At 40.3% G+C, this 71,365-nt stretch overlaps 5 protein-coding genes across 9 annotated transcripts in view; 3 read left to right on the top strand and 2 right to left on the bottom strand.

Moving 5' to 3' along the window:
- Nucleotides 1-14,545: 14,545 nt before the first annotated feature.
- nhp2 (NHP2 ribonucleoprotein homolog (yeast)) lies at nucleotides 14,546-22,202 on the bottom strand. Its single transcript, XM_030069598.1, has 4 exons — nucleotides 21,908-22,202; nucleotides 19,391-19,460; nucleotides 17,474-17,579; nucleotides 14,546-15,843 (listed from the first exon to the last, which is right to left on the bottom strand). The coding sequence occupies exons 1-4, from the start codon at nucleotides 22,065-22,067 to the stop codon at nucleotides 15,718-15,720; spliced, it is 462 nt and encodes a 153-aa protein (XP_029925458.1). The 5' UTR covers nucleotides 22,068-22,202; the 3' UTR covers nucleotides 14,546-15,717.
- A 493-nt stretch (nucleotides 22,203-22,695) lies between these two features.
- Nucleotides 22,696-35,444, bottom strand: LOC115371531 (cornifelin homolog B-like). Its single transcript, XM_030068961.1, has 5 exons — nucleotides 35,308-35,444; nucleotides 30,851-30,961; nucleotides 29,663-29,817; nucleotides 25,579-25,723; nucleotides 22,696-23,580 (listed from the first exon to the last, which is right to left on the bottom strand). The coding sequence occupies exons 2-4, from the start codon at nucleotides 30,951-30,953 to the stop codon at nucleotides 25,604-25,606; spliced, it is 378 nt and encodes a 125-aa protein (XP_029924821.1). The 5' UTR covers nucleotides 30,954-30,961; nucleotides 35,308-35,444; the 3' UTR covers nucleotides 22,696-23,580; nucleotides 25,579-25,603.
- Nucleotides 35,445-43,932: 8,488 nt separating this feature from the next.
- Nucleotides 43,933-54,207, top strand: LOC115371825 (E3 ubiquitin-protein ligase RNF26-like). Of its 3 annotated transcripts, none has more exons than XM_030069375.1 (3): nucleotides 43,933-44,068; nucleotides 45,814-46,274; nucleotides 52,400-54,207. In XM_030069375.1, the coding sequence occupies exons 2-3, from the start codon at nucleotides 45,825-45,827 to the stop codon at nucleotides 53,303-53,305; spliced, it is 1,356 nt and encodes a 451-aa protein (XP_029925235.1). In that variant the 5' UTR covers nucleotides 43,933-44,068; nucleotides 45,814-45,824; the 3' UTR covers nucleotides 53,306-54,207. The 3 variants fall into 3 exon arrangements, with proteins under 3 accessions (XP_029925235.1, XP_029925236.1, XP_029925234.1); XM_030069376.1 differs by having other exon boundaries at nucleotides 45,814-46,266; nucleotides 52,392-54,207; XM_030069374.1 differs by lacking the exon at nucleotides 52,400-54,207 and having other exon boundaries at nucleotides 45,814-49,128.
- Nucleotides 54,208-59,364: 5,157 nt separating this feature from the next.
- On the top strand, nucleotides 59,365-68,892 carry ins (preproinsulin). 3 transcript variants are annotated; one of them, XM_030069018.1, is made up of 4 exons: nucleotides 59,365-59,465; nucleotides 64,518-64,746; nucleotides 65,732-65,930; nucleotides 68,530-68,892. In XM_030069018.1, the coding sequence occupies exons 2-4, from the start codon at nucleotides 64,618-64,620 to the stop codon at nucleotides 68,688-68,690; spliced, it is 489 nt and encodes a 162-aa protein (XP_029924878.1). In that variant the 5' UTR covers nucleotides 59,365-59,465; nucleotides 64,518-64,617; the 3' UTR covers nucleotides 68,691-68,892. The 3 variants fall into 3 exon arrangements, with proteins under 3 accessions (XP_029924878.1, XP_029924876.1, XP_029924879.1); XM_030069016.1 differs by having other exon boundaries at nucleotides 59,403-59,465; nucleotides 64,515-64,746; XM_030069019.1 differs by having other exon boundaries at nucleotides 59,429-59,469; nucleotides 64,515-64,746.
- Nucleotides 68,893-69,856: 964 nt separating this feature from the next.
- The window catches only part of nipal4 (NIPA like domain containing 4), an 18,265-nt gene continuing 16,756 nt past the window's right edge, over nucleotides 69,857-71,365 (top strand). The window contains exon 1 of the mRNA XM_030069754.1: nucleotides 69,857-70,072. Within this exon, the coding sequence (XP_029925614.1) occupies nucleotides 70,033-70,072 (40 nt within the window). The 5' untranslated portion in view covers nucleotides 69,857-70,032. The remainder of the gene's footprint in view (nucleotides 70,073-71,365) is intronic.

The following is a 71,365-nucleotide window of genomic DNA, read 5'->3' on the forward strand; positions in this document are numbered from 1 at the left end:
TTGTGAGACGCAGAAAAGGTGAACGGATGGATTCCACATGCCTGGTTCCCACTGTGAAGCATGGAGGAGGAGGTGTGATGGTGTGGGGGTGTTTTGCTGGTGACACTGTTGGGGATTTATTCAAAATTGAAGGCACACTGAACCAGCATGGCTACCACAGCATCCTGCAGCGACATGCCATCCCATCCGGTTTGCGTTTAGTTGGACCATCATTTATTTTTCAACAGGACAATGACCCCAAACACACCTCCAGGCTGTGTAAGGGCTATTTGACCAAGAAGGAGAGTGATGGATTGCTGCGGCAGATGACCTGGCCTCCACAGTCACCGGACCTGAACCCAATCCAGATGGTTTGGGGTGAGCTGGACCGCAGAGTGAAGGCAAAGGGGCCAACAAGTGCTAAACACCTCTGGGAACTCCTTCAAGACTGTTGGAAAACCATTTCAGGTTACTACCTCTTGAAGCTCATGGAGAGAATGCCAAGAGTGTGCAAAGCAGTAATCAGAGCAAAGGGTGGCTATTTTGAAGAAACTAGAATATAAAACATGTTTTATTTATTTATTTAGTTATTTCACACTTTTTTTTTTTTTTTACATGATTCCATATGTGTTCATTCATAGTTTTCTCCTGTTCTCCTGTTGTCCTGTTTCTCCTGTGTAAATAGTCATGAAAATAAAGAAAAAACATTAAATGAGAAGGTGTGTCCAAACGTCTGACTGGTAGTGTAGTTGCACTAACAGAGTTAACAAGCGGTGCTAATGCAAAGATTTGTCCCTGGAGAGTGATGCTTCGAAATGACACAAATTCACATAAATTTTTGGCAGCTGAGGTTGCCACTACCAGCAGCAGCAGCAGCAGTAGCATACATTAAGTCCAGCAGCACTATTTGAGTGAAGAAGTAAATTTGAGGGCACCTCTCATGATGATGAGGGACGGCCAGTCTCAGGGTCACAGGTCAGAGGTCACAGGTTTTCTTTTTACCGTGTATGGCTTTTATCTGTTGTTTTATTGTACTTGTTTTATTATTGTAAAGTGTCCTTGAGTGTCGAGAAAGGCGCTTATAAATAAAATGTATTATTATTATTATTATTATTATTATTATTATTATTGTTACAGCTGAGCTGCTGGAGGGTCCACAGACAAGTACAGGGCAAGTAGTGAGCACAACATGGAACACAAGTGTATTCAGGTTACTCCCTTTCAGCGGAGCTCCAGTGTGTTACTCGAGTATGAATAAACAAATAAATAAATAACCACATGACAGACAAACTGGGGTTACTTTCACACTAAGTTGGGTACCAATTTAGAAAACCAAGTGTAATTTCTAATGATGCATCCAGATAGATCATCCAAACCAAAAGTGTGATTATATTGTTCATCATTTCTGCTAAGTAACTGTTAAAGTAATATTGAGAACAAATGCATGGACTAGATGATAAAGGGTGCTGTAAGACAATTGGCTACATAAACCCTGTTGTATATATTCATTCTATCTTGTGTTTATCCAGCTTGAGCATAGACCTCAGTAGTATTATGATATCCTGGATAATATCATGAGTTCACATGAAGGCATCCTGACACCGCTGCTGGGGGCTCCTGTGTTTCTGTACACATGTTTGTTGAGGGCTGGGCTCGGTCACCACTCGGAGTCCACGGCTGGTTTTTAGTCTCAGTCCGTCAAACTGTGCGCCCCTCGGGTTGCGCTGCTCAAAACCAGCTCTGCGGGGGGTTCGCCTCACTGCACCACCCTGCGCTGCGCCGGGAAACTAGAGCCCAAAGCGTAAGTTACTCAAAGGAACACATTCCACTCCAACCCTCTGGAAGTCCTTCTCCTCATCCATCAGAAACTCAGACTCACTCTCCTCCTTCAAAAACAAACTCCAAACCCACCTTTTCAAACTGGCCTGCAACACCTGACCCCCACACAACTGACATCTCACACACCTTTCACTTATTATTATTATTATTATTATTAGTAATAGTATTACTTTTATTTTTTTTATTATTTTATTTAACTTTATGATATATGAGGGACGAAAAATGACAAAACAATAAATAAATGAATAAATAAATAAATACGCATATAAATATATAAATGCATAAATAATTAAATTAATAAATATTTCTACATTTATTTATTTATTTATTTCTGTTTTTATTCATGCGTTTATTTATTTATTTGTGTATTTATACATTTATGCATGTATTTATTTATTTATTTTTACATTTATTTATTTATTTATTTCTACATTTATTTATTCATTTATTTATTTATGTATTTATTTTTACATTTATTTATTTATACTTTTATTTATTTCTACATTTATTCATTTATTTATTCCTTCTTTTATTTCTACATTTATTTATTTATTTCTACATTTATTTCTGTATTTCTACATTTCCACATTTATTTATTTCTGTATTTCTGTGTCGTATGTTAATAAGGTGGGCGGTTCTTACATTAGTCTTAAGCACGATTGGTTTGTGGGTGTGATCCTATCCACTGCTACTGCCTGGACTGGCAGTAGCAGTGGATAGCAGTGGACTAGCTAGCTGCTAGGGCATTAACAACGCCAGACTTTTCCATGTCGTCGACGTTACGTCGACCCGTCAACACCGGGAGATTTTTGGGGGGCTAGCGGGGCTCCAACCGGAGGGAGGGAGGGGTCGTAGTGGAGCGCCGACCGGGCGACCGGGGGATGAGGAGGCTGTAGTGGATCGCCGACCGTGTGTGTGGGGGTGTGGGTGTGTGGGTGTTTCTTCGACTTTCGACGGGTCGATGTTTACATTAATGCCCTAATAGCTACTGTGTAAAACGCAATGGAAAACGTTTTGAGAGCCATCGTCAGTGATTTAAGGTCACTGGCGAATGATGTGGTAAATCATGCACCCACCGACTACTTCCAGTAGTCCGACTACACACACGGTCGGCGCTCCACTGCAGCCTCCTCACCCCCCCGGTCGCCCGGTCGGTGCTCCACCACAACCCCTCCCTCCCTCCGGTTGGAGCCCCGCTAGCCCCCCAAAATCTCCCGGTGTTGACGGGTCGACGTAACGTCGACGACATGGAAAAGTCTGGCGTTGTTAATGCCCTAGCAGCTAGCTAGTCCACTGCTATCCACTGCTACTGCCAGTCCAGGCAGTAGCAGTGGATAGGATCACACCCACAAACCAATCGTGCTTAAGACTAATGTAAGAACCGCCCACCTTATTAACATACGACACAGAAATACAGAAATAAATAAATGTGGAAATGTAGAAATACAGAAATAAATGTAGAAATAAATAAATAAATGTAGAAATAAATAAATAAAAGAAGGAATAAATAAATGAATAAATGTAGAAATAAATAAAAGTATAAATAAATAAATGTAAAAATAAATACATAAATAAATAAATGAATAAATAAATGTAGAAATAAATAAATAAATAAATAAATAAATGTAAAAATAAATAAATAAATACATGCATAAATGTATAAATACACAAATAAATAAATAAATGCATGAATAAAAACAGAAATAAATAAATGTAGAAATATTTATTAATTTAATTATTTATGCATTTATATATTTATATGCGTATTTATTTATTTATTCATTTATTTATTGTTTTGTCATTTTTCGTCCCTCATAATGATAAACTTATGTATTGCAATTTATATGTTCATATTATGTAATTGTTTTATTCTTGTAAAGTGTCTTTCAGTTTTATTGAAAGTGCTGACAAATAAAATGGATTATTATTATTATTATAACTGTGGAGCCTCAACAACACGCCTCAAGTACAGCCTCCAGGCTGTAGTTGTATACATATTTTGAACTTCATATTCCTTTGAGGTGTAGGGTAGACATCATGGCACTGTTCAAGCAGTTCAAAGGATCACAGGAGTTTGGGGGGGGTGGAGGGGTTGTCAGGGGCTTGAACCTGTGACCCTGACACTGAACCTGACTTGTGGCGGGATGCTGCCGGGCACATTAACCACCAGGCCTGCAGTTTGGTCTGATGCTGTGACTGGAAGAAACTATATTTGCATAACGTTACCATCAGCATGTGTGGTGTTCTGGCCTGCAGCAGAACACACCTGAGGGCGAGAGAGAGAGAGAGTGAGCGAGAGAGAGAGAGGGAGAGAGAGAGAGAGAGGTGAAGTGGTTGTTTAATCCATCTGCACTTTAAACAGGGGCAAGTGAGAATTGACGAAAGGTGTTATCAAATCACAAAAGGTAATCTCAACACATATTTGATAAAATAATTGGTCTCATATGCACCATGTCCACACACACACACACACACACACACACACACACACACACACAGAAACCATCCTAAAGAGAAAGATTAATGTAATTATTAATATACCGCAGGATTTGCATACCAGACTGGGCACACACACACACACACACACACAGACACACACACACACACACACACACACACACACACACACACACACACACACACACACACACACACACACACACACACATTATGTATAAGTGTTTTGGTGTTGGAAATCACATACACAATTATGAAAAAAAATCAAGCACAAATTTGAGAGACCTATATTTCAAGAATACTATTATTTATATGGTATTGTATGGTATTTGTATTTTTTCTTTGGAAAAAACACAGGAAGAACATAAAGAAAATATATAAAAAACTGTTTTTGAGAATATCCCTTTTCCTTTTTTTCCCATGACATTTTGAAAGTTTTTTTCCCTTAACCTTGCCTGTGGGTTCGTCGTCACTGTGCGGCTGAGCTTTGTTCAAAACCATAGAACTTCATTTCAGATTTTAGTGAGATTTTTTTTTGTGAGAAACCTCTTTGATCTCTTGGCCCCAGGTCCTCTTGTGAAATACAGAATTAATTTTAACATGAAATACAGAATTGACCTCTCAGGCTCTGGAACAGCCTGTAGTCCCAAATTAAGATCCATTCCAGATTAAGTCCTGTCCCAGATTAAGTCCCATCCAGCCACTGACACTTCTAAATCAAATGTAAAGGCCAATTTTAAAAGCAAACTCAAGACCTATCTTTTTAGTATGGCTTTTAATTAAATGTTATTTTATGATTTTTTTTTATTTATTTAATATTTTTGACCTTTTAGTCTGGTTTTTAACTGAATTTTATTTATTTTATTGTTTACTTGTCTGTTTATTTATTTTACCTTTTTTTTTTTTTTTTTTTTTTTTTTAGACTGGTTTTCAATTGAATTTTATTTATTGGATTATTTTACCATTTTAGTCTTGCCTTTAACTGAATTGTATTTATTTTATTTACTTTTATTTATTTATTTATTTTTATTGATATTTACTGAATTTTAATCTTTAATATGGATTATCTTCTCTCTAGTGTTTCGTCACTTCGAAGTGGCGAGTGTAGGATAGCGTTTCCTCAGTGTTTTTAATTCCTTAGTGTTTTTAAATTTGTGTGTGTGTGTGTGTGTGTGTGTGTGAGAAGGGGGGGATATATCTTGTGTCTATTGTTGGTTGTATAGTTTTTATGTGTTGCATTGTTTCTATGTGTTTTTATGTAAAGCACTGAGATGCTCCTTTGGCATGAAAAGTGCTCTATAAATAAAGTTTGATTGATTGATTGATTGAACTTTTTTCCTCTCACTTTAAGATCTAAGAATTTATCTCTAATGTTATCTTACAGAGTTTTAATCTGTTGGTGGCTTTATTAGGTTTTTACAGATTTTATTAATTTCCTCTTACTTCTTAATTTCGCATCTTAATGCTTGTTTTTACCTTTGTGTGGGTGCCACGATTGTAAAGCACTTTGGGTCAGCTCCCGTTGTTTTTAAATGTGCTGTAGAAATAAATGTGAGTTTTCACTTTGATGCAGATGGAAGTTTTTCCTGCTGACAGCGACGATAGGATTGTGTGTGTGTGTGTGTGTGTGTGTGTGTTATGTGTGTTAAAGGTGAGTTGAGGGACACATTAGCAGGTCGGCTGTCATGCTGGTAGTAACAGCAGAGCCACAGCCCGTATGCTGTCTGCCACATCCGTTAATAACAAACCACATCTGATCTCTGTCTGTCTCTGTCTCTGTCCCTCCGTCTCCATCTGTCTCTCTCTGTCTTAACCCACCCCACCCACTAACACTAACCCCCCCCAGCCCTACCCTTCTGTCTCCCCACACCTTCTTCTCAGCAGTGGAAAGTTTCTGTCCTCTCAGGTATGAAGATGAGGGCAGTTGGATTTACCCAACCCCCCCACTCCCCCGCTTGCCATTTTGTTTGCCTGCATCCATGGATTTATTCATTATCTGTTATTTATCTAGTCCACTGAGTCTTGCTCACTTGACGCCCACTTACTCGACAGGTTATTTTAGCTGTGGATTCATTTGATCATTTGATTTCATCCTCCCCTCTCCCTTGCCCCTCCTGTCCATCTCCACTGTCACTGTAAATGATGCAAAACATCAAAAAAAAAAAAAAAAAAAGAACACTACCTGTGTAAACAGTAAGGAATAGTTTATAATTAGGTTATGAATTAGGTTGTAAACACTTTATAAATCATTAGAAAACAATTAGAATCAAGTCACAACACAGTTTGCATACATGGACGTGGGCTCAGATGTGGTGCTGTAGTGTTGAGCTGCCTGTTCTGTTAAAGGGATGTTTTGGGCAAAATCCCCTTTTTCTGACTTACCCAGACTGAGACAAGATGACTGAGACAAAGAATACTCCAAATGTTGGACTGGTGTAGCAGTGTAGCAGAACCTTGACCTTGTCAAATAGAAAGCACACATCAATGTATCAGAATCAGAAATACATTATTGATCCCCGGGGGGAAATTGAGTCAGAGAGAGAGAGAAAAAATATGAGTATGAGTGAAATTGTAAGAAATAGAAAGGGAAAATAAGGATAATAAGTGCATTAGAAATTTGTAAAGTAGGCCTATGTGCATGGTGTAAAAATATCTGAATTAATCCTACAATAACAATGCTGAATGGATTAATGAATAATGTATATGATAGAGGAATTGATACTTCATTTTTCCCTGGGGGGGCAGCAGCATAATCACAAAGGCATTACATGACAACATCTCAAGAAAATCAATACTCATACACACATCCGCACAATACCTCACACAGGTTTGGACAAGGTGTAAGATTGAGAATATAACTGAAACAAGTCTAAAGTCTAATGCTGTGTCTCAATTGGCGCACTTCCCGTTGTGCACTTACCGGAAATGACGATCGCCACAGTCAGCATCAGGCGAGCCCGCGGCACCGGCCGCTCACCTGTCACATCCGGCAGACCTGACCGGGTGGGCGCGGTACCAGCCGGAGCCGTGGCCGGCCCGCCTGATGCCGACCGGAGCCGCGGCCGGCTTTGGTTTTCGGTGGTAAAGTTATCCAGAAGTAGACGTGTACACATCCTATCTTCAAAATAAAAGCATCACCACTGCTTCTAAGGTATTAGTTTTATTTTTGTAAACAACCGAAAGTGACTGTACTTTGCACAATCGCTAGCTTGAGAGTTATCCGAAAACGTCGAAGCAATTTTCAAAACAGACGTTATTTGGACAAACTGACCACATATTTGGAATCTACGTGGTTACTTTCTTGCCTGAAAAAAAAAATTAAAACTTAATAAAGTGACATATTAACAGTCGTAAAACGAAAAGTCAACTCAGCTTTTTTAGCTAGCTCCTTCCGGTCAGTGGTGCCGTCAGGGTGAGAAGTGTCCATCGTTCCACACTCAACTCTTTGACCGTTTTGAGTGGACATCTGGGTATTTGCAGTGCACTGCATTTTGTTAGTATTTTCAGTATGAACGCACTTATGCACTCAAAATACTAAGTGTAAGTGCAGAAGTGCGCGATTTGAGACACAGCAAAGAAACTCGGTCTGGACTGATGCACATATTGAGCAATGTGTTCATGAGTCCTGAGGTGGGATAAACACGAGAGAACCCAGACAAGACCAGAATCAGATTTGCCAAATGCAGATGATATGATATTCATAGCAGCTCCAGTTTGAGCTTGATATCAGAAAAGGTTTCAGGATCTAAAACATCAGCTTTTGGTGCTGGTCCCTCACAATCAGAGAGCAAGGCCTTCTTCTTTCTAGAAAGAAGGCCATTTTTCACCGACATCCAACAATCATACAGGGAGAAATCCATCACAGAGTAGGAAGACAGAGAGGAGCAGCACATAGATCAGAATGCAGAGTTTCTCTTGCCTGGGAAAACTCTTGTTCCACCATCATCATCATCATCGTCATGGAGTGAAACTGAAACTGGGGAAACCGTCATGCTTCTATCTTACGATCTTTCTTTCTCTCTCTCCCTCTCTCGCCCCCTCTCCCTCTGTTTCATAAGTGGAAAGTTTTTGTTCCCTGGGGCTCGGCGTTGACAGGAGTTTATGATCAGCTGCAGAACATCAGAGAGGCAAAACCTGAGAACAAGCCTGGACAGGAGACGGAGGAGAGGAGAGGAGAAAAGGAAGAGGGGAAACAACACGAGTAAAAGAGAGAGGAGAAAAGAGAAGGAGAGAAAGGGAGGGAACAGTGGAGTACACACACATGCACACATGCATGCACACACACACACACACACACACACACACACACACACACACATGCACACAGAGAGTACCAGAGCAGGTGAAAGAAAACAGTTAGGAACCCCCCCCCCCCCCCCCCCCCCCAAAGAGGGACACAGCTGCCCCCTTCACTGCTCTCTCCCTCCTCTTCTTCCTCCTTTCTATGAACACGTTTACATGCACACCTTAGTCCTGTATTAACCAGAATATTCGCAATATTCCGGTTGCGCACGTGTCATGTAAACACGCACCGAACCCGATTAAGGTCATATTCCGGTTGGAGAGAATTCCGAATCAGACCCCTGGCATATGCCTGTTCCAACCGGAATATTGGGGCATGTAAACACCTTAGTTGGAAAATGCCCCGAACCGGAATATTCAGTCATGACTGCGCATGCTCGACCTGCAAGGAATTCTGTGGCGTCTTTGTTGCTATGGTTACCTCCAAGCGGGGAAAACGGCAGGGCGAACAGCAGCAAGAGCCAGGAGACTGCAGTCCACCTTCAGCTAATGAAAGACTTAAATATCATGGAGGATATCAATGGGAGAAAACATAGAACTAGCGACAGAAGAAGAAGACTTATTCGTCTTTAGGCCCTGTTTGGTAAGCTTGAAGATCACAGGGTGCTAGATTTTAGGAAGACCATAACTGTTCATTTTGTGCTAAGTTTTCTAGACTGTGTGTGGGGAGAGAACTGTTGATCTTATACAGTCTCTACCCGCAGCTGAACATTTTATTGGAAAATTAAATTGTTCCTCAGTTTGGTGAAAAACTCCTAGATCTTGGAAACACCTGGAGGATGTCTGTGACCCGGTGAAGAACTCCTGGGACCCCCTCCAGCCCGCCTGGAACCCATTCAGAGTCCCCTGGAACCATCTCAAGGACTCTTGAAAGTCATTGTAGGATCCCTGGAACACCCTTAAGTAGTCCACCAGTGGAACCACCTGGAACCATACAGGGACTGTTGGTCATAGAAATTTTATGATTCATCCAATCCATTCAATTTCTGTGCTCCTGACATGGTCTGGGGGAAGGACTCCTGGAACACTCTGAAGGTCCCCTGCAACTCGTTGAAGGACCCTGAAACTCCCTCAAATACCCCTAATGTCTCCTGTGAGCCATTCAAGGTCCCCCGGAACCACCCCAATGTCCTCTAAAACAACTTCAAGGATCATGGAAACACTGCTTTAACCATTTTATGGTAGTTTTCTTGTCATTTAATTTGCTCTTTTCCCCTTGTTTTGAAAGAAATAGATGAAGTTTCTCGGCCTTTAAAACATTAAAGACCTCACTATGAGAACCAGGGGCGTCGTAGTGGGGGGAAAAGTGGGACTGATTACCCAGGGCCACAATGGGGGAGGGGGCCCCTTGAAAGGCCTGAAATCAAAAGGTCGGCTATACAAGGGCCCAATAAGATTTCTTTTCATGGGGCCCAAAATACCTGGCGGCACCCCTGATGAGAACTACTTAGTTGAGTCATTCATTATGGACACAGGAGTGTCTCAACCACTGCTATTTAAATGTGGTTAATGGCATCCCACACACACTAACCCACACACACACACACACACATCTTGGGCTGTGTAGTCTGAGGCTAAACAACACGTGTCCAGTCATGGCACGCGCCACGGTGAGTCAGCAGCAGAGACGGTGGTTAGGTTGGAAGGCAGCAGGTGTACTGTTGACATAATAAACACACACACACACACACACACACACACACACACACACCTGTGCAGGGCTAGGGATTACTTGGAGCTGAAGGGTAAATCCTGCCAGACGCCTGATCTCGGTGTAGTTGGCGTTTCTTGTTCTTCCTGATTCTGTCTCACAGGAAACTTCAACATCACATATTTGTGCAGAAATTCAGGATATAGTAGGAAAACACACACATGAAAACACATGTACACCTGTGCTGAGAGGAGCGAGAGGAGCTGCAGACAAACGAGAGCAGTTTTTGTAAGATGGACAGATTGGTGAGATGTGTCTTCCTCATGAGCTCATGTAGTATTGCAAGTAAAAAAAAAAATCTACTTTTTAAAGGGGCATTACGCTAAACTAAAAGTGACGACTCTTTAGACTCAACTGACAAACATGGGATACACATGTGATTATAATGGTTGAGTCTACACAGTTCTCCTTGTCAAGCCAGATCACTGATATTTTCCTCTTTTTTCCATACTTATTCCAAAATTTTGCCAGTTGAGTCTAAATGGTCCTCACTGCCCTTCACCGAGAAGCTTTTATTGTGAAATTTGGAAATGTCAAAAAGTAGAACCAACAACCCTAGAAGCTGCTTCCTCTTCTCATCTTTGCTGGCTGAGACTTTATTGTGAGAGGTCCCACAATCTCACTGAAATGTAGTGAAGGAAATGGATTGAAATAAAAGTCAAATTACTGACTTTAAAAAAAAAATACTCAAAAAGTACACGAAAAGCAAGTCAATTACAGTAACATCAGTAAATGTAAAGAGTTTTACTTTTACAGCCAAATATAATGAATCCACAAGAATCGGTGATTTTTTTTCTTTCTTTTTTTTGGAAGCAGTTATTCTGCAGTTCTGCGTTTCAAAAATTCAATTAAGATTTTTTTCATGGATTTTGAATTCATTTTGATTTAATTCGTGAGTTTGGTTTGATTCCACACAGTTAAAGGTAAAGAAAAAAATCCCTGTCATTTGGTGTGTGTGTGTGTGTGCCAGGTATTGCTAATGTTGTGGGGATGTAAATCTGTTTACACAGTCATGTTGTGGGGACTCGCCTCCCTTATGGGGACAAAAAGCATGTCCCCTTAGCAAAAATCATTAATTTTAAGTTGAAGGCTTGACTTAAAGGTAAGCTAACGCAAACCTTAACCTAACTAGGGTTAGGTTAAGGTTAGGGCTGTGGTTAAGGTTAGGAATACAGTGGTTAGGGTTAAGGTAAGGGTGAGTCTCAAGGAAATTAATGTAAGTCAATGTAATGTCTCCTGAACTGATGGAAACACAACTGTAATGTGTGTGTGCGTGTATGTACACAACTGTGTTTTTGACCTGATCCAGCCCCTATACCTCATCCAGAGTGATGCTCCAGCTTCGTTAAACGTCTCAGTAGAAGCCAGGGACACACACACACACACACACACACACACACACACACACAGGCGACTCTGACATTAGAGATGAGGCGATATACCACTTAACGGGGGTGGGCAGGGTTTCAGTGATAACGCTGAAAAAACTTGATCTGCTTTTTACCCTTGAATTAATGCATTTCATGATTTTCTATCAAGGAGAAAATAAAAATATTATGATGAAAACACTATAGAAAAAGCCTGATAATTGTTGATTTTTGTTGCTTTGCTTTTTGGTTCATGATATTTGAGACAGTTGGATGTGGTGACCTATGGATGAAAAAAAAAAAATGAAAAGCTGTTCCAGTCTGAGGTAAAAAGACATCCAGGGCACTCCAAAAGAGGTGGGCTGTTGTGCCATTTGACTTGTCATGATGAGAAGTTAGTTTAAGGCCAAAAAGTGGATTGCTTTTTTTTTTTTTTTTTGCCATGTTTAGCAGTTTTTTTTCTTCCACAACAGTGACACTATGGATGTAGATCTTCATTTGGTGTCAAACCCTCAAGATGCTGCTTCATTTGCAGTGAAGCTGTTGTTGCTGCCGGTTCCTCAGCCCATGAGTCCTGAGCAGCCCCACTTCTACTGAAACAATGAGGGCTGATCTGACCCCCAGCAGGACTCTTTGGACTGTTTGGCTGATGTGAAGAGGAATTTGTCCAGATGTTGTCTACTTCCCAAAGACTTCCCCGCTACCTTTTACCTTTCTGAAAAAATTTTACATTCTATGTCAACCTTTTGCTTTTTGACAGCAGATTTGCTGAACCCTAACCCTAACCCTACTGGTTTTAACTTTACCTCCTGCCAGTTTTACTTATCATCATTTATCATTAATCATTTTAGTCAGTTTATCATAGAAACCTCTTATTTTGCTTATTACACATAGTTGATAATAATTGGATGCGAATATTTCTATTTTTACAAATAGTATTTGTATTTAAAAACATGTTGGTTTGTCTGTTTTCCCTTATCCCTCCATAACATCCTGGGGGCCTGATGAGACATGCTCAAGCGGCCACATTTGGCCCCCAGGCCGTATCTCTGACATCTCTGGTCTAATTCTTGAGAGCTCTCATCTATGGACCTGATTTAGTCACACCAAATCTGTTTTTCAGCTACTAGTGGCCTGTCATCAGACATTACACAATTAAATAGCAAAACTAAAGAAACATGTCAGAACACCAGCTCCACTCCAAATAGGACATGTTCTGCTACATAATATTTGATCATATAATTAATTGGTCATTTCATCTTCTCAGTCACTGTAAACTATTATTTTTGAGCTGTTTTATTAAATGTTTTACTGATTATATATTGATTTTGTCCTGATATAGTGTGGGTATTTTGCTACTGTTGTAATTATTGTCATTGAAAGGTTAATTGTTGTTGATTCATTTTTTATTTTTTTTTAGCAGTTGTTACTTTTTTTGCATGCTGATGTAGTGTTTTTTGTCGTGATGCAATGTTTACTCATGTGGACCCTAGGAAGAGTAGTTGCTACCTTGGTAGTGACTAATGGGGATCCAGATAGATAGATAGATAGATAGATAGATAGATAGATAAATAAAGCACTCATTCCACATTTGGCAGTTGAGTCTATAGGCTTCTCATTTCAGTTTTGTGTAATGCCCCTTTAATTAACTGCATGGAAAAGATCCCAGCTAACACAGTTACTGTTTGGAAAAAGGAGCTCAGCCACTTTTACTGCCAGGACATTTGACATGAGACACTTTGGACTTTTACTGCAGGACATTTTTACTGCACTACTTCTTCTTCTACTGCAGTCACATACCAGCAGAGGAACAGTACTTCTACTTCTACTGCAGTCACATACCAGCAGAGGAACAGTACTTCTACTTCTACTGCAGTCACATACCAGCAGAGGAACAGTACTTCTACTTCTACTGCAGTCAGATACCAGCAGAGGAACAGTACTTCTACTGGAGGAGAAGTTTGTAGTACTCCTTCCACCACTGCCTGTATTATATTAATTCCTATCTCAGCTAGTCTAATCCCAGTTGGTGAACGTGAAGTAGTTCCTCTCAAAGCCAGAAACCACATGACAAAGGCTTGGAAAGCTGGATACACCACAGTATTATGTATACACTACTATATATCTGCATTACATCTGAGATTTTACTGATCACGTTTAAGCTTTTCCAACACTATTTGCCATGAAAATACCAGCAGAATGAGATCTTCCCATGTATCTGCCAAAATCCACAAAATTCTTAATGAAAAATGAGTCATGAAAATTGCATATTTGTGCCACATCCTGTTATTAGTTTAGTTTTAGTTAACTATAATAATCATGGTATGAGGCTGTTTTCAACATGAGGCCACAACAAGTGTATGTCAGTGTCCATGCCACCCACTGTACAGTGCTGCCATCTTGTGGCCAGACATAAAGTTGTTGGTACAAAAGCACAAAGCCTCCACACGAAGGCACAATGCCGCCACCTAGTGGCTGAACCTTCAAACCAGATCGAATCGAATCTGCTTCTCCTACCTAGAACACACAAATTTGGCTTTGTATCATCTTGTCTAGAATGTTAAGTTTAACCTGCATGCCAGCCTGATTTGTGCTTGTTGAACATTTTATTTCAGATCTATTGGCATTGCCCACCTTTTTTGTTCTTTGCTCTTTTATTCATGTTCTGGTATTTTTTTTTTCTTTTTTTTGTCATTGTCATTTTTGCTTGTTTGCCATTTACTTTTTTCCCCATGTTTTTGAAGGAAATCAAGTTAATTTGCTCAAGTTTCAAAGGGTCAATTCACTAGACATTGCTATGACATTATAATGTGTGAGCGATTATTTTAACAATTAATACCTGGGATTTTCAAATTAAATGTTCAACAAGCACACATGGACGTGACAATCAGGTGTCCTGAATTTTTTTTAAGCTGGATTTTTTTTTTTTTTTTTTGGAATCAGTTCTTTATCACCATGTCCACAAACTGCAGCTGTTGCAGACTGCACTAGAACAGTGTCTTGGAATAAATGCATGGAATAAATGTTCAACTTTGATGTTAACAGTGTCACAGCAAAGATATATTTACTGTCCAGTCCTAAGTTTTCTGGCTGTAAAAAATTAAAACAAAACGTGATACACATGGATCATGGAGGAAATCAAAACAGAGTGAGCAAGACTGAGTCAAACAACAAGCCTAATGTTTCACAATTAACACTTCAGTTATAAACTGAAACATCAACATCAGCAGATACTCGTTTGAAAAGTACAAAATATGAATGTGAACATTTATTTACGTCTGGAAGAGAGCTCAGGGACCCACCCAGTAGTAACAACAAACAAAAAAGGTGTTGACAATAATTCATCAAATGAGAGTAGTAATCACTTCAGTATTAATCCTGATTCTTGTGGCCAGCTGGTCAGAAACTGTCCGTCTTCCGTTCCCTCTGCAGAGGTGAGTCCAGGTATCAAAGTCTGACAAATTCATAAGGCAGTTATTTCTTATATGTATGTGTATATATATGGTTTCTTTTTCTCAGAAATCCTATTATTTGCACTGCTGAAGCCTCTAAAGATGCAAAATCTGGACCCGCCTCTTCCTCCTGCAGCACAAATCAGGGCTCACTTCATGTCTGACACAAAGGATCGTGGTTGGAGTTAAGATAGCTGCACAGCTGGATCAATGGCCATAGCACTCATCAAATACTCAAATTCTACTATTCAGTATTTGTGCGAATGAATAGTGACTAAATCAATATTGATATTCACTCAAGTTCTATACTTGTGTGTTCCGCAAACTAAAATTTCACTTCATGTCATCTGTGGAGGCGGACACACGTGGCAGCCACAACCTGCAGTAATAAGATAATGACTTTGAAAATTTCAAAGCACTCTGGTCAAACGGTCTTTCTGAGCCTCTGATTCACAGTCCTGCAGTTGCATTGCTTTGTGTTGGAGGCTGAGGGGCGAAAATGAGTGAAAAAACATTAAAACAATAAAGAAATGCTCCGAGCGGATGATGTACAGCTCAGAGACCAGACGTCCACATCTGAGCTGTGTGTGTGTGTGTGTGTGTGTGTGTTTCAGAGCTGCCGGGGCATGGCAGACACCTCCTCAAGACACTCGTCATAGGCTTCCTGGTACTCCTCGTGGGGTTTGATCAGAATCACGCAGGTTGGCCTCTTGGAGCCTGCCGATGAACCCAAATCCTGTGCAGAGAAAGACAAATGAATAATTATGCACTTCATATATGCAGCACTTCTCAAGTATTAAGCAAAGTGCTTAACAATGAGAAATTTCACAACAAAGGCAGCAGAACAATAGCAACATTAAAGAACAGTTTCAAGAGCTAAACATATGCACACACACACACAAGATTTCTATTAAAAAAAAAAAAAAAAAAAAAAGCACATTGAAATCCCACAACAAGAAATCCCAGAACAATGTTTTGTTGTGGGATTTCTTGTTACATTTACTATCTTCTATTTGCAGAACAGGGCTGCAAACGTATATTTTCATTGCTGATTAATCAGGTGTTTATTTGGGGGATTAATAATTTCATCTCTAAAATGCTGAAACTGCTGGCAAATGCCAAGTATCACAAGTTCCTGGAGTAGCACAGGAAGTGAGACTGACACGGTTGTAGATGTAAAAACATGGCAGCCAATCAAATAAGAAGAAGCTGACAGATGACAACACGTCATTTACCAACAGGCATCGTGAGGTTCAAACAGCTAAACACTGTCTTACATTGGACCGGAAAATGATGTTCCAGATTTCTCCAGGTTATTATCTGCACTATGTCACACACTGTTTCAGAGGGTGTGTTCTCCACCAGAGGCCATCAGACAGGCCAAGGCTGCTCAGGTTTTGAAGACACGCCTTTACGACATTTCACATATCACTCAGCACCTTAACTGTTATTTATTAGAAGTGGTGATTCCATGGGGCCAAATCAAGTCGGACAGTTGCCGAATCCCAGGACCGGGCGTCGGGTTCTGCCACTTGGTTTCCTGGTTCCATGGTGTCAAGTTTACCCTGTGCCATACCATCTACTATCTGTATTTTTCATTTTTCATATTTATTATTTCATCGGTATATCCTACATTTCTTACATTTCAACACTTAAACACCTCATATTCTTAGGCTACTTCATTGTATATACTTAGCCCTCATTGTCTTTAGAGTATATATTTTGCATATTTAGTCTCTATTGTATATACTTTTAATTTTAATGGTATTTTTTTATTTTTTATTTTTATTTATTTATTTATTTTTATTTTATGTTTTTTATTGATGATGCTGCTGTAACCTGTGAATTTCCCAGTTTGGGATCAATAAAGTATACCTATTTATCTATCTATCTATCTATCTATCTATCTATCTATCTATCTATCTATTTGCTATGCACACAGAGTATATTCATCCTCTTCTTGTCTAGATGTGTAGGAACACAATTATGTACTGCCAGTGACATTTATTTTATTCTCTTTATTTATAATTTTGCTTTGAACAATTGCTGCTTGAAACTTGAAATTTAATGTGTTTTTTCATGTTAAATTAGGTTTCATTGTTTCACTTGTTGCCATTGTTATTGTTTTGGAACACATAAAATTTGCTTTAAATTCAAAACAGCCATCTTGACAGTGATAGCAGATGTTCCTATTGGCTGGCAGTAACGCACAACCCTGAGAGGGTGGGACACAGATCAAATTATTCCTAAAGAAATCATGGACTGAGGCACCATATACTCTCTTTGCAAACTCTTTGTTCTCTCAACAAAAACCAAAGTGAGATTCTCTGAGGGGAGTTGTGGGGTTCTGTCATGACGGGACTCACCACTTTGGACGGAACGTAGGCGTACGGCAGGCTCCTGTCTTCACACATGACGGGCAGGTGGCAGTAGACATCGATAGGCAGCGTGTCGCCTGCCAGCACCACAATACTGCAGACAGACAGAGAACGTGAATGTTAAATAGAATTCCTTGACTATATGATGTTTCCATAATAACAAAATATAGTCACATTTCATATGTATCAACATGTATAAATCATCATTAGTAATATTAGTAATATTGTTGATTTTTTTTTTTTAATATCATCTGTAGCCTATGTGTTCATTTCCTTTTCAATATTTTTTGTTTACACTGTAAAGAATTTATGAATTTTGAACCTATGGAATGTATTTGTTTTGCTTTTGTTTATTTTATTGATTGATGCTTTGGCAACTGTGTTTTTTTTTTTTTTTTCAAACATGCATGCCAATAAAGCAAATTTGAATTTTAGAGAGAGAGAGAGAGAGAGAGAGAGAGAGAGAGAGAGAGAGAGAGAGAGAGAGAGAGAGAGAGATTACTACTATACACACACATCAAAGCCCCTGTAGTGGCCATTTCATTTTAGTCAGACCATTTTTTGAAATTTGATGTCGCTGTATAAAATCACCTCTAGTGACCTCTAGGATGATCACAGCCTCATGAAACTTAACATCCTCAAACTAGAGGACGATTAAAAAAAACAAAACAAAACAAAAAAAAAATCGCAGTAAATCCTAATACCAAATCAAAATACTGGTAGACCCTAAATACTTACCGAATTGGCACCCAAGTATCGTGGTAGTATCAAAGCGGGAGAGAAACATATTGTCTCAGCCCTAATAATTACCACTTGTTTGTGTATTTTTTTTTTTTTTTTTGTAGTTAACATTAACAAGAAACACCAACAGCAAATCCTTAATGTTGGTTTCCTTTGCTGCTTGGAGACTTTCAAAATGAGAGAATATTGGTTAAGACTAAAAATGAAATAAAAGTGGGAAAAAAACACTGCTGAAAAAACGGACCTCTAGAGTCACAATCTTGGTTGTGGCCACACCATCAGAGTCTCTTGATTTGAATTCCCATAATTATTATTATTATTATTATTTAAAGTACAGAATAAACTGAAACTTTAATTATTTTCTTGACTGATGTCTAATATTGATGTCGATTAAAAAGAAATCAACCTGCAAATCATCTTTATTCATAGAGTACAGGCAGCCTTAAGGCTGGGTTCATGAACAGCAGGCATGTTGTTCTGCATGGAAACAGAAGGTGAAGGGACGATGGCATTACACTGTGATTCCACACTGCAAAAACTCAAAATCTTACCAAGATTATTTGTCTTATTTCAAGTCAAAAATGTCTTATTCCTAGTCAAAATATCTCATTACATTTAAAATAAGACATGATCACCTCAGAAGTAACTTGTTTTTAGACAACTGTCTCTTGTTTCAAGTGAAAATTTGCTTGAAACAAGTGAAAATTTGCTTGTTTCATTGGCAAAATTTGTTTCTTGTTTCTAGCTAATTTTCACTTATTTCAAGTGAATTTTCACTTTTTCCACTGGCAAATTTTGCCAATGAAACAAGCAAATTTTCACTTGTTTCAAGTGAATTTTCACTGGAAACAAGTGAAAATTGTCTAAAAACAATTTACTTCTGAGGTGATCATGTCTTATTTTAAGTGTAATGAGATATTTTGACTACAAATAAGACATTTTTGACTTGAAATAAGACAAATAATCTTGGTAAGATTTTGCGTTTTTGCAGTGCATGCTCATGAGGAATTTGAGGAAAAAAACAAACTGGGTGAAAACTTGACTCATGTTCTCTGCAAAGAGGTAATTAATAAAACATGAGCAAAGCAGCACAGCAGCATCACCTATAACCTCTGCACCTGGGGGAGATGGAGGTAAGTCTGTGCTCTCTGCAGACAAACTCACCCTTTCTCTCCTTTGTTGATGAACTTCTGGACCTCCTTCACTCCACGGCGGATCTGCTTCTGCTTGGCAGCTGGAAGGAGAGACAGAATGTTTTAATCTGGAGCCAATTCATCCATATCATGCTCTCTCTTCAGACCTGCACGGCTGCTGGCACTGTTCTGGCACTGTTCCACCAAGATGGTAAGAAAAGAGCAAAATGAGTTCATTTGTAGCATGGACTGCAAACACGGCTGCTTTCTAGAGGTAGGGGGAAAAAATCAAACAAACAAACAAAAAAAACAATTCACTTATGTATCACGATTCTTTTTCATTGATGAATTCACTTAAAGATCACATGAAACTAGATGACCTAATGAATCTGATGGTACCAATCATTTCATGGTTGGTATCAAGGTTTCATGGTTGTTGGTAGGCGGACTAAATACTGCTGCAAAAATAGGCTACATTTTGGCAACTGACATGGCTACTGTCAGCAGGGACCCTTGCCCTCTGACCTCTGCATCGCTGAATGAAAATGGGTTCTCTGGGCAGCCACGGCTCTCCCCTTTGCAGACATGCCCACTTCATGCTAATCCCATGCAGTTTGGGCCACAAACCCTGCAGTCCACATGTGTTCCTGTGGCCTGTTGTAAAATGGTGTGTTTGTGCAGACTGGGGCCTAAAAAGTCTTGGAGTTGCATCAGTTGGCTTTGACTGGAAGATAAGCAGGAAGATAAACATATCCTCTGTATATAAAAACCTAAAAAATTGACAGAAAAAAAAAATCAGTAAACATGAAATAACAGACAACCTGTTTATAGCAATGAAAGAGTGGCTTTCTTAATCAATTAGACAGATACGCTGTTCTAGTGACAAGGAATGAACTGAGCCACAGGGCCACATATCATTAAAAACGTTTTCTGGTCATTCTTCAGTACTGGCCCCTGGTGTATTCATCAGAAACAGCTGAGTCACATCCTGATCAGCTCAGTTTTCTCTCGACTGGACAGCGAGGGAGCCTCAGCGCCATTCAAACACCTCAACTTGACCTAAAAACCTTTATCTTCTGATTCCACTACACCCACTTTCCAATTACATACACCCAACACTCAGCGTAACAAAAAGATATTACTTCACCAAAATGTCGCACTTTCAAGCTCGTCTGCAGCAGCAACTACTGTTGAAAATGTGACTTGAGTAAGTAAAACTCTGTCATCTGCCATCACCACCAATGTTGGGGCCCCCCAAGGTTGCGTGAGCTCAGCTTTACTTTTTACTCTTTATACTGACGATTGTCGCTCAAACACACCAAATCAATATATCTTAAAATACTCTGATGATACGGCCTTAATATCTCTTTTAAGCAGCACAGGCAACCCTGAGCTGCACCAACAAGGTGTGAAAAAACTGGTTGAGTGGTGCGATAATAATGCTCTTGAAATGAATACAAAGAAGACAAAGGAAGTGATTTTTGGTCCCCTATCTGGCTCTCATGGAGCCCATCTGGTTATCCATAATGAGGAGATAAAGCAGGTACTCTCATATAAATATTTGGGTGTAGTTTTTGACAATTTGCTCGCTTAGAAAGACCATATTGAATCTGTCATCAAGAAGACAAAACAAAAAGTCTATTTTCTCCGCCGCCTCAGGTCTGTTGGAGCGAGCAAACGGATTCTCCTTTTATTTTTTACTTCCGTTACTATGAGCGTTTTTACAGTATTGCAATACAACATGGTACAAGTGTTTGTCTGTTAAGTTAAAATCAAAACTGTTCCATCAAATTCAAATTTGCTCTAAGATTGTGGGTCAGCCACTTGTGGAACTTTATGAGTCAGCCCACCACAATAATATGTTGAGGCTGGCTAACAGCATTGTGTTGAACCCCAACCACGTCCTGACCAGTGAATATAAATTATTAGCATCAAACCGAAGATACAGAGTTCCACAGTTTCATAAGATCAGACTGAAGCACTCTTTTGTGCATCAGTCACTCCTAAAACTGAACACAGAGCTTGATCCTCGATCTGAGGGTTATTGTTCTTCAGTCACTATGTGTTCTTTTTTTTTTTTTTTTTTTGTATAATGCTGATTGTAAAATGTCGTGTTAAATGTTTGTGTCATGTTAAATGTTTGTAAATGGAGCTACCAAGGTGCAAGACAAATTTCAGACTCGTGTCTGACAATAAAAGTAAAGTAGTAGTAGTAGTAGTTATGGAAGAAAGAGGGACGCTTGATGAACAGGTTGTATACCGAATCAACCGGAAAAAGACAATAATTCACAATAAAAGTCGCCATATTTTGCTATTTTGTATGCATTCGACCGACATGCTAAAACATTTGAATGCCTCATTTTTTTGAATGGAGGCTGGTGTGCAGGTCTCCACACACACGACACGGCTGGATGAAGTACTGCCACGAGTCGGGCGGGCAAGCAGCTAAACGGCAGTCACCGCTGTCTGCCACGCCAACAGATGAAACGTACATGAATCTATATAATATATATTTGATTCCCTAATATTATTGATTTTAGCTGTTCACCCTTTTTGACGCATTTGTAGAGCTTCTTGCTGAGCTTCCGTGTGGCCAGAGGCTGTGCGATGGGGTTGATGTTGGCTATCAGCTCCTGGTAAGTCTTCTCGATCCCCGCGGCGGCCTCTTCACCTTCCGCCGCTCCCTTCTCCTTCTTCGTCTTCGTCATTCCTAATCGGATAGCTCGATGAAACGAATTAATCGATATTAATAAGGTGTCTTGTGCTATGTTGCTAGCTAACCGGACAACATGCCTTGACTGAAAAAAAAATCTACACGTGCTTCCACTACTTGTTTTTCTGTGTTTACCGTGAGATCGGAGAACCAGTTAGTGCGCCACCTAGTGCACTGGAGGTGATTGGCACGGTCGATTTTAATGTAAAGGGCCATGCCACCTACTTTACTGCAGAATGCACTGTGTTTCATGGTACTTGATGTGATCAGAAATGAAAAACACATGAATATGACACGAAGATCGTGGTCGTTCTTTAAAAATAACACTACATAAATAAATTTGTTTCATTTTTTTTTTTTTTTAAATCCGATATTTGATATTAGACAAATAGCATGAAATTGCATTGTTGGAGCAGCAAAAAGCAACAGGATGAAGCAAATATGTTACTATTGCTATTTAACTGTTTATTTAACCAATTAACTGTGCAATAGTTTATTGACAGCAATTCAACAGTGCAATATCCCTGCATATATATGGTGTATATTTTCCACATATAATCAATTTCTTTTTTGCAGCAATAGTATTTATTAATTAGAAATATATGAAAATATGAGTTACAGAATGTATGAGTTTAAAATAACAGCAGTGGAACATACTCAGGCAAGACAAAATATAAACAATATGCAAATATATCAAAAAATATGAAACACATGCACTATTAAATAAACTATAGACACAAAACAAAGATATATGCAATTTGCTGAGAATCTGAAGAAAACAAAAGAATATGCAACATGTACAGTTATTCACATCATGCAGGTCTACAGGTATTTACAGTAGACATACACACTGCTGACATGCCTTTCAAAAATAATAATATAAGACAAATAATATTATCAACTGGTCATTCATTCAGCAACTCCAGGCAGAGGAACCATAAAGCAGAAAAAGTGACAATACATAAGGCTTATGGACATTTCTGTCTGGGACTCCTTTAGGTTTTCTCTGATGGGGGGCACGATCAAATGTCAGTCTGACTTCAGCAGCAGTTACAGAGCACGCCAACAGCTGGTATGCGCTCGACATATAAAAATAAGATGCTGTATGTGCAACGATGCAAAGTGTTCCCATTGTTCATAGGTAAAGTTATTCACCTCCAGAACGGCCAGCTGTGTAACCTGGGCTTAAACAAATCAGGCTGTGGTTAGTGTTGATGTTCTCATTAAGATTACAAACAAGTTAGACTGAAGTTACTCTTGTAGTATGGCATCACCTCCAGCATGAAAGCAGATGTTTACATGGTTGATCTAAAGTGTTAAAGCCTTGCAGGGTTAGATCTGCCTTGTGTCTTCTTCATGCCAAATCCTGGCCCATAATGAGTAAATACAGTGTTCAGCGATGGTCATGTCCATGCCTTTTGGAGCCGGGCTGGAGAACCAAGGAAGGGAAGGATTGTTTGGGGTGTGGAGAGAGGAACCAGGAAGCAGAGAGAGAGGATGTTTGGTATCTGTGAAGGGAAAACAGTGATTCCTATTTTGTACATTTGAAGTCCCCATGAAATGACCTCACTTGACTTCTACTTCCAGTAAAACAGAGGATCTGAAATGGTGACATCCTGCTCTAGTGGGTGTGAATTAAAATTTCAACCAATAAAACTTGAACAAAACGCTAAACATTATCTCTTATCTGCCTCATCCCTTCAAATAAAATTGTTTCTCTCCCAAACTGATGTCCTGTTGCTTTGCACTAGAGAGTGATCCTTCTGGCACCATCTCCCGCCCAGACATCCTCTTTCAACAGGAAATACATCAAATAAAAAAAGTAAGAGTCCAATGCATGGGATCTTTAAGTCATGACTGACAGAAAAGAACTGAAAATAAATTGAGAGCAAAAGCTGCAACTGCAGCATTGCTGGCCACCGACCAGTGTTTTCCTTTTTGCAATGCACTGCTGTTTTGACTTCTAATTTGCATTTAGAAGGGGGATTTTTGCTTGTGGATTTCAATGGAAAGGATTTTTGGGTTTCTCGTGGACATTTGAGTTTCATATGGACATTTTTAAAAGACATTTAAAGTTGAATTAAATGGGAAGTTGACAGAATAGATTTTAATAAATCTGTTTATTGGAAGCAATACTTTTTGGCTATTCAGTTTTTGGGAATAAATGTATAATTTAGTATTATATCAAACACTGACAATAAGAAATAACAGTTGCATCCTGAACTCCTGGTAACTAGGCTTCGGAAAAAAGCTGATTAGCCGATTTTCCACTGTCGTGTCACTGCGAGTGAGGGCTATCTTCCAGCCAGATGGTCTTAATGACCCGCCGCCTCAAACCACCAGAGCAAAAAGCATTCACATTTCCACTGTTGTGCTGATGGCCCCACAGTCTGGCTCAATAACCCGCCCATCACATGCCACCTCAGTGTAAACATCACACATCCCGTCCATGCACGCCAGTGGGAAGCGGGAACACAGCGGTTAAAGACTGCATACCTGCCACCAACTAACTACTGCAGAATGGAATGTTTTAACTGCCTTGTACTGACACATCAGTTTTTTCAGTTTTTGGCGGACCTGTCCCGTTGTGCGCTGGATCCTCACTGCTGCCAGCTCTCTCACTATATATCACATAACATCCTCTTTTCAGCAAATACCTTCAGTTTGATGTTGGCCATTATTCTCTGCCCAGACAATGAGCAGAGCCCTGATGTTCTTGTTTCACCATTTTTTTTCCACTGTTATTTTTCTTCTACAAAAGTGAGCTGCTACATTAACACCTGTACTTATCAGCTGCACCGTCTCCCCACCCAAAGCCAGGTAAGCCCTTAACTCCGCCTCAAACATCGGTTAGCCCTGTGTGGCCCAAAGGGATTTGCTGGGCCATTAGCACCTGGAAACTGGCCCCGACAGCCCCACTGAGGTGCCAGCAAAGACCGGACAATGGTTGTTATTTAATGTTAATGTTAATGTTAGTTGTTAACCCTTTATCGGGCAAGTGACTATTTTTGGTAATTTCAAAAATTTTACATATCACGCCCATCCCCTGTCTCAATTAGTTCAATAATCATTTGGTCTTCACCCAGCCAATCAGCAAAGATTGCTCTACATCCCAGGTCACATGATTGTGGCATTTGACCAATCTCATTGGCCTTGATTTTCTATGGGAAAATGAAATTTTTTTGAAAATTTTTATAAAAGTAATAAAGTCATGTCATGTTCACTAATAACAGTCTAGGGTTGTTTTTTTGAATTTCAAAGTATTTCAATGAGTGCCCTATAAAGGGTTAAGTATTAATTTATTTTGACTGATTGTTAGAGTAGTTCAGCTAATTATCTATTACTCTTTCTTTCTTTCTTTCTTTCTTTCTTTCTTTCTTTCTTTCTTCATTTTATTCACTGGGTAAAGGGTAGAGGTTCACCCCTCTCTTGCCCGGCTGCTGTCTAAATCAGGCAAACTCCCTCGATTGCTTCATTACAGTAAAAGTCCATCAGCATCCTAATACCTCTTGTGGAAGATGTGAGATCAACTTAACGGATGATGTCCCCCAGCATTGTGGGCAGTTGCCTGTACTTCATCTCTCGGGACATCTGGCACCACACGCAGGGTGAACAGCAGGTGGCGCACACACAGTCTGTACACATGCTGCCCTGGACACACACCAGACAGAGTTAAAGAGGTGGCAAATCAGTTAGACTGCGCATGTTTTGCAATTTTAAAAAAAATCCACAGTTATCAAGCTTAAACCAGTTGTTTCTTCGTTCCTGTAAAAATTTGACATTGTGAAGACATTATCGTTCCTGTATATAATTGTTACTGTAATTACTTTCATCTAGGAGGTTATGTTTTCACTCTGATATTCTGTTAGCTCTGTCTGTGAGCAATGTATCCTCCAAACTCCTGGAATTAATGAGATTTTGGGGGGCAAGCAGATTTAGATTGCCCATAACTATGAACCTAACAAAAATAGAGGGAATGTTTTGAATGAACAATGAATAATTTTATGTTACCACTGTGAGTAGTAATCCTGTAATTAATGCAGTACCGATGTGACTGTCATATTTTCTGTTCGCTTGAAATTTGAGGAATCATTTTTTTACTTCCCCTGTTGTAAATCCTGTACGTACTTCCATCACACCCGACCAATCACAGCCCCTGAATGCTCAATGCTCACCATGTGACCAAACCAAAACTGAGATGAAGATGCTCTGATAAACATGACACAATGAAGCAATGAGCAAAAAAAGAATAGATCAGCCCAATGTTAGAGAGGACAAGATTGATTTTTTTTCCCCTTTTTTTATTTCAGTGCGGATCACTGTCTGTCATTTTAGAAACCATGAATTTAAACTAAATGACAGAAAACCAGCACAGAAACTGGGCAAAGTTTGTCTTCAGATTGTAGTTCTGCTCCTAAGTAAGAAAATACAGAGTGTAGGAGCCAAACTGTGTATTTAGCCCGTGTTTTTTTTTTTTTTTTTAATATTTGTTTAGACTGCATGGTTTGACGTTATTTACTTGTTCATGTACTTGTATGGTGGGACAGAGACAAAGATTCTGTGGACTGTCACATCACATCACATCAGGTAGAAGTTGCTTTAGTTCTTCCAGGACAACTGCTTGTCAGTCTTTTTTTTTTTTTTTTTTTTTTTTTTTTTTGGTTTTCATTAATAAACAGTATAAAATGCACCTGGACCTCGGTATGGATTTGTATGAATGCATCACAGTTAAAAGCCAACTTAGCTTCTGTGCTGCTTTTTTTCATCGATAGTAGCCGCTACACATTGACAATTCTTTATGATGTCAGTGTAAAGGTCCTCTTTTGTAAATGAGGACCTTGTAAGAGCAGTGACTTTGAGAAACACTGCATTGAAAAAATGACAAAGGGGCCACCCACCAGGGCCAGCAGATGCCCAGGACCGCCCGGGCCACGCAGCGAGACAGCCCCGGGGGCAGCCAAGAACCCACAGAGCACTGCAGTGCAGCCACAAGTCGGACCATCAACACTGCAAGCTACAAAAATTCTATTTTGTAGAAAGACAGCAAAGTAGTGATGGGTCATTCGCGAACGAGTCGATTCTTTTGAACGGCTCTTTCAAGTGAACGACTGAACCGGCTCTTTGAAATGAACGAGCCAGTTCCCAATTTCTTTGTTTTTTGCTTTAATTCATAGTCATAAAGCATGGGACTGCAGTGTTATTTCAGAGCTGCCTTTTTTTATTTTTAGTTTTTTACACTTTATTGTTTATAGAAAGTAAGCTAAATCAAGGAGCTGATCTCCTGGTGTACAACATTAGTATTATTACTGTGAGTTTTCAATCCAAAATGTTCTTAAAATTTGCACTGATATTGTTCTATTCTAATATTTGAAGTTGAAATCTTGTTTAGCTTTATAAAAGTATTGGATAGTATTACATATTTTTATAATCTCCTTTTAACTGCCAAATTGTAATTTGTTGTTTGTTTTTGTTTTAATTTTATTATTTTGTTAAGCCAATTAGTTAAACTGATTTAAATTAATAATTGACATGTGGGGCTTATTGTTGAATTGTATTTTTTGATTTATGAGGGAATTTCTTAATTGTTATGTTTTGTTGCACGGGGGACTTATTTTGATACGACACCTTCCTGTCTTGCACATGTGCGCTATGCATTGGCTTTGGATGCAATTGAGACGGACGACTACTAAGCCAATGTTGTTCTGATATGTTTAGCGGTCAATGGTTTGGTGGCAGCCTATAGGTTTTATTTAAGTTTGAAGGAAATTTGCTCATTTTTGAGACTTAAGTTTTGTTTATCTCTGGAAGAAGAAAGTTTGAAGATTCTCTGGACTTATTCCTTCACGGGCATGCAGCTATTGAGGTAATGTTGCTAGCCATCAATATTATTAGTTATTTTATTGTAATTTTATTTGATATGTTTTTGTATAATTATCCGTCAATTTGTATTTATGTTGTGTATGTATTTATAGTTCGACGGTGACTTGGTGACGTGATGACAAGTGATGGAATAAAGGTCATCTGTATGAAGAACAGTGGCGTGATTTATGATCCGGAGGGAGTGAAACTCCTTGTTTTCTCATTTGATACGCGTTATCATGAATTTCTAAAGAAAGACTAAAATTTGCACTACATATTGAAAGGTTTGTTCTTGTTCTATTTTGCACTAAAAGTAAAAGCTGTTTTACATGGGAATTCATTGGACCCTGCTTAGCTTTTTTAGGTATTGCATAGATAACATTAACTCAAGGTTTATTTACACACACACACACACACACACACACCTATTCAATACAAAGGGTAAATCCAAAAGTGATCTTATTGTCAAAGCAGAGGGATGTGGCGCCGTGCCACCCTGTGGAATGTTTACAAATGTCCACACAGACCATTGCCAAATGAAATGATCATTATTTCAGGATAATTCGAACTCAGATATCCCACCAATAGAATATGGGATGTCTAAGTTTGAATGATTCTGATCGAAATATTAACCCACACCTTCTTAGCATCCAGTACAGTCTGATACCACCCTGTTAGTCTCATGTGGAATGTTTAGGTCTTAATGGGTTAAAAATAAATAAATATAAAAATGAGCCAGTCTTTTGAACGGCTCTTTGAAAGGAACGGATCCTAAATATCCGGCTCCCTTCAAAGAGCCAGAAATCCCATCTCTATAACAAAGTCTCCCCAGGATCAAAAAGCAATGTGTTTATTTCTTCTGAGATTAAACATAAGATGTTCTGAGAGTAAGTGTGATGAAGGCTCTTTTAACACACATTTTTCCTATTGGACAGCGATGGAATGTGTCAGTGCCACGTTTTGTGTCACTGAGGCGTGAACAAAGCAGTTTTATGAAAGAGCAGTAACATGACTTAACACAAACGGAGGAAAAAAGTCTGCGTTTGGAGTTAGTTGAATTAACATGCTTGCTAATGCTAGCTTGGTAGCTAATTTGCCAGCTAGTTTCCTATCCTTAACCCTAACATACCCTAACCCAGGGGCGGATCTAGACAAATATTCATGGGGTGGCAAGAGGGTGGCATGGAGACTTTAAGGGGTGGCAGAAATATATATGCTAATTTAATACCAAACGATCCCATATATCAATATTTGCTTGGAAAACCCCCAAATGAGGATATTTTAACTCAAAAACATTCCATTATTGTGGTACATGAGTAAAGCATTGAATAGAAAACCAAAAGGTGGCATTAGAAATATATATTTTGATTTATTTATTTATTTATCAACCCCTTAAATAGTAGGAGTGTCATCTTTTGCTGAATTTACTTGCACTCGGACATTTGAGTCTCGTAACAGCGAGTTTCCGAACAGCCACAATTAAAAAATAAATAAATAAACTGTCTGAAATTGGGGTGGCAACTAGGGTGGCAAGGCATTTTTCTAGGGGGGCAGCTGCCACCCCCTGCCACCCCCTAGAACCGCCTATGCCCTAACCCTAACCTTAACCTCACTTTAACCAAGTGTTTTAGCTAACATTAGCTAATGAACTAAGAAGCTAAGGTTAATTTAGCTAATGACTAGCTAACAAGCTAATGTCCACACATGCACAAACGTTACACTTGGCCTTACTTTGATGCCGTAGCGTTGGCGCATGGACAGTCTCATGGACATGGTGACAGGCGGGATGCAGCCAAAGATGTCCAGCAGGGGGAGGCAGAGACACTGGCCGTACGTCCTGGTGGTTTTGCAGGCGAAACAAGGACAGCACCAGAAGGCCAAACAGCCTTCAGCATGAGGAAACATGCACAAATATGTGATGAGGACAAGAAAAATGAAGGCAGACAGAGAGTACCAGTTTGTCTTCCGCTCTCGCCTGTAGCTGGCCCACAGTGTCACATGACCGCTTTCACCTGGGATGCCAAATGAATGCACTGAACAGTGATTTTCTATCTTCACTGTAATATCGGCAAAATGTGTAAACACATTTCTGCTAATCTTTTCCCAGAACGAGCAGTAGAGCTGCAATATCATTTTCCCTCCCTTTTATCCTTGGTTTCCACTCATTCCACTACGATATGAAAATGAACTTTCAGAGACTTCAAACTTTCTTCACACCAAGACTCCATCACTGTAATAAAGTCCTCCATATTGTCCTAAAAGCAGCAGCACTGTTGTGTTTCAATGAGTTTTTGAGGGCTGAGTGAAAAAAAACTCTCCCTTCTCCACCAGGGAAAATAGTCCCCGGGCAACGTTGTGTGGTTTCTGTATGTTGAGGACTTTGTTAGCTACAAAAGCAGAGCATTATAAGGTAGCCAAAAATTCACATTTTGATGAGATGTTGTGAAATCTTTAGTAGGCCTGCATGATTTGTAAAATGGTTTGTTGACATGGAAAATGTGGGGCAACTGTAGTGAAGGGGCCGAATACTCAAAATCACTGGTATGATCCTTTAAGAACTCATATAAAATACAAGGTCTGTTTGATGATGCTGACCAGCTTGATTTGCTAGTTTGCAGAAGATGACAGGAGGAGTTATGATAACCTTGAGTTTTGACAGTTGTCTCAATGCTCATCTAATGTGGATTCAAATTTGTTCGCTTATAATATATTCTTCTCTTGAGACTTTGCGCATCTGCAACTGACCCCGTTTCCCCTTGAGGATCAGTAAAGTACTTTTGATTCTGATGTTGAAAAGATATGATATTTGATTTGATCCACATTGCCCAGCCCTACCAGATACCCATAATCCCCCAGGCAGGCTCCTCGTCATACCAAACCACAGAGTTGTGTACCATCTCCATGAGAGCAGGAACTCACAGTCAGCCTTGTCGTTGCAGCAGCTGCAGATCCCAGACGCCCAGTCGTCAATCTCACTGGAGACTGGCAGAGGCCGAGGCCGAGTGACCACCATGGAGCTCATTGTGAGGGCTTCAAAGCAAAAAGGAGCAGAACATGTCAGACATGTTGTGGACCATGTATACTCAAAGTGATGGGACGTCTTAATGCGGTATCAAATAATCTGTGACTTTCATTAACATCTGATAGTAAGAAGGACAGGTTTGAGGGTAGAGCGTGGATACCCAGCCTGAGCCTGTTGGGACCCATTGGGTTGAGTCAGGTTGGGACAAAAATTTTGAAATCATATCCAGGTTCGAGTCGGGTTGGGTCATGTCTACGTTATTTTAGTGACAAATGATGGACCTGCTGTTTGTTCGAGGCAACTTCCTGTGTAGCTCTGGAGTTTACGTGATGACGTAACCTAGCAATGGAGGACAAGCAAAATCTGAGGCTGAGGTCGGGTTCAGACACAAATAAAGAATGCCTGGCGGGTTGAGGTCAGGCTCGGTTACTGTGCTCCCATATGCTGCCCTAGCAGAGGGACACAGAGGAGGAGGAGGACGCTACAACGGCATGTTGGTGCCATTGTAGGCAGAAAATATTCTGAAAAAAACCCTCAGAATTTCCAAGATTGAAATCATAAATTTATGAGAAAAACGCACAAATTTAGCAGAAAAAAACCTCAAGAATTGGCGGCAGACACTGCAGTGTGTGGCTGATCCGACCTCACAAAGCCGAGCCATGTGCTTCCTTGGTCAAAAAGTAAATGAAACTATTTATCTAAGTTTTTTTTTCTAAGTATTTACCTATTATGGTCAGATGCTTCAGCTTGATGTGTCTTTTAATATACAATGCTGATGTGGCTCATGTTCTTTTTCAGACCTGTCCAGCACATTTTTCACAATAATCTGAGATTTTTCTTTTGGAATCTGTACAGATTAGCTCATAAAACTCATTCAGATATTCGTATGGACAGGCCTCAGCAGTGCCGGTAGCAGTGTTGTATGAATTGCACAAGCCAACTTGCCAGTTGCTGTAAATCTTTGGCCATAGATGCTCAAAACAGTGCGTAAGTGTGAGTGTGTTTGATGAACGCTAGTCATTTAACGCATTCATGTGTATGTCGTGTTTGTTTCTGTTTCAGGTCATTTTTGTGAAGTCCTTTGAGAAGTGTTTGGGATGAAGAGCTGCATTAATAAATCAACTTGAACTTGGCAGTCTAACCCTCTCTGACATATAAGAGCTGGAAACTGAATCTATTGACCACTATAGATAGTTCATCAAAACAAAATCCTGTGATGGGAATGTTTGGTACACTACATTACACACCCCTAACTTTGAACTATTGAATGTTTCAACTCAAATCTTTTTTCTTGATTAGGGGCAAATGGGTCTGAAACAACATGTAGATTAAAAGAAACCAAATTTTTGTTCAGTTCAGATAAAAATGAATATTATCATTATCATATCAATATAAAATGAATATTGCTCATATAAACAGACATGTTGAATACACAAAACTTGGTATTTGTTAAAGATCCACTGGAAAGATTTTTTTTTGTTTGTTTTTATAGTTAGCTGGTACAAAACCTGTAGGAGAGAGAAGCTCAATCTATAATTACTACATTCTCTTCATACCAGTGTGTTTCTCTCTTTGAGGAACTAACATCCAGAGTTGCAGCTGGCTGGCTGCTGTCTGACAGGCTATGAGGCATTAGCTAACTATGCATACTGTTGACCAATCAGAGCACTCACTCATGAAAACCCCTGGCTACATGTGACATCAGTAACTAAACTGGAATTCTAAATCTGTTTGACTCTGACAAGCAGAAGGACAGTTTTTAGAAGAGTGTTAAGTCAAATTTCCACAAAAAAAAAGCATACACTACAGTAACTTTACTGTAATAAGTACTTTGATCAATTATTATAATTACTATTAGCCTAAGGCTGGTTCTTACAAATCCATGTTCTTTTCAAGAGCTCCCAGCTCTCAGATAATGGTGGCATCCATACTTTAGGAGGGGACTCATTTATTTCTTCACTGGAAAGAAATTATTTATTTATGTACGACAAAACAATATTAATCTTAGCACAAAAAGTAAGGAAATTTGTGCAGCAGAGCTGAGTATGTGGGTTGCACCCATGAAAAATTTGCCAGATCTTCTCTGCCAATGCCTAACAGCTGATTTTGCTGATTGGCAGGTGCCCTGTGAGCATGGGCCCTGCTACAGTGGTCAGTAGGTGTCTGCTCCAAGAATCAGCATGCATCTGGATAGGGCCCGTATGATAGGGCAACTTCAAGCTGGTGTTCCGCAAAACCAAGTTGTGGCATTACTTGGAGTGAGCCCTAGTACCATCTCCAAAGTGAAGGCCAAGTTCCACATAACAGGGGACGTCAGAGACAGGCCGCGAAGTGGGCGTCCCAAGAAGACGACACCCCAAGAAGAGCGTTTCCTCACCCTGTCAGCACTTAGGTACCGTAGGCTGTCTTCTACAGATTTGTAGTCAAGGTTTGCAGGACAATATGGCCGACGGCTCAGACAATCTGGAACAGACTGCACACAGCCAATCTCTGGTCTCATAGGGCTGCCAGGAGGCCTGCCATGACTGCCCTTCACCGTCAGGCCCGTTTGCGCTGGTGTCAGCAACACGTGCCCTGGAACCTGAACATGTGGAGGAACGCTATGTTCAGCGATGAGTCCAGATTCTGCCTATGGCATTTGGATCATAGGGTCAAAGTGTGGAGAAGACGCGGAGAACGCTATGCTGATTGCTGTGCCGATAGAGTAACACCTTTTGGTGGAGGCAGTGTGGTGGTGTGGGGCGACATCTCCCTCACTGGAAAAACGAGGCTTGTCATCATTGGAGGCAATCTCAATGCATAGAGATATCGAGATGAGATTCTGCAACCAGTGTGTATGGTTCTTCCACAGGCTACTGAGGCTCCTGTTTGTTAAATGAATAAATTGTTAAACTGCCAATATGTCTTGTTTCTTCAGACTTCAATGATCCAATCCACCAAACACCAAACAAGAGTCAGTGGCAGAATCAGCTGTTAGGCACTGGCAGAGAAGATATGGCAAATTCTTCATGGGTGCAACCCACATCCTCAGCTCTGCTGCTCATCCCACAAATGCATGTTCCTTAGAAATGTGGCACCATTTAAGAGGGAAACAAACAGGCTTTCCAATGGTATGATATTTATTGCCAAGAAGCATTGTTACAACAAAGAAATGATCTACCAAACACAAATTTCCTTACTTTTTGTACAATGACAGGGCCTGTCATCATACAAGGATACAAGGAAGTTTATTGGTCATTATACAACAGATTGTATAATGAAATTAAAATGTGGTTCCCTCTTGATTGATTGTTTAAAAAAAAATTATTAAACATGGAGGAGTTCAGATGGTGCATTTAGTAGTCTCACAGCCTGAGGGAAGAAGCTGCTCTGTAGTCTGGTTGTACGGCAGCGGATACTTCTGTATCTTTTGCCTGATGGCAGCAGGGTGAACAGGCTGTGGCTGGGGTGGGTGTTGTCTTTAAGGATCTTTATGGCTCTGTGCAGGCACCTCACCTCATCATATATACATTAGGAAAACACTGGTAAGACTGGTAGTTGTGTAGTTTTGTTTTCATTAGTTTTTGTTTTAATGTTGTTTTTATTTTTTCTTTTCAGTTCAGTTTACTTTCACTTTAGTTTCCAGAGCAGGTTTGCTAGTATCCACGATGGACCACTGTTTGGGGAAAAAAAAATGGAGCCAGGGAAGGGAGGGCCTTAATATTCCAAGAAAAAATCAGATTTTAAAGTCATAAATTTATGAGAAAAAAAAAATCAACACTTCAGGGATTATAGTCATAAATTAATGAGGAAAAAAAGTCAGGGAATTTGCTGTGTATCACGCCTGTAGCTGATGACCTCATCAAATTCTACTTTGCAGTGGGATTTAATAAAAAGGAATTCCTGATGTTTTTAGCCCATTACTAAATCCCATAGTATAAGAAACATATTTTTTTCCCCAGTTCTCATAAATTTGTGATTTTTTTCTTCATAAATGTACCATTTTGATCTCAGAATTTTTCAGTTTTTTCTCATACATTTGTGAGTTTTTCCCCTGAATTTATAACTTTAATCTTGAAAATTCTGAGTTTTTTTTCTTGGAATACAACTTGTCAACTGTTCATTTTGCTATCAGTATAACTTATATGATAGCAAGACTAGCAAGAGAAAACCTCTCATTACAGCCTATCTACAGCCCTCTTCTAAAACCGCTTTTACTTAATAACAAAATGTGTGTGTGGTCAGATTGGTCTGCCACCTAAAAGGACACATCAGCTGACGACACAACACTGCTATCTGAAATCATTTGTAAACTGCTGATAATTCATCTCTTGAGTGACTGTATGCTGATAAAAACACAAGCATAAGGTCTTACCTGTGTGTCTGTGATGAAAAGATAGTGACCCTTAAAGACACACGGTCTCAGACGCTGATTTTTCTAACTGGCAATCAGTGTTTTGCCAGAGGAACATGGCTTCCTGTGACCTGCCGAACCTGTCAGTCCTGCTGGGAGTCTGCTTCCTCCCTGACCTGCACTGACTCACACACACACACACACACCCACACAGACACACAGACACACAGACACACACACACACACACACACTGAGAGACACTCATTTACTATCAAATGCTGATGAAACTGATCTTAGTTACTATGGCAACTTGTAGTAGTAATAGTTTAAGCTGATTATTGTCATTCTTTTTGCTAAACTTTATTAAATAAATGTTTGCTGTGCGCAACGATGACTTATATTTTAAAATATGGTTATACACTACTCACAAAAAGTTAGGGATATTTGGCTTTTGGGTGAAATTTATGTAAAATATAAAAAGTTCACGCTACAGTGATATTATATCATGAAAGTAGGGCATTTAAGTAGAAGCATGCACTGGTGATTTCCTCATCTCAAACAATTTCTTGAAACAAAAGCCAACAACAGTGGTGGGTATACCACAACAAAAAATGTCAGTGTCAATAACTTGTCATGTGCCCTTGAGCATCAATTACAGCTTGACAACGACGTCTCATGCTGCTCACAAGTCGACTTATTGTCTGCTGAGGCATGGCATCCCACTCTTCTTGAAGGGCGGCCCTCAGGACATTGAGGTTCTGGGGTACAGAGCTCCGAGCCTCTACACGGCCACTCAGCTGATCCCATAGGTTTTCTATGGGATTCAGGTCTGGAGAAAGTGCAGGCCACTCCATCTGAGGTACCCCAGTCTCCAGCAGCCATTCCCTAATGATACGACCTCGATGAGCTGGAGCATCAAACACCTGATGTGAATTTTGCCGTTAAACTCCTTGTTAGAGAACAGCAACTTGTGCAAAAAGTACTGAAACACTGAACAGTTGGACATGTGCATTCAAAAGTTTACAGAAGGTCACATTAAGTTCACCTGTAAAGGTTATAATGCATTTTAGGTTCATCCTGAAATTTCACCCGAAAGCCGAATATCCCTAACTTTTTGTGAGTAGTGTATGTGTAACACACATACACATGTAAAAAATGCATAAATGAATAGCAGACAATATGTGTACCTGTAGAGCATTGAATTGTACCAACGTACTTTGAGGTAAAAATGCGTGCCCGCTATGCAAAATGCATACAGGTTAGCCGGAGTGGAATAGGGAAATTAAAGGTGAACTAGGGACTGCTTACAACTTGATAAAGTAAACAACTTGATTTTCCTGCCAGAAACAACCTGTGGTGACTATCAAAACAGAAAATTAGTCACCTGCAGCATGGGTTTTAGGGAGTTTTAACGCATGTCTATTTCCAGTAATAAAAAGAAGGTTCAAACAAATTTGCCTTTGATCCGTTCCATTTATTGAAGTGACTGAATATTGTAGATGACAGATAACAGCTTGATCATATTGATGAGGATGAATTGTCGGTGGAATCAATTACAAAATAAAGAGAAAAAACTCAAATGCTCCAAAAATGACTATCACGGTAAAAACTGTGTGCCTTTCACCCATGTGCTCCATTTTCCACTAAGTCACCAACACCTGTGGCACCTAACTTGAACCCACCTCACCTGTGACCCATGACCTCACTTCCTGTGCAGGCAAGAAAGCTGTTGCCATCTAGGGGCCAACACAATCAATATAACCAAATAACATAAACAAACACGAGACTTAATGGCTCCTACACAACCATTTTGACCAGGGACTGAAAGGCCAGTTAGCCCTTAATTCTAGCTTAAAACCAAGCCATGTTTGCAATTCCCCACCTAGGCTTCATGTATGAAGCCCTCAGCATCAAATGACCCCATTTACACCACTATACCCCAAAATTAAGACAAAACAACAGCCGCCCAACACACACGAATACAAAGCACCAACACACACCACAAAAAGGGCCCTACCCTCACCCTAACCCCTAAATCCACACCTTAAAACCTTCACCCTAACAGGGCCTTCCCCAAAAGAGACGGGTTAGGGTTAACCTGTCTCTTTTGGGGAAGGGTTAACCCTAACCCTAACCCTAACCAGTGCCTTTTCTCTCAAAAACTTGCCTTGCATGCTGCCCGTCCTACTCAAATTGGAGACAGGTTCGGTGTGAGATATTGAGTGTATCGTTCCTAACACCTAACCTTTCCCCCACCCTAACTCCTAACCCTCACCCTCACCCTAACCTTCCCCCTCTCTAACTCCTAACCCTCACCCTCACCCTAACCTTCCCCTCTCTAACTCCTAACCCTCACCCTCACCCTAACCTTCCCCCTCCCTAACTTCTAACCCTCACCCTCACCCTAACCTTTCCCCCTCTCTAAACCCTAACCCTCACCCTCACCCTAACCTTCCCCCTCTCTAACTCCTAACCCTCACCCTCACCCTAACCTTCCCCCTCCCTAACTCCTAACCCTCACCCTCACCCTAACCTTTCCCCCACCCTAACTCCTAACCCTCACCCTCACTCTAACCTTCCCCCTCCCTAAGTCCTAACCCTAACCCTCACATCCTCACAAAAACCCTTACAGGGCCCTCTCATAAAGAAATACTAAAACACCCCTTAGCCCATTGCAGAATAAACCTACAATAACGGAGTCCCAGCATAACATGATTCTACTAGTACATTGCACTGTTAGCATGAGGGAGAGCACCTCCCTCTTATCCATCTCCTTATTTCTTCCCAATAACAACCGTCACCGACCACTGCAATAGTATTGGGGGAAATTATATTTCTAATGGGGCTATTGAAATGAAATTTTCACCAGATGTTGATAACAACCCAGGTAATCCACACATACAAAGAAATCAAAACAAATAAGTCCATAAATTAAGTTATGTGTAATAAAGTGGAATGACACAGGGAAAAAGTATTGAACATATAAATGTGTAATATTGATAATACTGATAGTATTTTATATTAAAAAAATGTGTAAAATAGTCTGGATAAGTGGTTTGAAGTGTGCTCAAGAGCAAACAGACTTTATACTCAAATGTTCTTGAAGATTCTACCGGAAACACATATGGGTCTCTCTTGACAAACTTATGGAAACTGGGTAATAAAACAAAACATCCATTTTCTTAAAAAGTACAAAAAGTAAATGAAAAAAAAAAAAGATTTGGGGGGAATTTTTGAATTTTGATTGAAGTATACCTACAGCATGAAAAGATTAAATATTTTCATTGGAAAGATATTGCAAAACAACAACAACAACAACAACAACAACAACATATGTCTTTTTTGAAACACTTATGCATCTAAGGGTGAACATGCTTACTAGCTTTACTTACCTTGTACTTTGACTGTTCACCAAATTGGCCCTGGTTCTCACCGAGGGGGCCCACTGAAGAGTAGGCAGTGTCTAACACTTTTAATGTAATTGCCAATCAGGTTCCTGGTAAATATTTCATTGAATTCCAGTACAAATTAAAGACACGAGGCTGCAAGAAAAGGGCTTGTTTGGTTCTTGTGGGGAGAGATTTGCCACACTTGACCCGTGCCTAAAGGTTGGGAAATGAGGCTGATGTTATGACGCTTCACCTCCCAACTCCAGGTCCTTAAAGTAACACCAAGCAATTTTAGGAGACTGTCCCTTTAGTCAGCTTATCTGATAGAATATGGGATCATAGATGCTAAAATAATTCAGGTGTCCCTGGTGGATTGTACAACCTCCACGCTAACACGCTACTATGCTGAATGATAGCAGGTGACATGATAAAATGAAATATTATAGCCAAATAAGTCTGGCAGTTTTATGTGGGAGACTGTGGAAATGTCCTTGAATTATGACACAAAGTAACATAGCCTCCTGCTTTAAATAAGCAGAAAGTGAAGGTGCTGGACAGTATGAGGCATCTAAAAATCACTACGCAGTGGATGTTTGAGTGGTTCTTTGTCTAAAATAGTTCCCAAAATAAACCTGTATGGCTATAATCATACAGCATAACAGCTGTACTGAATTAAAGGCACACTCAGTGGGGTTCTAGACCAATTTTACTGAAGGGGCCTGGCTGGGGCCAGGGCTTTTGTCAGAGGGGCACATTCAACCCGGGGCAAAAAAGACAAAGACTCAAAATTATATCTGATTTTTTTCCCCATAAAACTAGTGATTACCCATTGTAACCAATCTGAATGGTTCAAAATATCACATTTGAGACACAAATATAAGAGACAGAAACAATGGAAATATCCTGTTTTTCAGTGTAACCTTAGTACAGACAAACTCCTCACTTAGTACAAACTAAGCTGCTTCTAAAATCTTTATCAGGCAGTTTCATCAACATCATCATCACATCTTCATTACACCACTGTCTTCTTATCATCTTCATCAATAAATCATCATCAAATTTACACTCTAAAAGCTTATTGTTACCTTGTAACAATAAAATATTGTTCATAGTAGTCGCTTCTTGCTTCTGACTGCCTCTCATCAGGTGATTGACTTTTCGAGCTCGCTGTTTTCACCGTAGATCAACAAACTGACCGCCGTTTCCAGCGGTGCAACGCTCTGAAGCGGCTTTCACAGAGCACGCGCACGGCACAGACCGCGGCTGGCTCAGCCATTCATTGTGTTTGTGATCACGGAGCGCAAGAGCGCACTGGTCTGCGTTTATTTTTAGAAATCTAGATGATTGACATCATTAGATATGCACTACTCTTGCAAAGACAATGCAGTATAGTCATACATTTATTATAAAATTCCATGTGAAGTCACACACACAACAGGTAACAGGTGAAATCACAAGAAATGAGAAAAAAATACAGTCTTCGTTCATGTAATATAATTTATTAAGCATTAGTTCAGCTAATTCATAAATTAAAAAAATGTATTAGCCTCTTTACACGGTGCATCCGAAGCTGCTGTGCTGTCCACCAGAGAAAAATTGCGCTAGAACGGAAAACTACTTCCTAGCGTCTGTTTCAGTCGCGTAGCAAGCAGCGCCACATACGTGCACGCCGTGCATGCGTGCCTTTCATGATGAACGCCTTTGTGTAAACAGAGCTGCATTCAGATTATGGAACTTGGTTCCAGTTACCGCCTGATAAAAACACACCAAGAGAAAATTTCAACCACCACTACAGCTGCTACAACATTTTGGCCTGCTGGAGGTGCTAGAACAAAGCAAGGCTCAACAACAATACACACAATGACAGGAAACACACTGCACATCATTGGAAACAGTACAAACTCAAGCAAGGAGCACAAGTGGCAAAACAAAAGGTCCATACACTCTACAGTTACAGTTGTTTGTCTCACCTCATAACAATGTTCATCTTAATCGCACACAGACTTTCATCGTCATTTCAGCATCAACTGAGGCTGAGACCAAATTTCAAACTCTAGCCCCACAGCCTGTTTTAACTGAGCGGATGTGTTACCTGCATACTCAGTGTCCATGGACACAAACAAAAAACAATCAACAATGCAGAATGTAGAGCTGTAGCCATTGTGACGTCATGCCGTCCGTCACAAACACGTATCTGTGCAGGTGACTGTAAAGTACTGAGCACTGTCCCAGGTGTTGTCTATGCTGCGCGTGCGTCCTCATCATCTGGGTGACTGGTGACGTCACTGGCCGGGGCAGCAGAGGCCATAAAAAGCCGGCTCGGCAGCAGGTGTGTGTCGCACATGCTGGAGTTGGTCTTCGGCTGGTCTGAGACCAGGTTAGGCTAGCCTGTATAGGGCTGGCCGCTCGGCAGTGTGTGTCCGCTCTCCAAGTTCAGCGGGGGGGTGTCCACATCTGCTGGATCTGCTCTCAGACTGAGCAAAGACCAAGCGAGTCTCGCCTTTCCCAGGCGGGCTCTCCAGCTGGCTCTGCTAGCTGCACAGCAGGTGCGCCCCTCAGGCCGGTCTCCGGTGGTCGGTGCAGCCTGCGCAGAGACTATTAGTCCAGTCATTTTAGGAAAAAACCTAGGACAAATTGCAAGGGAAAAAAACTCTTGCAAATTTGCTTCTCTTGCAATTTGTCCTAGGTTGACCCCAATTTTGGGCTAAAATGACTGGACTATGAGGGTCCACAGACTGGTGATGCTGACGGATGCAGGCTCTCTTCTGCTAGGAGGAGCCAATGCCTGCATCACGGTTGTCATGGAGACGGTCCATTGGCCTGCTGAACATCTGGTCGCAAGGACCGTGCTGTTGTCCAGACTGCGCCACCATGATGTGCCAAGAACTGCTCCGTGGCTTCTGGTCAGGGTCACCGACATGAAGACTGCGGTCGTTGCCGTCAATACCATACCGCCTGCGCCTGCTCCTTGATACGGGGACGGGACCTGGGGGTGTGTGTGTGTGTGTGTGTGTGTGTGTGTGTGTGTGTGTGTGTGTCTTGTGTGTCTTGTGTGTCTTGTCCTTTCCAATTTTGTTTTTTCAGTTTCAGCTTTTAATTTAAAATGCTCCAATTCAAGATCCATTTAGGGCTACTGTACCTGTTGCCCAACGATAAAAAAAAAATGAATTAATGTATAAATAAAAAAAAAAATTAAAAAAGTAACATATCTTCTATTCTTTGTGGCTGCAGTGAACCAGTTTTCCCTCCAGTTCATTTGTCTCATTTCTTTGTCAGTAATAGGAAATAACAGCACCGTCCCCCTGATGCCCCTATGTTTGACACAGCATCTCTAAAGTATCCTGTACAGAGCCAACAACCACAAGAAGAAATGGCCCGCGTGTGCACGCTGCTCTGCGCAAGTGTGCGCCGTCATAGATCTATGTGCGCTGTACCCAGCGCAGAGCGCGGCCCAAACAGCACGCTATGTGAAAGCCGCATCACAATGTATAATCTTTGTTCGGAGGGGGGGCCACAGCGGGGTCCAGACTCAGTGTTACGGGGGCACTGGCCCCTGCTGGCCCCTCCCCAGAACCGCCAGTGGGCCCGCACACTATGTAAAAAATGCACTGAAATGAGGACCCTTTGTGACTCAACTTAGGAAGGAAGGAAATTTGATGGTTTTATCTGCATGGTTCTCATAATAAGCCTGACTTACTGATAAATCACATGTTTATCCCTCATTTTTTGTCAGCTGAATCTTAACAGTCCTTACTTAAAGCAACCCTCAATTTTACATACTGTGCCTTTTAATAGTATTTCATTTTAATTTATTTGCTGTATTTTAATCTCTGTAAACCTTCTTTTATGTTTTGTGCATCTTGTTCTGTGCATTTTATCTGTTTTTGGTTTGTTTGTTTGTTTTACTTCTTAACTAATTTTAGTCTTGTCTGAATTTTATCTCATTTTTATATTTTCTTGTGTTACTGTCAAGTGTTCTGAAACTCATGCTGGTGATAATGCACTTTTATTTTGACTGGACCTGATGGGAAAAAGAAGTTATAATTAACACCTGTGATAATGGATAGAGGAGGTAAGTTCTACATGAACGTTTAAGCTGCAGGAGGCTGGTTCATAACCACACAATCTGGATTGAAATGCATCTTTTTTTAATGCTATATTTATTGGTAGCACCTTATTTTAACAGACCCTAAATAATGATCTTACTATTTCATAATTATGGGGTAATTACAGGCTAACAAAACCAAATTCTAGTAAGGGGTAACAGTTCTGAGGCACCTACTCAGACGTTATGGTTTGTCTACTGTATCAGCCTCATACCATTTTTTTCTTTGAATATTACCCCCCTCCCTGGCTCTCTCATTTTATTCTCTCTACAGTGGCACTAATACACCGTCGCACCAACTTGATTGCTTCACTGAGGCCACATCCCATCATGGCTGTAACTGCCAAATGTGAGCAAGTCCTGCAGCAAGGGAGGCAAAAGTCTAGGAAGGAGAGCTACGCCATCTACTGGGGGTCAAAGTGGGGGTCGGGAGATAACTTTGGGAGTTTGATTAAGACATAAACAAAAGACAAAAAAAGAAAAAAAAACTTTTTAATGAGCAAAGTTATCATGATCTTTTTTTTTTTCATATGTTACTCTCTTTTTCTGTTTTCAAGTGAAATACAGAGTTCTTCAGGTGGACTGTTCACTGATCTGCATCAGTAGCCTGTGACACAGGGTACACAGGTAACCTATACTTAAATCTGCTTGCTTTTTTTACACTTGTAGGTACAGCGTAATGTTAGAGGGAGTAAGATCAACAGAGGTAGGAGGAGAGAGGACATAGTTTTGATGAGATTGAGGTTGGGACATTGTGCACTGAATAAATCACTGAAGCTGGTGGGGAGACATCAATCAGGGTTATGCGAGGGATGTGGGGAGGAGGAGGAGTCAGTGGGACATGCATTGCTGGGATGCAGAATGTATGAAGATCATAGAAAAGTGATGAGGGATAAGTTGAGGCATCTGGGAGTCCAAGGATTTGAGCTGAAGGATATACTTAGTGAGGGTGGTGCAGCTAAATTGATGGTGGAGGTGGAATTTATAAAGAGTATAGGAGTATATAATAGAATATGAGGATAATAGAATAATATTTTTTCAGTTATTTTATTATATTTATTTAGGATCAAATAGGGTAGGTGGAAATAGAATATAGGATGGGATATAGGAGCCTGATCCACACCCCGGATCAGTAGGTGGCGGTAATGCCCCATTGCAAAGGTGGCCAGCCGCCGTTAAACACCATAAAGAAGAAGAAGAAGAAAGTGATAATTAGAAACAGGCTGACATAGGTCTGGTTTTATACACATAAAAGCGACTAACCAAATTCCACGCCATGTTGCTAAGGTGAGCCGTTCATACAATGTTCGTATCATTTTCCCCACAGGAGATGGTGTTTCCCCCCTTTAGCTTGCTGAAGGTAGTGGGTGTGGTGTGCCAGTAAGGAGTGTTAGCATGTGGGAACCTAGCATCGGTAGGCTCGTTTCATGTAAATGTAACATCAAATATGATCTGTTGGTAGTTTGGAAATGTGTTGCCTCTGATAACAGTCTAACTGGCTTTTGGTAGCAGCAGTTAGCACTTTTCTGCCCCCTTCTAAGTTTAAATGTCGTCTTTTCTTACACGAAGAACGTTGTAACAAACTCCATTCAGAAATCTGTCTATTTAATATTGATTTACGTGTCGAACAATGTACGTATCCCCTAAGATACAACTGTAGACTTTTCACAGATGTTCGAGAGCTACTCTTAAATTCGGCACGGCATTCATTTGGATACAAATTTAACATTTATATTTTTTCCCCTTAAGTCCCCAGTGAACCAATATGAAAGCTGAAATTTCTTTGAAACAAAGTGCTACTTTTCTAGTAATCATGCCGAATTAACAATGCCAGTCAAATGAGTCTAAAAGTGACGACATGTCAACCTCTGCTAATATATTAGACAACTTATAATTGATAGATATTTTGAATTTGGTTGACGCTCTCAGTGTAACAGTGAGCCAACATACAAAATGATAATGCTGCATTCATAATGAGTTGTCGTTCCAGATTTAAAAAAAATATATATATATATAAAAGACAAATGTATTGTTTTTGCATTAAGTGTCGGGTCTTTCCAGGATGTGAGAGACGCATTACAGCCAGCTAAGCTACAGCTAAGCTGCCTGTAGAACACACAGCATAGATAGTGGTCATAATAACATTAGAAAAGTTATCTAGATAAACCACCATCATAACTCCTGTCGCTTGTGTTTAACCACCACTGCTCAGTGAATAGGCAGGAATCATGATGTAGAATGTGCAGTATGTTATATCTCCTGCATGGGGTTCAATTTAATTTTAGTTCCAGCTTGTAGATAGATAGATAGATAGATAGATAGATAGATAGATACTTTATTCATCCCGAAGGAAATTCACAGTTTTCAGCAGTATCCACACAGTACAAGATTAAGTAAATACAAAATAAATAATTATAAAAAATAAATAATAATAAAAAAGAATAATAAAAAATAAAGAATATAAAAAATAAAGAATAAAAGATGATACTCGAGATCTAAAGATCTAAGTACCCAATGTGCAAAAAACAAACAAACAAAAAAAAAAAAAACAGTGTGCATCGATGTATACAATGTGCATAGATGTGGGCAATGTGCAAATTTACAGTATAAACAGATGATAAATAGCTGATAAATAGATGATAAAAAAACCAAAAAAAACAAAACAAAACAGTGTGCATCGATGTATACAATGTGCATAGATGTAGGAAATGTGCAAATTTACAGTATAAACAGATGATAAATAGCAGCAAGCAATATATACACTATAAACAAGGAATATATATTGTAGTGCTAAAAAATGTTTCTATAAATTAATTATCAAATTGGGGGAGGGGATGGTCCTAAATATTAGTACTACATCCCAAAAGGAAATGAAGAAGGGTGATATTTTATTGCATGTTATTTCCTACTAGTGATGGCATTTTTCTTGCAGTGCTGACTCACTGCTGCTGGATGAAATGGAGGAAAAAGTCAAGGGTTTCAGCTCTATTCACTCTAATAACAGTCAGGCCATGGCCTTCCTGTCTCCTTAGGAAAGCCTAATATGGATGCAGTGAACTTTGTGTCCTGTGCCATTGGGAGATGTGTGGACGCCTGTTGCCTGCTGGTGGACCTGATCCTCAGGATATTCAGCTGGCTGCTTCACCTCCTGTCCAACACAGGCTGCTCCCTCCACAGTCTGCTGGTCACCCTGAGCAGCTCCACTCTGGTTGAATATTGGAACCTCGCGCTCCTCTTTTTCCTCACAGTGACCGAGGTCGTCTCCAGCGCTGCCCACGGAGCCCTTCACACACTGGAGGGCTGCCTGCAGACTCTGGGTGGCGTGTTTGAGAGTTTCAAAATGGTGGGCCACCTTTCTTGCCATGTGGCGTGGCGCGCCAAGGAGCTGATGCATCGAGGGCTCATCTCGGGGAATTACATCCTGAGGCAGACTTGTGAAGGACTTTGCATCGCGCTCAGCCTCGTCCTCTACTTTGTTAACACTGTTGTCAACATGCTGCTCATCGGGATGCAGAACTGTTTCTCTGTGTTTGCGGGGGCCTGGGAAGCCGTGGCGGGTCCTCTGCACAAAGCTGTGGAGCTGGCTCTCACGCTGCTAACCTTCCTGTACAGCTGTCTGGTGGGCGCCTCTGTGCTGCTGTGGACGCCCTGTCAGCTGGTGCTGGACTTCCTGGGAGCGCTCGCTCGTGTCTTCATTACAGTCTTTGTGGTCGATGCACACGGCCTCCTCATCACGGTGGCGATCATCTCGCTGGCCTTGCTGTACCTGAACCCCAGGCTTCCTCTTGTCGTCGGGCGGCTGAGTTTGCGTTTTGTTGACATGCTGCCGGGAGTGCGAGGGGTACAGGCAGCAGCTCAGAGGTTGCGTGTGCTGCTGCAGGAACGAGCTCTGGCCTTCCAGGAAAGCCACGCCGGCAGGCCACAGCAAGCAGACGGGACCAGGCTCCCTAACACAGACCTCAGAGCAGCCGGTACTTTGGTCAACCCCACTGACGCCTTCCTCCCACTGGCGAGTGACCTGAGTCAGCTGGACTCTCCGCAGCTCGGCCTGGCTTACCTGGAGGGCGAGTCGGCGAGTGGCAGCAGTGACCTCAGAGACAGCAGTTCCCTGGCAGCCAGGACTAGCACGTTACCGCTGAGCTCCGCTCTGGTGGGCGTGGAGGACGGCAGCAGCCCTCCAACAGACAGTCGGCTGCTCAGCCTGCTGAAGGAGCAGGAGGAGAGGAAGAAGTGTGTGATCTGTCAGGACCGGGCCAAGACGGTCCTGCTGCTGCCTTGTCGTCACCTCTGCCTCTGTCGTCACTGCGCCGACATCCTGACCCAGCGGCGGCCCCTCCAGCAGCGCTGCTGTCCACTCTGCCGGCAGCCAATCACCCAGAACATGGACGTCTTCCTTTGATGGAGGCTCGGATGGATGGATGGATGGATGGATGCATGGAGGATGGGGGCTGTGTGTGGAATAGTGCTTTGGAAGCCGTAATATTGGCCTGGATGTTCAGAGGGTTACATGTCCATCAGCAAGACCATGAATGTCTTCCTCTGAGATGGTGTGTGTGTGTGTGTGTGTGTGTGTGTGTGTGTGTGTGTGTGTGTGTGTGTGGAGATGTACTTTGTGAAACACTGGAAATGGGTTTAAATATGACAAAAGGGAACTTTTCTTTCCTTCTCTCTAGTCCCTTGTAGTGTTCAGACCACTAAGTGTGGTAACCTTTTCCTACTAGTAGATGTGGACATGCAAGGTTACAGCAATCAGGGCACTACAGTGTTCAGAAAGGTGTGCTACATCAGTTTTGACAGGTCTCGGTATTTTTGAAATTGAGCAAAAAAAAAAAAATCTGTAAATGATCAATGATTGTCATGAAGTTGCAGAGCTGCTGTCATCATGCTTAATGATATTTATTGATGCGCAGAATAATGTGCAGCTACAGAGGCCTGGGCTCTAGTTAGCAGTCATATTGCACAGTCACTGTTAGCACACATCATGTTGAAGTCCAAGTAAAAAAATCTTCACATCGAGTTAGGAATATAAAATCTAGAAAAAACAAATTTTGAGATGTGTAGCTACCTGTATGATCCTTGCACTGCAAGAACAAGAAGACAGCTGTTTTTTTTGTTTCCTCAACACTGGCACACTAACTAGTTTCCCAACACATGAGCTTGGTAGGAATGCACTGATAACACTGTTGCACTGGTGACTCTAATTCTGTTATTCTGTATATTGAAATATCAGCCAGTTCATGCCACTTGTGTCATGACCCTCATGAATTTCTCATCACTGGGCAGTCCTCGTTCCTTTAATCTCTTTTTCTCATTTGAGAGCTCTAACATCCTCCTGTGTGTGGAAGTCAGACAATAAAGTAGCTTTATTTCCATTTTGAAGTGTGCCAAATGTGGCCAGTTGGTTTCACAACATGCCTATCTTGGTGGGCTTGCTCTGTTGAATATGTTCATTTCAGATTTCAAATATGTATTGTACAATGCAAAGTTTTTTTTTTTTTTTTTTTCTATCCAAAGCAGTATTTACATGTTAGATCAGGTCAATGAAGGAAGAAACCGCAGGAATGTGGCATCATTTTAGCTGTTGGTTCAAGCCATGTTCATTGGTGTTTATCTTTCAGTAATTTCTTGTGTTTCTCAGTCTTTCAGATGTCCTTACATGCCTATTATGAGAATTTCATAATTGCACTATCTGTATTGCACTGGTTACTGTGGCTAAATGCTGTTTTGTCAGCTTGTAGCACCAGCCTGTTCAATAGTTTCATATGAAGGTATTTAAGTTTTTAAACATGAAAGTGGAATCTGAGTCACGCCAAATAGACTGTACAGTCAGTGCTGGCTTTAAGTTGTTGTTGAACAGCAGATTGTGTGTGTTATCAACACTAGCTGAACTCTGGTGGAAGTTTATATTTGACCAGTAATGCCTGCTGAAATTCGGGAATCAACTTAACATTGGTTTATTAGCCCCATCCCACATAATTTCATCTCTAGAGTCAGATGCCCAGTTATTGCTATACTGCCATATTTCCTGATGTAACTTCCTGAATCAGAGTGCAATCAAACACACCTTTACTTCATGGGAGCTCACTGGAGGAATTTCCAGAGCCCTTGTGCCAAAGATTACACAATATTGACAAGACGTTGGACTGAACTTTTTTGTTGTATATTTATTTATGGATGGGTTTCTCAGCACATGTATTTTATTAGTGCTGGGAAAAATGTCAAACAGATGAGCACTTTTATTGAATGAAAAATATTCACCTCTTTTGGTGGGCAGCTAAAATCTACGCTGTTCTAAACTTGTTTTGTCTCCTTCTGTGGCAAAGCTGCCCAAAAACATTTGCTGCGTATAGCAATCCTCCAGTGTTTTTTTTTTTTTTTTTTTTTTTCCCCCCCAACTTCCCCAGACTGAGACAAGTTCCTATTGGTAGCATTTTGTATTAGCTTACCATAAAGACTTTAAGTCTGTGGGAGTCATTTGCCTGGCTCTGTCAAAACGATACAGCAACTCAGAAGCTGTCTTATTTATATAGCATATCGTGGATTTGAAATACACGTTTTGGAAATAATAATAAAAAAAAAAAACAGCGGTTTTAGGAGAAATTAATTTGTGCTGGATCTTTCTATCACTGTTGGAACTGAATTGAAACTGCAGTAGATGCAAGGATAAATGTGTTCATCTGGTGTAGTTTCACCATCTAACTTCTCCTGAAATGAAATATTCCATGATGTGTTTTTCAAATCCACATGATACACCGCGTAATTAGGTTTCTTTTTTTTTCACATTGATAGAGCCAGGCTAAAGACTCCCATAGACTTCAAGTCTTCATGCTAAACTAACACAAAATGTTACCCATAAGAACCAAACCACTGGAGGTGAAAATGGTATCCAACACCTTGTCTCAGTCTGGAGAAGTCAGAAAAAGGGGATTTTATCCAAAATATTGGAGTATTCCTTTAAAGTTCCTAGTGATACAGTGCTACAAAAAATGTCACCTTATGTAGGCTAATGTTATGATGCTTTAGCACCATCTAGTGGCCACCACCATCTGTATACAGACTCTCGAGGTCTGGAATTATAAGCTAAATAATATTTTAATTATCATACACTACTCACAAAAAGTTAGGGATATTTGGCTTTTGGGTGAAATTTATGGAAAATATAAAAAGTTCACGCTACAGTGATATTATCATCAATCATTATCATGAAAGTAGGGCATTTAAGTAGAAGCATACACTGGTGATTTCCTCATCTCCCAACAAATTATTGAAACAAAAGCCAACAACAGTGGTGGATATACCACAACAAAAAATGTCAGTGTCAATAACTTGTCATGTGCCCTTGAGCATCAATTACAGCTTGACAACGACGTCTCATGCTGTTCACAAGTCGACTTATTGTCTGCTGAGGCATGGCATCCCACTCTTCTTGAAGGGCGGCCCTCAGGACATTGAGGTTCTGGGGTACAGAGCTCCAGCCTCTACACGCCGACTCAGCTGAATCCCATAGAAAACCTATGGGATTCAGGTCTGAGAAAGTGCAGGCCACTCCATCTGAGGTACCCCAGTCTCCAGCAGCCGTTCCCTAATGATACGACCTCGATGAGCTGGAGCATCAAACACCTGATGTGAATTTTGCCGTTAAACTCCTTGTTAGAGAACAGCAACTTGTGCAAAAAGTACTGAAACATTGAACAGTTGGACATGTGCATTCAAAAGTTTACAGAAGGTCACATTAAGTTCACCTGTAAAGGTTAGAATGCATTTTAGGTTCATCCTGAAATTTCACCCAAAAGCCGAATATCCCTAACTTTTTGTGAGTAGTGTAATTGCAGGCATTATTTTTACACCGCACATCAATTTAACACATGAATTTAGAAATGTTTAAAGGAACTATAAGTAGTATCAGGCCAAGAGACAGCCACAGAAAACACAGCAGACGTTTATTTTAAGCTTCAGTGAGTCGTAATGCTCGAAAGTTCCACCAGTACATTTTGCTGTTTACAAATGAACGTTTCTGCTGTGAAATGGTGAATGCAGCAGCTCCTGTGCCTGGTACAGAGAAAGTTAGTTTGACACCCTGATCCCATTCCAAGAAACAAGTGAAGTGAAATTTAAAAAGCACTGAAGCTCTCTCTTCACTTGTTTCATTCTTGTGCTCACAGTCATTTTGTAAGTGAAGGTGGCACCTGTTTCACTTTGAGAACTGAGCTGCCCACGTATGAAGCCGCTGTCATATTCTGTACACATGAAGATGGTGAAATGTTAACACCGTTTTATCATCATGACAGATTTCATACACTTTTGTACATTTTGAATCGGTGTTTTGTAAGTCGGATGAATGTGAATGTTTTATTTTATGAACATTGTGTTGAAGCTTTTTTTTTTCCTTTCTATCACATCCAATAAACACGCTGCCATGCGCTTTGAATACAATGTACTCTTCTTCAGATTCACATTGAACGTTTGATTTATTGCCGAGTGGGTTTACATCAACAATAATTAGCACAGAGTGTTTTAAAATGGCTTCTCCTGCATTTAGGGAACAGGCTACATAAACCAGCTTTAATGTAAAACTGACCATTGTTGCTGTGTGGTCTAGTTTCCAGGGTGTGATATGAGTCCACATGGTGGTGAAATCTTCAGTCATCTGGCCATTCAACTCAAATTTCCAAAGTGGAATCTTGCCCATGATTGATCTACTGTGGCTTCAGTGTGAGACGTCACAGTTGTATGACTGAAAGTTCCTTCACGTCAAATTATAATAAAACTCTGCATAAGCAGATTTTTAAACAAAACTTTATCTCAAACAACAACAACAAAAAATGCCCAACAGGAGCACTTTTTGAAAATATTTTTGTATGCACAAGATTGCAGGATGACTTGATAGTTATGAAATTGCTACAGAGGTGGAAGTAACAAATTATGTTTACTCATGTTACTGTGACTGAGAAGTAATTTCACTTTTACCTCAATTCAGTTATTTGCTTGAGTTTTGTCCTTCACCACATTTTACGTCATATTCATTACAGAGAACAAATGATCAGTGACATGTTGTGGAACCTTTCACAATAAAAGCTCAATCAGCAAAGAAGAGGAAGCTGCTTCAACTTTGTTCATTCTGCTTTTAGTCAGAGTGCCTGGAGAGAGAGAGTGGAGCGACCAGAAGCTCAAAACGCTCGTGGATCACGTGGTCTATGTAGCCCCCAAAAGTTCCAGGAAGTGCTTGGTGGGCAATAGAAAGCAATAGGAAAACTACGATAATTGGCAAAAAATGATCAATAATGCTTTGTTGTACAATTTTTTTATAGTTGTGTTAATTGATTTGAACTATGTTAAGTTTACTAAACCTGTATGGTCGTCTACAGCAATGTAAATCATAATATTTTCTCATTTCATCTCTCAGATTTGACTGAGGCAGACTAACAGGTGACGAACAATGATTTGCCAACTGACAACACAATAAGTCTGGACTCACAACATAATGATAACTGTTCTTACAGGAAATCCATGTCCAGTAAATAAAATTTGGATTTCTATTCATAGCAAATAAATGGACTTCTATCATTTTGTTAACTACTCTTACTTATCAATATCTCCTTGTGTGAATTAGTTGTCAACATGCTGCTCATCGGGATGCAGAACTGTTTCTCTGTGTTTGCGGGGGCCTGGGAAGCCGTGGCGGGTCCTCTGCACAAAGCTGTGGAGCTGGCTCTCACGCTGCTAACCTTCCTGTACAGCTGTCTGGTGGGCGCCTCTGTGCTGCTGTGGACGCCCTGTCAGCTGGTGCTGGACTTCCTGGGAGCACTCGCTCGTGTCTTCATTACAGTCTTCGTGGTCGACGCACACGGCCTCCTCATCACGGTGGCGATCATCTCGCTGGCCTTGCTGTACCTGAACCCCAGGCTTCCTCTCGTCGTGGGGCGGCTGAGTTTGCGTTTTGTTGACATGCTGCCGGGAGTGCGAGGGGTACAGGCAGCAGCTCAGAGGTTGCGTGTGCTGCTGCAGGAACGAGCTCTGGCCTTCCAGGAAAGCCACGCCGGCAGGCCACAACAAGCAGACGGGACCAGGCTCCCTAACACAGACCTAAGAGCAGCCGGTACTTTGGTCAACCCCACTGACGCCTTCCTCCCACTGGCGAGTGACCTGAGTCAGCTGGACTCTCCGCAGCTCGGCCTGGCTTACCTGGAGGGCGAGTCGGCGAGTGGCAGCAGTGACCTCAGAGACAGCAGTTCCCTGGCAGCCAGGACTAGCACGTTACCGCTGAGCTCCGCTCTGGTGGGCGTGGAGGACGGCAGCAGCCCTCCAACAGACAGTCGGCTGCTCAGCCTGCTGAAGGAGCAGGAGGAGAGGAAGAAGTGTGTGATCTGTCAGGACCGGGCCAAGACGGTCCTGCTGCTGCCTTGTCGTCACCTCTGCCTCTGTCGTCACTGCGCCGACATCCTGACCCAGCGGCGGCCCATCCAGCAGCGCTGCTGTCCACTCTGCCGGCAGCCAATCACCCAGAACATGGACGTCTTCCTTTGATGGAGGCTCGGATGGATGGATGGATGCATGGATGGATGGAGGATGGGGGCTGTGTGTGGAATAGTGCTTTGGAAGCCGTAATATTGGCAGAGGGATACATGTCCATCAGCAAGACCATGAATGTCTTCCTCTGAGATGGTGTGTGTGTGTGTGTGTGTGTGTGTGTGTGTGGAGATGTACTTTGTGAAACACTGGAAATGGGTTTAAATATGACAAAAGGGAACTTTTCTTTCCTTCTCTCTAGTCCCTTGTAGTGTTCAGACCACTAAGTGTGGTAACCTTTTCTTACTAGTAGATGTGGACATGCAAGGTTACAGCAATCAGGGCACTACAGTGTTCAGAAAGGTGTGCTACATCAGTTTCGACAGATCTAGGTATTTTTGAAATTGAGCAAAAAAAAAAAAAAATCTGTAAATGATCAATGATTGTCATGAAGTTGCAGAGCTGCTGTCATCATGCTTAATGATATTTATTGTTGCGCAGAATAATGTGCAGCTGCAGAGGCCTGGGCTCTAGTTAGTAGTCATATTGCACAGTCACTGTTAGCACACATCATGTTGAAGTCCAAGTAAAAAAATCTTCACATCGAGTTAGGAATATAAAATCTAGAAAAAACAAATTTTGAGATGTGTAGCTACCTGTATGATCCTTGCACTGCAAGAACAAGAAGACAGCTGTTTTTTTTGTTTCCTCAACACTGGCACACTAACTAGTTTCCCAACACATGAGCTTGGTAGGAATGCACTGATAACACTGTTGCACTGGTGACTCTAATTCTGTTATTCTGTATATTTAAATATCAGCCAGTTCATGCCACTTGTGTCATGACCCTCATGAATTTCTCATCACTGGGCAGTCCTCGTTCCTTTAATCTCTTTTTCTCATTTGAGAGCTCTAACATCCTCCTGTGTGTAGCTTTATTTCCATTTTGAAGTGTGCCAAATGTGGCCAGTTGGTTTCACAACATGCCTATCTTGGTGGGCTTGCTCTGTTGAATATGTTCATTTCAGATTTCAAATATGTATTGTACAATGCAAAGTTTTTTTGTTTTTTTTTCTATCCAAAGCAGTATTTACATGTTAGATCAGGTCAATGAAGGAAGAAACCGCAGGAATGTGGCATCATTTTAGCTGTTGGGTCAAGCCATGTTCATTGGTGTTTATCTTTCAGTAATTTCTTGTGTTTCTCAGTCTTTCAGATGTCCTTACATGCCTATTATGAGAATTTCATAATTGCACTATCTGTATTGCACTGGTTACTGTGGCTAAATGCTGTTTTGTCAGCTTGTAGCACCAGCCTGTTCAATAGTTTCATATGAAGGTATTTAAGTTTTTAAACATGAAAGTGGCGTCTGAGTCACTCCAAATAGACTGTACAGTCAGTGCTGGCTTTAAGTTGTTGTTGAACAGCAGATTGTGTGTGTTATCAACACTAGCTGAACTCTGGTGGAAGTTTATATTTGACCAGTAATGCCTGCTGAAATTCGGGAATCAACTTAACATTGGTTTCTTAGCCCCATCCCACATAATTTCATCTCTAGAGTCAGATGCCCAGTTATTGCTATACTGCCATATTTCCTGATGTAACTTCCTGAATCAGAGTGCAATCAAACACACCTTTACTTCATGGGAGCTCACTGGAGGAATTTCCAGAGCCCTTGTGCCAAAGATTACACAATATTGACAAGACGTTGGACTGAACTTTTTTGTTGTATATTTATTTATGGATGGGTTTCTCAGCACGTCTTTTATTAGTACTGGGAAAAATGTCAAACAGATGAGCACTTTTATTGAATGAAAAATATTCACCTCTTTTGGTGGGCAGCTAAAATCTACGCTGTTCTAAACTTGTTTTGTCTCCTTCTGTGGCAAAGCTGCCCAAAAACATTTGCTGCGTAAAGCAATCCTCCAGCGTTTTTTTTTTTTTTCCCCCCAACTTCCCCAGACTGAGACAAGTTCCTACTGGTAGCATTTTGTATTAGCTTACCATAAAGACTTTAAGTCTATTATATATATATTATATGGGAGTCATTTGCCTGGCTCTGTCAAAACGATACAGCAACTCAGAAGCTGTCTTATTTATATAGCATATCGTGGACTTGAAATACATGTTTTGGAAATAAAACAGCAGTTTTAGGAGAAATTAATTTGTGCCGGATCTTTCTATCACTGTTAGAACTGAAGTGACACTGCAGTAGATGCAAGGATAAATGTGTTCATCTGGTGTAGTTTCACCATCTAACTTCTCCTGAAATGAAATATTCCATGATGTGTTTTTCAAATCCACATGATACACCGCGTAATTAGGTTTTTTTTTTTTTTTTTTTTTTCTTTTTCACTTTGATAGAGCCAGGCTAACGACTCCCATAGACTTCACGTCTTCATGCTAAACTAACACAAAATGTTACCCATAAGAACCAAACCACTGGAGGTGAAAATGGTATCCAACACCTTGTCTCAGTCTGGAGAAGTCAGAAAAAGGGGATTTCCTTTAAAGTTCGTAGTGATACAGTGCTACAAAAAATGTCACCTTATGTAGGCTAATGTAATGATGCTTTAGCACCATCTAGTGGCCGCCACCATCTGTATACAGACTCTCGAGGTCTGGAATTATAAGCTAAATAATATTTTAATTATCATACACTACTCACAAAAAGTTAGGGATATTTGGCTTTTGGGTGAAATTTATGGAAAATATAAAAAGTTCACACTACAGTGATATTATATCATGAAAGTAGGGCATTTAAGTAGAAGCATACACTGGTGATTTCCTCATCTCAAACAATTTCTTGAAACAAAAGCCAACAACAGTGGTGGGTATACCACAACAAAAAATGTCAGTGTCAATAACTTGTCATGTGCCCTTGAGCATCAATTACAGCTTGACAACGACGTCTCATGCTGTTCACAAGTCGACTTATTGTCTGCTGAGGCATGGCATCCCACTCTTCTTGAAGGGCGGCCCTCAGGACATTGAGGTTCTGGGGTACAGAGCTCCGAGCCTCTACACGGCGACTCAGCTGATCCCATAGGTTTTCTATGGGATTCAGGTCTGGAGAAAGTGCAGGCCACTCCATCTGAGGTACCCCAGTCTCCAGCAGCCATTCCCTAATGATACGACCTCGATGAGCTGGAGCATCAAACACCTGATGTGAATTTTGCCGTTAAACTCCTCGTTAGAGAACAGCAACTTGTGCAAAAAGTACTGAAACATTGAACAGTTGGACATGTGCATTCAAAAGTTTACAGAAGGTCACATTAAGTTCACCTGTAAAGGTTATAATGCATTTTAGGTTCATCCTGAAATTTCACCCGAAAGCCGAATATCCCTAACTTTTTGTGAGTAATGTAATTGCAGGCATTATTTTTACACCGCACATCAAGTTAACACATGAATTTAGAAATGTTTAAAGGAACTATAAGTAGTATCAGGCCAAGAGACAGCCACAGAAAACACAGCAGACGTTTATTTTAAGCTTCAGTGAGTCGTAATGCTCTAAAGTTCCACCAGTACATTTTGCTGTTTACAAATGAACGTTTCTGTTGTGAAATGGTGAATGCAGCAGCTCCTGTGCCTGGTACAGAGAAAGTTAGTTTGACACCCTGATCCCATTCCAAGAAACAAGTGAAGTGAAATTTAAAAAGCACTGAAGCTCTCTCTTCACTTGTTTCATTCTTGTGCTCACAGTCATTTTGTAAGTGAAGGTGGCACCTGTTTTACTTTGAGAACTGAGCTGCCCACGTATGAAGCCGCTGTCATATTCTGTACACATGAAGATGGTGAAATGTTAACACTGTTTTATCATCATGACAGATTTCATACACTTTTGTACATTTTGAATCTGTGTTTTGTAAGTCGGATGAATGTGAATGTTTTATTTTATGAACATTGTGTTGAAGCTTTTTTTTTTTTTCCTTTCTATCACATCCAATAAACACGCTGCCATGCGCTTTGAATACAATGTACTCTTCTTCAGATTCACATTGAACGTTTGATTTATTGCCGAGTGGGTTTACATCAACAATAATTAGCACAGAGTGTTTTAAAATGGCTTCTCCTGCATTTAGGGAACAGGCTACATAAACCAGCTTTAATGTAAAACTGACCATTGTTGCTGTGTGGTCGAGTCCACATGGTGGTGAAATCTTCAGTCATCTGGCCATTCAACTCAAATTTCCAAAGTGGAATCTTGCCCATGATTGATCTACTGTGGCTTCAGTGTGAGACGTCACAGTTGTATGACAGAAAGTTCCTTCACGTCAAATTATAATAAAACTCTGCATAAGCAGATTTTTAAACAAAACTTTATCTCAAACAACAACAACAAAAAATGCCCAACAGGAGCACTTTTTGAAAATATTTTTGTATGCACAAGATTGCAGGATGACTTGATAGTTATGAAATTGCTACAGAGGTGGAAGTAACAAATTATGTTTACTCATGTTACTGTGACTGAGAAGTAATTTCACTTTTACCTCAATTCAGTTATTTGCTTGAGTTTTGTCCTTCACCACATTTTACGTCATATTCATTACAGAGAACAAATGATCAGTGACATGTTGTGGAACCTTTCACAATAAAAGCTCAATCAGCAAAGAAGAGGAAGCTGCTTCAACTTTGTTCATTCTGCTTTTAGTCAGAGTGCCTGGAGAGAGAGAGTGGAGCGACCAGAAGCTCAAAACGCTCGTCGATCACGTGGTCTATGTAGCCCCCAAAAGTTCCAGGAAGTGCTTGGCGGGCAATAGAAAGCAATAGGAAAACTACGATAATTGGTAAAAAATGATCAATAATGCTTTGTTGTACAATATTTTTTATAGTTGTGTTAATTGATTTGAACTATGTTAAGTTTACTAAACCTGTATGGTCGTCTACAGCAATGTAAATCATAATATTTTCTCATTTCATCTCTCAGATTTGACTGAGGCAGACTAACAGGTGACGAACAATGATTTGCCAACTGACAACACAATAAGTCTGGACTCACAACATAATGATAACTGTTCTTACAGGAAATCCATGTCCAGTAAATAAAATTTGGATTTCTATTCATAGCAAATAAATGGACTTCTATCATTTTGTTAACTACTCTTACTTATCAATATCTCCTTGTGTGAATTACTTTTAAGTCTGTTACATTCACTAAATCTGTACAGTCGTTGACAGCAATAAAATATAAATATTTTCAGTTTTATGTTTTTTTTTTTTTTTTTTTTTTTGACTGAGGCAGACTATGATTTTCCAAGTAACTACACAAGTCTGGACAAATATATGGATTTCTAACTATCCCAGACTTACTCTCTACATATTATGCATAATAAATCACACACACACACACACACACACACACACACACACACTTTTTGTTTTTCCAAATGCACTTAATAACAAAATGAATTCCTTTACAACAGCATAGTGCTCTAATAGATCAGCATGTCTAGCCATGTGTTGTCTCTGCTGTCCTTGAATACAGTCTTCACCATGGTATGCTGTGCTGCATGGGGATGCTCCAATCGTTCAGAGAAAGGCATGCTTCCCCAAAGACAGGCACAGGAGGAAAATATGGATGGTTAAAGTCAGCAGGAGAAATATGACCACCTTCATTGATTGTGAAAACAAAAAAAATATGTGAGGTAATCATATTCAAACAATGCATTGCATATTTTCAAAGACCACACCATTGGGAAGTTTTTTTTTTAATTAAAAACAGAGAACACAGAACAGAGAAAATAACAAAAGCCAAGGGAAGTTGTGGAAGGAGATTTATAAGGTTGAAGTTGCAGAATATAAAAAAAAAAAAAAAAAAAAAAACACTTAAAAATGACCAGGAAGGTGAAGACAAACAGTAGCCCAGTTAATGCCAGGCGACCCTGGAACAGCTGAAGGTTCCTCTGGACAGTGCTGCACAAGGGAAGAGTGATATACAGCTGAGCACAGGAACAACAACACTGCAACAGAAATATTTCAGCTCCTAGAAGAAGTCCCACTTTAGTGTCTCTCTGCTTCTCTGCTCTTATCCTGCAAACTGGGACAGTGCTGAGTGCTGTCTAGTGCAGGAAATACACTCAATCAAGTCTAATCAGCCACTTATGCAGAACACCTGCAGCATGCACAAGAAGGTTGTGAAGTGGCATCACTGCTTCTGGACCACACAGCACCTAGTGTAGGTAACTGCTATCAACTGCACTATTCCACAAAATAGCTCACTTTCTACTTATTATGTAAAATGAACTGTGTTATTATTGGCCTGTATGGTGTTAAGTGTGTGCAATGTGGTGCTAATAAGACACATTATGACCCACAGTCCAGAATCAATATCCTCATATCATGTGCTTTGCCCATCATTCCGCAGCCTCAATAACATTTCTTAAACAATAATTCTGTAACTTTTGCCAGTAATGTAATAAGGTATTACATTGTTTACATTTCACTTGGTGCTCAAATGGTTAAGGAAAGAAGGCAGGGCTGGAGATCAGTCCAACCCTCAAGTACATAAATAGTCAGAATCCCTAGAGAGACGGTGTGTGTGTGTGTGTGTGTGTGTGTGTGTGTGTGTGTGTGTGTGTGTGTGTGTGTGTGTGTGTGTGTGTGTAGCTATTTGACAGAGGCAACAGTAAAGTCATGGAAATGTGACACTATAGCCAATACATAAAACCTAAATAAAGTGATATATTATTACATTATAAGCTTCAGTGATTTTTAAATTATGTATTTATTTATTTATTTTAACCCAGCTAATAAGGTATTTTAACCAGCCAATAATGTAATACCTTATTTCATTATTATTAAAATTATTATGCTATTGGTTCAGAAATTTGACAGTTTTTTCTGATTGCTTAAGCGCTGTCTTTGAAACTATAGGCTATTTTTTGTGAAACTCTACACACTAACCACAAAACTGTACAGAAAAACATTCTGTCTTCTGGCAAAATCAAGCAATTCTTGCAAAGGTTGTCAAACTCTTTTAAAAACTTGTGTTTTTGTGTCAATGCAGTACACACACACACACACACACACACACACACACACACACACACACACCATCACTGGAGTAAGCACATCATGAAACACCAGCTACACACTGATAGTGTAAATGAAAAACACATGGCTGTTGCTTTTTCTGTCTGCAGGGAAGCAGTTTGCTATATAGTCAGTAAACACACACACACACACACGTGCACACACACACACACACACACACACACACAGGTATCCAAATGAGCATAGATGTGTATTCCAAACACAACATACTCAGTACAAATAAGAGGAAAAGTTTTATTAAAAAAAAAAAAGCTGCAACAGTAGAAGAAAACAAAAACATTTGTGCCAGAAAGAAAGAACCGAAAAAAGGCAGAATCTCACTTCTTTGTGGGGCTGGCCGTAAGACTTTACCTCACCTCCTTGTCCTCTTCCTCCCCTTCCTCGTCCTCATCCTCTCTGTTCAACATTGGCCTCTGTTGTTGTCCAAACCAGATGTTTCCCTGTGGCTCAGACTCTGATTTGTAAGTGAGCTCATTATTTATGTCAAAGGGTTTTCACGTGTGTTAATATTGGAAAGGTAATTGACAAAATACCAATACAGTATTTTACTACATTAAGAAGGGAAAAATTATTAGGATATTGGTTATTACATTACTGGCAGATGCAGACATAAAAAACAATGTTTTTCAAAGTGTACATATTCAAAATGAGAAAATGACTCCAACTTAACATGTCATATTTATAGTTTGAAATGTTTATTGGGCATGCACAATCTTGGATTCTTTTTTGCTGATATCCAATATATCAATATTTAGTATAAAGCTGTAATCAGCTGATACCAGTGATATGCTGATATTATAGTGCAGCCAGACTTTTTGCTGAATTGCCCAGTTGTCTGTTTGGCAGACAAGATCATGGTAGCTGCTGACTACACACCACAGGTTACTGTAAATAATACTGAAAAAATGAAGTTTGTTCAAATCGTCTCATGGGTTAGTTGGGGCATGTGTGAGGGTAAGCCTGACTTTTTGTTTTTTACACACTCCTCCATCATGGGTAGTTTGTCATGGAGACATTTTGTCACGGTTGGTTGAGTTTTCTCTCCCCAGTGACTGAGCAGGAGCTCAATCCCCTGATAATCCATATGCCACTGACACACACACACACACACACACACACAAAGGCAGAACTTACACAAACAACACATAAGTAAATTGTGTGTGTCTGAGTCGGTGTATGTATTAGTGAATGAGTGTGTGAGCACAGGTGTCAGTGTGCTCAGGTCCTCTGCTTGAAGAATTAGAGGAATTTGTTAGAGGCTTTGTTGAGCGTGTGTTCCATCTTCTTCTTCTACGGCTTCCTGTCCTCTCTCTGGGTCAGGAGGCTTTGGGTTTGAAGAATTTGCGTTGGGGAGACAAACAGGCCTGCTGGAGGCAGAAGGTGCCAGTCAGCAGTCAGTTAAGTGACACAGGTTAGTTCTGATTGACTGGGCATCCGCCTCAACCACTTCAGCCCACTTAGTAGAGCAAACTCAGCTAATGAGCCGCAATGATCTGATCACCTCTCACTGCAAAATACACCAGCACTTCGTGGCCTGTTGGTCTTTCTGCTGAGCACAGCAGATCCATTATTACTGGACATTTCCATGTGTTCTGAACATGTTATTCAAACTCATGAGCAGCCCCTGCCTTACTTTGGCTCAACAGTGGAGAATAATGCCAGCTGAATTTGGGTGGCACCAAACAACGGCACTGATACTATTTGAAATGTGAGCTCCAGTCCTGCTGTGCGGTTTGGTGAAGGTGAAAAGTATAATCCAAACTGCAGGAAACGACCTTAAAACTCAAGGATGTAAGGAAACAAATGTCATCAGAGAGCCAGCACTTCCTTGTCCTTAGAAAGCTTGAGCATTACAAAGTTGAGGCAGGGGACGTATCATGGCATATTGGGGCCACTGCAGGGAGAAAAACAAAATTATGGAGCCAGGAGAGGGGAATGAAAAGTCAGAATTTCTGAGATTAAAGACATAAATTTATGTGACAAAAACTGACAAATTTACAAAAACTCACAAAGTTGTCAATTTACAAGGAAAAAATCTGGAAAAAATAGTCTTCACCTTATCCAAATCAGTGTGTTGTTTTCTTCTGAAGACCGTATTTCACCAATTAATCGCCCGGCCGCAAATAGCCACCTGGTTCTTTTAAACGCCTGGGGTCTGCACCCATTTTGCGTATTAAACGCCCACCCGAATAACAGCCAGGGCGATTATTTGCATTATATTGAGGTAACCCAAAATAAGGCTATTCACCTTATTTTGCAGCAGTAAACAGTTAGCTGCACAATAACTGTGAGGCACTTCCGTTTTCTGTCCAAATAAGAGAGCTAGCTAACGTTAGAAAAAAAAGGGTGTACCGTAATCTTAAATTGCCCGACTGTAAATATGTTGGACAGTAACTGTGATCACGATAATGGCCTGGTGCAGGTCTGTGCAAAAATAAATAAAGGCCTGCAGCGAATAGCCGCCTGGTTCTTTTAAACGCCCGGGGTCCAAGTTGATTTTGCATATTAAACGCCCGGGCGATTAATTGGTGAAATACGGTAGGTCCAAGTCACGGCAATGTCTCTTCAAAGTTTGGATGCTGATGAGAAGATTGGGATTCTGGGCTCAAATCAGCAGGATTTCCTTCTTAGTAAAGCTGACCGCAAAACAATTTGTATCGAAGCATCTGGAAATGAAGCTCTGGACAGAGCTGAACGCCACAACTTTGTACTCACAACTCTACAAAACGCACCACTTCGTCTTTTTCTTCTCTATCTGATAACAGCAGTTACATGGTGCCGCCTATTGGCTTGGATAGGACTATAGGAAAATAAATAAATAAATAAACAAGTAAAAGAAAGAGGGTTTTTTCATAAATTTGTGACTTTTTCCTCACAACTTTACCGCTTTAATCTTGAAAATTCGGATTCTCTCTTACCACTACTTATTACTCTTATTACTAATTACTTACTACTCTTATTACATAATATCAATTAGCCCTCTTCCCATCTCTTATGAACTCACTTTTTTATTTACCTTATATTGCATGCATGTACTTATATTCATTAAGGTCAAAAAGGGGAACTAGAGATTTCACAACATATAATAAAATGTGTTTTTTGGGTTGAAGCAGCCACCTGATAGTGTTCTGCCACATAGTCCTTAACATTCAGAGACCCCACAACTGACAGTTGGCTGTGGAAAGCAAACATTTCCCTGGGGACTATTTTCCCTGGCAGAGGAGAGAGCTTTTTTTTTTTTCCCTGCCCCAATTTCAGAAAGTCATAATAACACAACTGTGCTGCTGCTTTTAGGAAAACAAATGTGGAGGACTTTTATGGTGATGGAATACTGGTGTCAAGGAAATTTGAAGTCTCTGAAAGTTCATTTTCATATCGTATTGGAATGGATGGAAACCAACAGCTGGATCAAAGGATAAAAGCTTCCGTACTCTGGGAAAAGATTAGCAGAAACATGTGCTACCTATATATGATATTATGCTCAACATGCAGAATCACTGGGATGATTCTGTATTCTGTTATTCCTCTGGCTTCAGAGACTAAAACCAAGTTAAAGTTTTTTTTTTTTTTTATGTTTTGATTTTATGTGTTCTATGTATTCCATTTTTTAACTTTAATATTTAAAGTGTGACAATACTGTGAGAGTTTTTTGTCTTGGTCCTCATTAATTGAAGACACAGTATTGGCAAAAAGCTGATTTCCTTCACTTGTGGCATCTATCTCTGCTTTTATGTTCATTCTATGTCTACTTACATGTCAAGCACTTTAACCTTACAAAAGAAAACATATGAAATTTGCCTAAGAGGGGAATAGAAATTACAAATACAAATTCCAGTGGATTTTGCCTCCGAACCACTTACTGTTTATTTAAAAGCCCTACACAAGATCATCTCATGGAGCTGCAAGTCAGTCTGCAGTACACAGTTATTATTATTAATGCAGGGTTGAAGAGTTTAAAAATGTATACTGACTGGTCCAATTGAGGTGCTTTAATTACAGGTAAATCTTTAAAACCTTTGAAAGTTCCTACCTGCTACGCCACAAGACTGATTTCTATGAACGTTTGTGGGATGATGCATCTTGTTACTGATTGGCCAAAGGTGCACTTGCATCATTCACAGGTCATGATGTGTTCATTTTGTGGTAAATTAGCCTTCCTCTTCCACCTAAGCAGCTGGACACTGTGTTCCATCACCCCAACTCAACGTGACACCCCTCCAACACACACGCACTCACACAGCAGTGGGCGTGTCCTGGTGGTGCTGAGGGGATAAATGGAGAGGAGGCCCACCGCTCTGCCTCACACCACCCAGCTCTCAGCAGACCTGCTACTCCTCCTCCTGCTCATCACAGAGTCACCTCCTCCATCTTCTCCTCCTCCTCCTCCTCCTCTGACTCTACAGGTGAGCCACTCTCCTCCACCTCCCATTCTTCCTCTTCTTCCTCGCAGACTTATAAACTTGCCTCGTCCACCTCCCTCCCCACTTCTCAAGCATCTCACCCTTCTTCTCCTCTTTCTCCTCCTCCTCGTCTTCACAGCAAAGTTTCTGGACTTTTTCTTACTGTTAATATACTGCTAATATATTGCTAATGTTCTAATGCTTTTATTTTGTAGTTCATCCCTATTTTGTTTTGCTAGTTTTCCTAAAACCAGCAGCACTGTTGTGTTTTGATGACTTTTTGAGGGTGGAGTGAAAAATGCTCCCTCCGCCAGGGAAAATAGTCCCTGGGGAAACGTTTTGCTTTCCACAGTTAATTATCCATTGTGTGGTTTGTGAATTTTGAGGACTTTAGCTGCAGAAGCAGAACATTAAAAGGTGCCTGTTTCAACCAGAAATTCAAATTTTGATTCTATGTTGTGAAATCTTTAGATTCCCTGCATGATTTGCTAAATGGTGTGCTTTGATGTAAAATGTGGGGAAATTGTAGTAAATGGGCCAAAAATTAAAAATCATTGATAAAAGTCTGATTTCTTCATACATTTGAATGTAAAAGTGCTTTATGTGCTCTTTTTTGATGAACTGATTAATCATTTACTCTCAAAGTGATCAGAGTCCAATGTGAGTGTCTTCAAATGTCTCCCTTAGTCTGACCAGCAGCCAAAAACCTCAAAGCATGAATTTGATCAAGATTTGAATGGAGAAAAGGAAGACAGTCTTAGCATCTTAGTGAAGCATGGTGTTTTTTTCTTGACGACTGAAAGCCTAAAATGATTAATCGATCAAAATGATCAAAATTCTGCAGACTGACTAATCAATTAATGGTTTCAGCACAAATATTATTATTATTATTAGTGGCTGTACTATTTTTAGTAACAGTATCTGAAGATAAAGAAATGGAATGAATGTGTTATTCTCTCTGTGTGTGTGTGTATGTGCGTGCGTACAGCTCTATACCAGCATGGCCCTGTGGCTCCAGTCTGCCTCTCTGCTGGTGTTACTGGTCCTGTCGTGGCCGGGCTCCCAGGCTGCTGCCCCGCCCCAGCACCTGTGTGGCTCTCACCTGGTGGACGCCCTCTACCTGGTGTGTGGGGACACAGGCTTCTTCTACAACCCTAACCCCAAGAGAGACGTCAACCCTCTGCTGGGTGAGACTCACACACACACACACACACACACACACACACCTCAGACTCAGAATTATCATTAATTATCATTAATAATCAGAATTATCATTCTGATTATTCAATATTAAATAACTGCATTGTCCCCTTTCACAAGATCCAGCATCTCTCCAAGTTCAATCAAAATCAGTCTGGTAAACTCTGAAAATACATAATTTTCAGAGTTTACCTGACTTAATTATAGCGCATCAATTGTATCAGATTTTTTTTTAAGTTGCAAAAAATGAAAGAAAGAAAGAATGATGGAGAAAAGTTGATTCAACTGACAAAACATGGAATAAGGACATAATTAGGGGTCCAAGCACCAGTGCTGGTTCCCAGTATTAGCGATGCTGGGAGCCCTAATTAAATTGCTCCAAAAATTTTTTTAATAATAATAATAATAAATAATTATATATATATATATATATATATATATATATATATATATATATGCGCACACACACACACACACAGACAGACACACATATTTTTTTTAGTTTTATTTGTAAAAGTGTTTCTGAGGCAAAACTGTATAAGGTAGAAACGTGAAATTTTCAGGGGAGGTATGGAATGATGTAGCTTGGTCACACACCAAAAATGACACAAGGTAAACATGATGGGGTGTTTTGGGTCCCACATGGTACATTACACATTCAAAGACTTTACATCTACTCATTCCTAACACTGATTTGAATGCAGGACACACCCATTTCAAACAAACGTTTCAAATCCCGAAATATGCAAAACTTACTTGCCTCCAACAGATCATCATTTTTCACATTCAGATCTTTATAACATTGGCCCTGATTATCCTACAGACATGTGACCTGTGTCACATCAGGTGGGAAGCCATGCTCTACAGCTGTCATACAGGGTGTTGCCACTTCCACCAGATTCCACTTTCTGCCATTTTAAATTTACTGAAAAAACTTCTTTTTCAAACTCTTACTATCTCACCATTAGAGTGCGGATTGGGAGGCATCTTTTTGTCTGTATCCGTCCCACGCCTGACAGCATAGTAATTGAGCCCGACCCAGACTCATCAGGCATCCTTGTTTTTGTGTCCAAACCCGTCCTGAGCCCAAGATTTTGTTAGGTTAAATTTACAGCCTAAAATAGCCTATGTGTTGCCTTCAGTGTCATCATGTAAACTCCAGCATTACACAGAAGGCTGCCCAGGACAGACAGTAGGTCTATCATTTTTCACTGAAATAACACCAGTGTGACCAAACCCAACCCGAACCTGAATGTTATTTCTAAATATTTTTCCCAACCAACACGTTGGGTCCCGTTGGGTCCCGACGGGTCCCAACAGGCCCCAGTCAGATATCCATACTCTGCCCACCATACCATCCAAACTCATAGGATTTCTGGACCCTGTGATCACAAGTTAGTTGTTCAAAAAGGTTATTAAATATTTTGGGACGTTGTTTTGAAGCACTTTCTGGCCTTGAGATCAGACTGTTTCTGCTTGCTGGATGAGCAAACCACACTTCATAAACTGGGCTCCATAAACAACCACTCCTACTCTTATTTCTGAAACATGGAATTTACATGTAGTCTGTGACACTTTATCACAGGTTCACCATCTCTTTGTAGAAATAAGAGCAACACACGTTTGGCGCATTAACTTCAGTCCTCAGCCCCTTCAACCCCACCCTTTAAGCCCTGTTCTGTGCTGCTCTCAGCCTCGGAGCTGCATCAACTCCATGTGCCTGCAGGTTTGAGCTGCGCCAGGTGCTTGGACCCCACGTACACCTGCTGCAGGTCCAGTTTCATGACTGAGTTTGTGGCCAGCCAGACCTGCTACTAAATTACCTGAAGATCTAACGTATTAATCATCTGAGTCTGGATCAGAGATGCCAGAGATACGGCCCCCAAATCTGGCCAGTGAGGACGTCTCATCTGGCCCCCAGGATGTTTTGGAGGGAAATGAGGAGAACATAAACAAAAACAAAACAAAACAAAACAAAACAAAAAAAGCATATTTTTAAAATCTAAATAATTTTACATTTAATAATTATCAACTATGTGTGATAAGCAAAATAAGCATTTTGATAAATTAATAAATTCATAAGTTCTGATAAATTCTGGTAGTTTAAGTAGACCTAGCAGTACAAAATATCCATCATGTGGAAGTAAAGTTAAAACCAGCAGGCTATTCATTTAGCAAACCTGCTGTCATAAAAGCAAAAAGTTGACATGAAATGTAGATTTTTTTCCAGAAAGATGGAGAGAGCAGTTCATGTCTTCTGGTAGGTAAATGACAAACCTGTCTGCTGTGCATTTGCTATAGCTCTCTCTTCTGCTTGATGTAATTCTACATTATGTGTTGTTTTCATGAGTCAGCATGCAGTTTCTCATTGATTGGTGATTGATTTAAAATAATAAATCAGAAAGTAGCCTAAAACATCCATGTATCATACTGAGGCTAGTTAAAATAATCCAGGCCCCATGAAGGTCTCATTTGACTGAATGTGGCCCACGACCTGATATGAGTCTGACACTCTTGGTCTGGAAGCTTCTTGTTTCCTCTGATTTTGATTGTTTAAATCTCGTGCATGGCCATCTGTCCCGACAGGGTTCCTCTCTCCTAAGGCCGGCGGAGCAACAGGTGGAGAGAATGAGGTTGCTGAGTTTGCCTTCAAGGACCAGATGGAGATGATGGTGAAGAGAGGCATCGTGGAGCAGTGCTGCCACAAGCCCTGCAACATCTTTGACCTCCAGAACTACTGCAACTGAAGCTGGCTGACCCTCAGCTGACCTCAGCCCAGCTTCACTAAGCCTAGCCTAGCCAATGGCATTCTGGCTAATTTAGCTCAGCAAGCAGCTCAGCATCTTGGCTAAACTAGCCTGCTCCCCCCTGCAGGGCTGCCTCCTCTCTGAAAAGCCAGCTGTTGTCATTGTACACAAAAAAGTGCTGAGAAGTAAATGAAATTATTTTTTTCCAAGAAAATAAATTTCTATGAATTAAGAAAGTGTTGTGGCTGAGTTGTTCCTTCATGGTATCTATCTATCTATCTATCTATCTATCTATCTATCTATCTATCTATCTATCTATCTATCTATCTATCTATCTATCAGTTTGGTTCATAGGTATTTGGACAGTGACATAATATTCATAATTTTGTCCTTGTATTTCTGTATTTTCAAATCCACCACAGTGGACGTCACCGCATTTTCAGAGGCTCAGAGGCTAAAATCCACTTTGGTGGAGTACAAGGGCAAAATTATGAATATTCAAAACTTATGGACCTAGCAGTTGATAAATATACCAAACGTGCCATGCAATATTGATGTAGTTTATTTCATTTTAATTTTGTTTTGCAAACGCAACCTGTCACTAGATTTGTGGCAGCTCTGTTTTGATGAAAGTCACTAGTGTTTTTTTTTTTTTTTTTTGTCAGCTCATGATACATTTTGCTGGTGGCCTGCTATCTTTCTACATATTAACTACATGCCCATTCAAAAACTTTTTGACAGACAGACAGGCAGACAGACAGACAGATAGACTGATGGAATAAATCTTTCCAACTGAGACTTTCCTTTTCATATGAAGTGAACCTGACATAATTAATTTAATTGATTTTTTTTTCATTAATGTCTATGTTATTAGACTATTGTAAATCTAAGAAAACACACCCCTGGTCTTTCCACATACTTTAGTTTAACTTTACTTGAGCATATTACTGGGGGCTGAAGCTGAAGGGATCTTTTTCCCCCACCATTCTTTCATTCCATAGGAGGTTTGTGTCCTTCCTGCCTGCAGTTTCACTGTTGTCCTGCTTGGCGGGGCAGGTTCACCTGTTTTGAGTGCGTCTGAGCCCGGTGGGGCGGGGCTTGGTGTCAGGTGTCTCCTGCCTACCTCTGCCTCTCTGTTCACTTTCAGGAACGTCCCAGTCTCGTCAGTAACTCTGTGTAGCAGAGCTTTCATGCATGAAACTAGACGTTGGTGGATAAATCGTGAATTCATGACTCCGTCCTCTCTGACCTGGAATCAGGAATAGATTTTTGTTAGTTTTTTTCCCCTTTTCTCTTGGTCAGTGCTGTTGTGATTTAGTGGATTCTAAACAAAGGCAGCACCATGCAAGATGCTCACCTCACTAATGAGACGTGCAGGAATGGTAAGAGACTGCCTTTTAAACATCACTTTGAATTCAGTGATGAATTCAGACATCAACATTATATTACATCATAGCTTCTCTCTGTCTTCCTGTGAGGGTGAGTGTGTGTGTGTGTGTGTGTGTGTGTGTGTGTGTGTGTGTGTGTGTGTGTGTGTGTGAGAGAGAGAGAGAGAGAGAGAGAGAGAGAGAGAGAGATAGTCAGAGGGAGAGAGAGGGGGGGAGAGAGAAAGAGAGAGTGATTCCTCTCAAGGAAACATCTGAAAGGCGTGGCGGCAAATAAGTGTTAACATGAGCAAATTATGGAAATGAACAAATTAGTTAACAATGTTCTTTTCTCCTCCAGGACAACTGTGCAACTGTTGGACTTTTAAATATATTAAGACTAATAACAGCCACAGTTAGCCTACAGACAGGATGAATCCTAACAGTAAATGTCTAGTGTTACATTCTTAGAATATTCTCTTTTTTAAAGTGGGGTTAAGTGGTATGCAATTCACATTATATATATATATATATATATATATATATATATATATATATATATATATATATACACACACACACACACACACACACACACACACACACATATATATATATATATATATATATATGTATGTATGTATGTATGTATTTTTTTTTAAAATTATAGTATCCCTATAACTTACTGTTACTGTTACTGTTTGGTAATCCAGTTTAAGAAGTTCATACACTCTTCTCCTTAATGACAGTTGCTTTTTAGATAGATAGATAGATAGATAGATAGATAGCAATAGTAGAAAACAAAATATACTTCTCAATACTAGGAGGGAAATATGTGTCTTTAGAAAAAAGAGTAAGAGTAATAAAAATGAAATATACTGAAATGAGATAATGAAATAAAAATGAAATATAATATAGGAGAGTGTGGAGTTTGGGCTCAGCAGGAAACTGTGGGAGAAGTGTTTAAAAACCTGGATTAAGCTTCAACAGAAACATCTCGATCCAGGAGATAAAGGTTATGATGCATGAGGTGCAGTGCTTCCTGTGGGTTTTCCTCCTGCAGTGTAAACCTGATCAGACAGCTATCAGGTGGATGAGGAAGCTTGTTGCAAAAAGACAATCTACGTCTGTTCTAACTTGATATCACACTCTGCTCTGATTGTAATGAATCCCACATGCTGGGTGGCACATTAGACAAAACACAATGAAAACAAAGGAAAAACGCCTAAGAAAAGAAGATTGTTTCATGAAAGGAGGCGAAAGGGTGAGACAGGAAAAAAAACAAAACAAAACATGAGGACCTCGTTATGG

Source organism: Myripristis murdjan, chromosome 14, assembly GCF_902150065.1.
Source record: "Myripristis murdjan chromosome 14, fMyrMur1.1, whole genome shotgun sequence".
NCBI lineage: Eukaryota > Metazoa > Chordata > Actinopteri > Holocentriformes > Holocentridae > Myripristis > Myripristis murdjan.

Excerpts from the sequence above, each read along its gene's own strand:
- nhp2 (XM_030069598.1), bottom strand. The coding sequence starts at position 22,067 with ATGACGAAGACGAAGAAGGAGAAGGGAGCGGCGGAAGGTGAAGAGGCC. Across the intron at positions 17,580-19,390 it reads ATCAACAAAGGAGAGAAAGG|TATTGTGGTGCTGGCAGGCG; the intron begins GTGAGTTTGTCT and ends GTCTGTCTGCAG. Across the intron at positions 15,844-17,473 it reads CCTACGTTCCGTCCAAAGTG|GATTTGGGTTCATCGGCAGG; the intron begins GTGAGTCCCGTC and ends TTCTCTGCACAG.
- LOC115371531 (XM_030068961.1), bottom strand. The coding sequence starts at position 30,953 with ATGAGCTCCATGGTGGTCACTCGGCCTCGGCCTCTGCCAGTCTCCAGT. Across the intron at positions 29,818-30,850 it reads CTGCAACGACAAGGCTGACT|GCTGTTTGGCCTTCTGGTGC; the intron begins GTGAGTTCCTGC and ends CTCATGCTGAAG. Across the intron at positions 25,724-29,662 it reads GCCAACGCTACGGCATCAAA|GGCAGCATGTGTACAGACTG; the intron begins GTAAGGCCAAGT and ends GTGTGTGTCCAG.
- LOC115371825 (XM_030069375.1), top strand. The coding sequence starts at position 45,825 with ATGGATGCAGTGAACTTTGTGTCCTGTGCCATTGGGAGATGTGTGGAC. Across the intron at positions 46,275-52,399 it reads TTGTTAACACTGTTGTCAAC|ATGCTGCTCATCGGGATGCA; the intron begins ATGCTGCTCATC and ends TTAGTTGTCAAC.
- ins (XM_030069018.1), top strand. The coding sequence starts at position 64,618 with ATGGAGAGGAGGCCCACCGCTCTGCCTCACACCACCCAGCTCTCAGCA. Across the intron at positions 64,747-65,731 it reads CTCCTCCTCTGACTCTACAG|CTCTATACCAGCATGGCCCT; the intron begins GTGAGCCACTCT and ends GCGTGCGTACAG. Across the intron at positions 65,931-68,529 it reads AGACGTCAACCCTCTGCTGG|GGTTCCTCTCTCCTAAGGCC; the intron begins GTGAGACTCACA and ends CTGTCCCGACAG.